Here is a 64,358-nt window from a genome sequence, read left to right on the forward strand (position 1 = left end):
CAGTGCCTGGAGCCCATGAGCAGGTGCAACAGCTGAGGACAACTGCTGAGGGATTACTGGAGGAACACAGAAACAGCAGCTCTGAAGCGGCTCAGACGAGGCTGCATTGAGAGGAGGGCCGGCAGGAGATGTGTTTGTGGTGCGCGAGCAGAGTTTACACATCAGAAACACCGACTGCTTCAACTGAGACCACGAAGAGTCAACGTGTCCAGATTACAGCGTGAATTCTCTCTGTGAGAATATTCTGTTCTCCTTGTGGTCACTTATCTGACACCTCCCGCTTTAGATGTCGGCTCTTCTTATCGTTGTGAAGCAGAATTCACCAAGCGTTGGATTGTTCACCAACCAATAGGGAACATGAGCCGGTTTGGTGAGACAGGTTAGTTTGACCCTGCTGACGATGTGTTGCAGTAGTAATCCTGTTCAGTGAATTAACAAAAAATAAAACAAAATGAGTGAACAACATCCTGGAAAGTGATCACCTGGAGCTCAATGAGCAGACATGCACCTCTGAGTCTGGTTCTACAGGAAGTGTTTTCACTGTTATCTTTAAAATTAAGGATTCTGCCTCCAATATTCATTGGAGGCAGAAAATCCAGAATAACTTGTTCTCTGTGATATATTCAGTAAAAGTCTTCTCTCAAAGCTTTGCAGATGATTACATTTGAGTTTGGGTTTACGTCTTGTCCTGTCTCTCACCATGTTGAGCCTCAGCGTTGCCTCCTCGCCCCACCCAGGCCTCTCCCCGAGGCTCCGGCATGCAAACAGCTGTCCAGTGATGACGGTGCACGTCCAGGCCTTCTTGGTCTATTTAAAATTTAAAGGTCCTGATAGACAGCTGGGGTGTTGATGCTGTGCGGGAGTGTGTGCAGACTGATCGTCCACTCACTGTTCGACTGGCTCACAAGTTCGACTGGAGTTTCAGACAGCAGGACGGAATCTTCTGGCGTCCCGGCAGCGCGTTTGTCCCTCCGTCATGGGTGCCTTCATAGCCAAGATGTTGCTTCCCACCGTGAGCAGCCTGGTGTTCCTGCCTGCAGCCAGCGTGGCAGCCAAGAGGGGCTTCCACCTGGAGGCCATGGTCTACTTCTTCACCATGTTCTTCACTGCGGTGAGCATCCGTCAGCGCTGTGCTGCTCTTCATCTCTGCATGCTGTCGCATGTTTGTAAATCCGCTGTGAGTTTGGCTGCAGAACATCCTGAAAGCGTTTATATTTAAGGAACCTTCTACATCACATGTGAGCCTCCATCATTTAAAGCAACCTGAATGTGCAGATTATAGTTTACCATCATCTCTGTGGCATAAACAAGATTGTGAATAAGTAAATTGTCACAGAACGGTTCCCTTTTTTAAGAATTTGCAAGAACAATGTTCTTATTAATTAATTTCTCAAAATTCCTCCTCTGTGAAACATTCTTAACAACAATTGTTTGATTTTAACCCTGCATGACAACATATTGCTATAGTTGTGGTTTGCTGTTATAGACACATGTGCATTAAATTTGGACCTGTTGGTGAACTGGTAGCCATGTGTGGTGGGCACAGGTTGAGCTGCTGTCTTCCTGCAGATCTATCATGCTTGTGACGGTCCAGGTCTGTCCATCCTGTGCTTCATGAGATACGACATTCTGGAGTACTTCAGCGTTTATGGGACGGCGCTCTCAATGTGGGTCACCCTCACTGGTCAGTCCTGAAACTAAACTGTACAGTGTGCTGTGGTTCTGTTTTTTGAAGTAGACTATATCCATCCATCCATCCATCCATCCATCCATTCCACTCTACCTAGTTCAGGGTAACGGCCCACTGGAGCCAATTCTAACTAATTATGAGGACAGCCAGACAGGTCAGGACTGGTCTCCACTTCATCACAGGAAAAATACAAACAAATTAAAAACAACAATCATATTCGCACTTTGGGGCATTTTAAGGTCACCAGTTAACTTCACTCTGGAAGGTCCTACTCACCCAAGTTCTTCTCACCTCAAGGCAAGAGTACTAACCACTGCTCCACTGTGCCGCTCTACCATACAATGTCCTGAAAATCATCCTGAGTCACCACTAGACTTTCTACAACATCCACTACATCATTCAAGAAGCATGGAGAATATTGAAGTAAATAGGTCAGTCTTCAACAGCAATGGAGGTCTTTAGATCTTTAGACATTTATCTTAGGCCTTTAGATTTAGATCCAACCGATTTAGTCACACTTAGCAGGGGCCACGGCAATGGAGCTTTAGCGCGGGTCAGCTGACCCACCTGAAGACGGTAGATGAACTGACTTTATGATAACACTGGCGATGGATGAAAAAATATAACTGAAATGAGCAAATTTGCAGAGATTGTGTCCCGCGCTAAAGCTCCCCTGCCATGGCCCCCGCTAAGTGCGGCTAAATCGGTTGGATCTAAATAACTTCTGAAGGACTCCAAGCTGCACGATGTTTGTCTGAGTGAGTATATGAGCATGCACACACCTATAAATAAGGTCCAGGTGTCAAAAAACCGGAGTTGCCCTTTAAGTCTTGTACATAATACAGTTAAATTATTTCATGCCCTGTTGTCGTTTGATATTTTTACATCTCATTAAAGTTGTTTTCCATGTGGACCAGTGTTGTCAGGTCTTTCCCTCTGGGAATAATAATGTATTCAGTCAAATATTGGACTCTTGGAATGGAGGTTCGTTTCTCCCAGTTAGCTCAGCAGACGGCGACTCGCTGGCCGAGCTCGGCCTCAGAAACAACCAGCTGTGTCTGCAGCAGTTGTTTCAACAAATGTTGTGCCTGTATTTAGTTCTGCTCTCACACACTTACATTCCCCTTATTCCATCACTTGATCACACCCATGCACAAACACACAAAACATGTTTACCACCCTCAGTTGACAAGTTTGGATAAAGTTTTCTTTTTTTTTCTTTTTTTTTTTTTACAAATATTAACAATGATTTTGTTGTTCCAGCTTCTTGAAAAGAAAGGTGTCGATCTGGGTTTCAAAATGCTCTCAATAGCCATAACAAACTTAAATAATATTACACAAAGGAAAATATTAAAACAATTCACATGTAGAGAAGTCATAAATCCACAGGTGTCAGAGTAAACCTGAGATCACTGCACTTATGCATAAAAAAAAACAAATTCCACAACTACTGATGGTTAATTTAAAAGATGTGACAGACAAACTCCTAAAATAGCTAGTGCTTGAATAAAAGATACCTAAAACGGCTTATGAAAGAGAAAACAGAAGAGCTAAAAGTATTTTTTTTTGGATGAAACAGTTTGCTGAACTAAATGACTACAAGTTAAATTCAGTAAATATAGTAATGAAACTTTGAACAGCTAAAACTTTATTAAAAACCGTTTGAATTACAACTCAGGATCAGTTGTAAAGCTGTGATGTTTGTTTTATTTGAACGGTTTGGAGGAACTTCTCTAAGGAAACCAGGTCACTTTGCTTGATTCTTAAAGTCCAGAAAGATTTGACAGAATGTCCAAAGTTTCTTGTTGGAAGAGTATATTTACTGATTCAGTTGTAACTGATGATTGATGATTGATGAATGAATGAATACGGAGCTGTGATTGTATCCAGTCTTTCCTGATTTTATAGTGAGTTCCGTTTGTTTTCGCCAGAATGAAAACCTGCTCTGACCCGTGTCATTCCTCTTTCAGCTCTGGGGGATTTCGATGAGCCACAGCGCTCCAGTGTAACGATGTTCGGAGTGTTGACCATCGCTGTGAGGATCTACCAGGACCGCTGGGGCTACGGAGTCTACTCTGGGCCGATCGGATCCGCCGTCTTCATCATCACCGTCAAATGGGTGAGCAGTCCGTGCCTGCGCCTGCCCTCTGCTCTTTGGTCCAATCTGGACCGCTGACTGAGTTCAGTTCACCGCTCTTCCAGTTGCAGAAGATGAAGGAGCTGAGGGCGGTCTACCCCGAGAAGTCCGTGTACACGCAGCAGGTCGGTCCAGGCTGCTGCTTCGGCGCCCTCGCCCTGATGCTGAGGTTCTACTTCGAGGTGAATGAGCTGCAGTGAATTTCAGGTTTCTAGTTCATCTCAAAGAGACTGGGGTCAGGACGGTGTGTGGCTGATCTCCTCTTCCTGCAGGAGTGGGACTACGCCTACGTCCACAGCTTCTACCATCTGTCTCTGGCTGTGTCCTTCGTCTTGCTGCTGCCGAAGAAAAGCCGCTACGCGGGGACGGGACGGAGCGCGGCCAAACTCAGCTGCTTTACCCTCTGCTGCTGCGTACGTCATTGACTGAGTCTTTATTTCAGTTGTCATCACAGAAACCATACAGCTCCAGCACTGAGCCACTTCGCTCATGTGATTAGCTAACAACACTGACACCAGTAGCAGTAGCTAACATGAGTGTTCATCAGGTAAGCTAGGTGGCTAGCTTAAAGGAGCTAAAGGAGCTGCAACTGATTGACTGGACTGCTAAGATTATGTGGGACATGTATAAAGGTGAACTGAATCTTTGTCCTCTTGATATTTTGGCAGAACGTAATTTACAATCTGTCTTAGTTTCGTTATTTTCATTAATATTAAAGAATCTCCGAAACCTGAAAACGGTGCAATATCAGGCTTAAGAGGAAAATGAAAAGTTAAAACAAAAGTGTGTCCTAACAGAGTTATATACATAGAATATGGCTTCACTGAAGTAATGGACTTAATTAGAGGCAAATGCATCTTTTGTGGTGACAAACTGATGAATGAAAGTTTGAAAAGTGAATGTCAACCAGCACCCGACCACCAAACCCCCGAAAACTTTCTCCTCAGAGAAAAATAACTCTTCGTTAGGAATATAGAAAGGAAACTGCATTTCACAAATAGTGTGTCATGAGGTTCCTTCATTTTTTTTTTTTTTTTTAATTTTAGTTGCACAGGGTGTGTTAGGGGGTTATCTAAGTTTACAATGGTAAAAATTTCGGTGCCTTAAGAAAAAGGCTGGAAATCTCTGACCTGAAGTGTCCTCTGTGGAGAAGTAATGCTTCTTAAAACCTTTATTCATCAGTACTTTTAAATCCAAGACTGCGTACTCACATTTAAAGGAGCACAGCTTCAGTGAGCTCGGACTCCTCTAATCCTGCTCGCTCGTTCCTTCCCTGCAGGGAATTTCTCCTGCCTCCTCTCGAGAGAAGACAGACAAGCCCAAGAAGAAGTCGTCTCGGACCGTGTGGACGATCCCCACCGAGAAGCCATGGTCGAGAAGCTGCAGCAGCCCCACCCTGCCGCTGTACACCCCCCCGCCCTCCACCCCGGTCAAAGGGACCAGCATCAGCAAGCTCAAAGAGATGAACGGCTGGAAGTGAAGCCAGACACTGAACTTTCGGCTTCCTCCTGAAGGACAGACGTAAACACAAGTCAGCTCGGAGCAGGGAAATGGGAGAGTTACCAAATGACTGTCAGCTCAACACCGATACTCTTATGTGGCTGTTAAGTTAATCTAGTTCAGCAGGAAAGAAACAACCGCGTGGAAGTTTCTCTCTACTCTTAAAAATCCTTTTTGGCTGGTAGAATATTTAAGGTCAACACGAGGATGGATGTGAGGATTAAAGTGCTGCAAGGCAGCGGGTAAAGAAACAAACAGACTGATGAGCGTGGAGACGTTTGGGGTGAGAGGCAGATCGTCGTGAGATAACCGCCAGGCCTGCGGTGCCCTCGAAGACCTGACGCACGCACAGCTGGTCCAAAGCTGAGGACAAGCTGCTCGCTACCAAAGAACACACACAGCATGATGAGGGAGACGGCGGCTGGGACCGGCCAGTAAAACTGACTGGGAAATTTATGGCAAGAACAAACATTCAGATGGTTCATCTCTTCCAAATGTATAAATTGTCTTTAGAAATGTTCCTCGGGGGAGAGCTTTGGTCTGCTCGCCCTGTCTGGTCACCTCCACCCCTCCTCTCTCCGTTTTCCGTCTCTCACAGAGAGAAATCATGCAGCCTATAAGACTTACAAGGCTGCGGAGCACCTTGATTGTTTAATGTGTCCCAGCGGCTGCTCGGCGGCGCTCTGTGGAACATCAGATGTTGGGTTGAAGGACGGCAGGGCCCAGACATGGCTGACTGAAGCATGCTGATCCTCAACAGACTGTAATATCATTGTTATTTATTGTGGTACAAAAGGTTGTATATTCATGCTTGTGTGTGTTGTTATTTCAATATTTGGAGATTAAAATGAAATATCGTCCCTGTTTAATTGATCTTCAGAGACAGTGTCTGATTCGTGCTTTGCAGAACTTCACCATTGACAAAAACCCCGACTGGCGCGTCAGTCCAGACACGCTCCAGCCGCATACCACTAATCCCATCCCAAACCCATTAACCCGTCCCGCACATGTCACCTGCCTCCAACTCGACCCAAAGACTACAAACGTAGACAAAACAGTCTCTGGCCAGGATGAGAAGAGCCTCCCTCCACCGCAGTGTTTTGAGTGGAGGCCAAGCCGCCGGCCGGTTCCCGCGCCCAGAGAAAGGTGTTATTGTTTGGGCTGAGGAGCTGGCTGGGTGCGCCCTGACAGGACCGTCACTTGAGCCTTTAATTGCAGGAGTGTGAAACACTTCTCGGCTCCTTTATGACCACTGTCTGAGCTTCGTGGCCCTGCCGAGGGGCTCCAGCCCACACACACGCAAGGCTGGGCCGCTGAACACGTGAAAGCTTCAGACCGTCGGTAATACCGCCGAGCTTCACTCAGACACACTCACAGAGGAGCTGCAAGGCTGAAAAAACAAAACAACACCGGAATGTAAAGGTGTGAGCATGATCTTAAACCTGGAGCACACGGAGATGTTATATGGTGTGTTCAATATGAGGCCCGAGACGAGGTGGTGATACGAATACAGCCAAACAGCTCGTTCCCCGTCAGACACCGCTGTCAGTGCCAGTGCATCCCCATCTAGAGAATACTGAAAATCACAACCCTTCTCAGGTCCGAGACCGGTTCAGACTGTTCAAAAGCCTGCAGTTTAACTTTTTCACACTATTTGGCCATCAAATTAAAAACCGGCGAATATTCTTTCAGGTAAATTGTCTCAGCTTGAATTTGTCTGTCACAAGGATCTAAATGTGAGTTTTTCATTGAGACGTGCAGATGAAGGCGGCGCTGTGTCTCTGACAGAGCTCATGGTGTGAACCCGGACAAGCTGAAATATAGACAAGAAACTCAAATAAACTCAATAAAACTGCCTTGAGCACTGCAGAGAAGTGATTTTGTGTGATATGAAAGTCCTTTTCAGAGCCAGTCAAGAGTAATGGTTGAGTTTTGATTGGAGTGGATGAAGCAGAGGAGTTCTGGTATGTGTGGTATGTTTGTGCTGAGAGTACCTGCAGCTCTCAGAGCAGACCTCCTCCTCCTCCTCCTCCCCCTGCTCCTCCTCCTCCCTGTCAGCTGTTACCACAGCTGTTGTTAATGCTGGAGGATCAGCTGCAGCCACAACACTGCTCAAACTGCACATCCACCACCTGTTAACAGCTGACAGCAGCCACGGTCCACAAAAGCAAGTCTGGGAGTTCATGAAGTTTGTTTTATGGCAATTGCTTTCCTGTAAAAAAGAAAGCATTGCTCCAGCCATGTGGTCGAAAAACTACAAACAGAACATCTTAAACAAGACAGAAAACTAAGCAGAGAGAGTGGAGACCTCAACACTCGATGAGGAAAAACACAAATACTGCAAGACAAAAACAGCTGCAAAGAATTGATCAAACTCAAAGGTCCACCACAAGAACTATCGGGGCTGGATAAACACAACAGCTGACCGGATCTGAAACCTGACGTCTACATCCCAGGACAGCGTCTACATGCGGCCATCCAGCTAAAACAAACAGATTGTCCCCCAGCAACCACCTCCGATTATCAGTCTGATCAATCTGAAAGAAATTATTTAATTTAATGAACAGGGACAGGAATATATTGATGAACAGCTGGACGGATGGATGGACGGATTCTGTTTAAGCACATCACTGCTTTCAATCTTTGTGTTCTGACCTAAGAGCCTGTAAGCAGGTGTAAACAGTAAATCTGTGGTCGCTGTCTTTGTAAAAGAGGTTGGACTTCGTCTCTGGTTTACTCAGCCTCGGACACCACAGGTCAGAAACTACCAGGAGACTCAGATCATCTGCTGAAGCTACAGAGTCAGCTCCTAGTGATGAAATTTTTTTGCTCTCTAAAACAAATCAAAGCAGTGAAACTGAACCGGAACAGTGTGTATCTGCTGCCACCTTGCTTCAGTGCTGAGGCCAGCAGATTGTCACCAACAGTTTCATGTTCCATGAGTTGAATGGTTTCATTGATTTTTTTTTTTTTTTTTTTTTTTTTTTTTTGTTGAATGAAAAATTAAAAGATAAATCTAATTAATTATGTGTGCATCTGTCCTCCTCCACACAGTTACACCACAACAACACACCTCTGAGCAACCACACACCTCCACATACAACTGACCTCTACAAAACTGTGTGTGTGTGTGTGTGTGTGTGTGTGTGTGTGTGTGTGTGTGTGTGTGTGTGTGTGTGTGTGTGTGTGTGTGTGTGTGTGTGTGTGTGTGTGTGTGATCATTTTAGATCAGATATTGGTACACATATTAACAGCAATTCAAACCAATCAATCAATTGATGTTGAGATTTTATTTTGTCATTTGAAAAAATGTTTGTAAGACATTCGACTCAAGTGAGGGATTTAAATATTTACCGAAAAAAAGGAGTTGATGGATTGCTTCCAGGGCATAAGGATTCGATTTGAGCAGAATAATTCTGGGACGGTTCACACACGTGTCAAAACGAACCAGTGGAAACTTCAGAATTCCCATTCCCGTGGTGTTCCGTGAAGGCAGCGCAGCAGTATGGGACCACGTGACCCTTACACAACAGGAAGTGGAGAGTACTGACAGAAAGGTAACGCACGCTTCTTTTGACCTCCTGTTACCTGAACCCCATATGTGTGTGTGAGTGTGTGTGTGGACTAAAGAGAGACCTGGTCCGGGTCTGCTGAGGGGTTTTCTGAGCTTTATTCCAGATCTGCAGTCTCAGCGTAACAAACAGAAGCAGGTTCCAGCTCCTCATCAGTAAACCAGTCAGCAGGCTCTCTGTGAGTTTGATATTTCCATCAAGCTCAACCAATAATCTGCTTTTATCTGCTACACTCTGTGTTTGAGTCAAACAAGCTGAGGAAAACAAAACAATCAACTTTTTCTTTAATTCAAGATACATTGAATCAAATGCAGTTGCTGGAAAATCAATAGTCACAATGTAAAGGAGGGCTGTATGAAGTGTTGAAGTGTGTACAAAGTGAAGTGTAGCTCTCTGTAGTGGACCATTGATCTGTTTCTGACAGTCTGAGCAGGTCAAGGTTCATATCAGACTCACTGCTATTCTAATGAAGGGAAATCTGTTCTACTGCAGTAGAAACTCTGTGAATCACTGGGCTGATTAACAGTGATTCAGTCTTATTTCTATTGCACAGAATACTACACAGTCATTTCATAACAGAGAGAAACCACACAAAACCACCACAAGAGCAGAGGAGACGGGAAGAAACCTGCACAGCCAGACTCAGAGGAGACTTTCTGCAGAACCAGACTGAATGTCTGTCCCGTCTGGTCGATAGGGGAGAAAGCGACAGAACAGACAGCTGTGATACACTCGGCCTGCATTAAGCTGTGTTCTTGAAGATCCTCTGTGCTGTTCAACACTCTGCAGGCGGCTCTCGAACCCGGGCTCCCAGGATGGCCGACCTGCAGCTGAGTGCAGACGAGGAGATGGTGGAGAGGCTCCTGGACGCTGCGGCCAGAGGAGACCTGGGTCAGGTGTCCTCCGTGCTGTCCCGCGCCCCCTCGCTCATCGACCGGACGGGGAGCCGCGGCTGGACGGCGCTGATGTTTGGAGCTCGTAACGGACACTACGACGTGGTGAAGGAGCTGCTGGACCGCGGGTACGAGCGCTCCGCTCAGCTTCCTGTCTTTCACTGGCTAAATTACATTTTCTGATCGCTTCCTGACTGCAGAAGCTCGGTTCTGACACTTGAGATGGAGCTAGTGACACTGAGTTTCCACTATTTCATCTCCAAGTTGTGACAGGTTCTCAGTCAACGCCTCTTCGCAGACCGCCTATGATATTTCCAAGTTCTGGGGCCACGGACACGTCTGCAGGCTGCTGGGCCGGACAGACGCTCCCGGAGAGAACTACTTCGGCAGGGAGACGCTGGACCGGCTCAGCGCGAGGAGGACCGACCAGGCGTGGCTGGAGGCCAGGCGGACGGCGGCCGACACCGTCTACCTGCTGTTCTCCAAGCTCAGCCCCATGGTCAGCACGTCCTGCAGGCGGCAGGGAGGGCAGGTGGGCGAACACACTCCGATCAACACGCTCAAAGAGTGTTCAGTGAAAGCAGGAAGTACACAGACCGCTTTCCATAGTATCTACCGATAGATACTGGCTTTTTTTTCCTCTCAAAGCTGATTTTTTCTTGCCTCCTGGTTTGGAATGAACTCTCACTGTGAGGCTTAGCTGGATGTTTTTGATTTGACTTTTCTAAAAAAACAATGAAAAATAAGAAAATTACTCCAAATGAAGTCGCTGTTTATTTTTAACATTTTGAATCAAACTGTGTAAAACCTCTGCAGCACAATAGGTGGACTGAATGAGTGTTTCAGGATAGCCTGCTCTGCTGTTTCACTGTTTAATGAGTGTATTCATGACTTCCTGCCTTCACACACACTTCTTCACTAAAACTCAGCCGCCTCCACTGAATGAATCCACTGGTTTGAGCCTGTCCTCGTGGCTTCTTTCATTCCATGTATTGAACGAAGACGTCTTGGTTTCTCCCTCACGTCACCGATTGGTGGCGTCCCTCTACCTGTGGTTAAAGTTACATGATCAGATGTTCTGAGCGGCCCCTCCCTCCCTGCCGCGACGAGGCCAGGCTTCATAACCATCGCCAGTGTTTGTGACTGTTTCAGCCGGAGCTGCGGCTGTGTCGACTGGGACACGACGCCGTGAAGCCTCTGCTCCAGAAACCGTCCACTGTGCTCGTCTTTCTGGGAGTGGAGAGGACCGACCCCCCCTCCCCCTCCTGCCAGGCGGACGAGGCTCCCCGGGACCCTCCGGCCTGGTTTGCCGTCGGCACGGAGGAAGACGCCGACGAGTTTCTGGCAGGTGGCGGAGAAGAGAAGCGCCTGTTTCCGCGGTCGTCCCACCGAGACCTGCTGACGCTGAGCGAGGACGAAGCTGGTGAGGCTCCTCCCCCTTCCCCTCCCCCTCCCCCTCCTCCCGGTCTGGACCGTGTTCCCTGTCCCCCCCTCCTCCAGGAGTGGTGGCCCAGGCCCGCTCCGTCCTGGCCTGGCACAACCGCTACAGCTTCTGCTCCACCTGCGGCGGCGGCACCCGCCTGGAGGACGGAGGATACAAGAGGAGCTGCCTGAACGCCGAGTGCCCGAGCCTCCGGGGGGTCCACAACACCTGCTACCCCCGAGTCGGTACGACGCCACACACACATCACATTTACCAGATCTGGAATCTCAGTCCAGTTCAAACCAAATCTTGGAGTTATTCCTTCTCACTCAGTGTAAAAAAAAAAAAAAAAAAAAACCTCGGACACACAAACGGACAGACGTGTTCCTGAGCGCCGGACTCTGCAGGCGTCTGGTTGAGTGATGAGGAGGAAAAGCCGCTGGCTGTGTGTGTTTCAGACCCGGTGGTCATCATGCTGGTGATCCATCCTGACGGACAGCAGTGCTTACTGGGGAGGAAGAAGATGTTTCCTGCTGGGATGTTCTCCTGCTTGGCTGGATTCGTTGAGCCGGGTACGTTTATATGAGGTGAAAGGTTTCTGACCCTGACCCTAAGTCTGACCCTGACCCCGACCCTGCAGGGGAGACCCTGGAGGAGGCTGTGCGGAGGGAGACTCAGGAGGAGAGCGGGGTGAAGGTGGGTCGGGTCCAGTACGTGTCCTGCCAGCCCTGGCCCATGCCCTCCAGCCTCATGATCGGCTGCCTCGCCGTCGCTGTAACGACAGACATCCGAGTGGATGAGAACGAGATCGAGGAGGCCCGCTGGTTCTCCAGGCAGCAGGTGTCTCAGACGCCCTCATTTCCAGCTGAGTAGAGTAGAGCAGAGTGCTGACGGCCGCTGCTTCCTGCTGTGTCCAGGTGATGGACTCTCTCCTGGACGGAGCCCAGCGCGTCCTCACCGTTCCTCCCAGACAGACCATCGCTCACCAGCTCATCAAACACTGGATTGGGATGAACGCCAACCTGTAGCACGAACCTGAAGCTGCAGGTCGAACCGCCACACTCAGCAGACCGGGACTGGGAACTCGGATCGGGGTTCCCCTCCGCCCGACTCAGAGAGCGGCAGCAGATCCCGGCTGGAGGCTCCAGAGATTCCGAGAGAACAGTGATTTTAATGGTGCTGAAAGTCTCTGTTTCAGCTTTATTCTGTTTTTATCCAACATGTCCATCAGTTTCGTGAAGCTCAGGTTGAATCTGATCTTCACAATGTTTAATGTGCAAGTCTCCGAGATGAAGTTCAACCAGTCATTAGATCATGTCACAGCTTACACTCTGGAGTGTTTTCTGTTTCCATTATGAAGATACAGTCCTGAATGATCAGGGAAGTGTTTTAAAGCTAAACTGGAGTTAAAGTTAAGAACCCCAAACACACACTCCTCTAGCTGAGAGTCCTGCTGAGTGTGTTTCATATTCTCATCTCTGTTGTTATTCATAATACCAGCTGTTTAGTTAAAAAAAACTATTCCATGCTAATTTCTTTATTTTCAGGACAATAAATCACAACTTGTTTGACATTCCATTTAATTTTTTAATCATAAAGCGACATGTATAAAGATATGGAGCCACTAGATGACCACAAAGCTGCTACAGGACCACAGAAAATCCTCCACTACCACTGAGTTTCCAAAGATAAATGTCTAAAAGAAGGAGAACAGATCCAAAAACAAAGATGCTTCTGAGCAGAAAAATATTTTTTTTTAAAGTCTCCAAAAAGGAAGTCTTTGTGAGTAACTGGAATTACTGGAGTCTGTTCTGACACTGGACAGAGTTTGAGCGCCGCGGCTCCGGACAGACAGTCTGGTCTTCAGTGGACGTCTGGTCTGTCGCTCTGCTCTGGGTTCCTGTAGTCGGCCTCACAGACCAGGTCCGAGCCGTCCGTCTGTCCTCTCAGGAGGACGGAGCTCATCAGATAGTCGGAGCTGCAGATCACCTGGTACCCAGCGGGCAGATGGGCCGGCTCTACCCGGCCCTCCCCGGGGGTCTGGGCCCAATGGGGGTCCGGTTTGTGTCCCGGGCGGCTGGCGGTCAGCGCCGGGTCCTCCAGCAGACGGGAGCTGGGACTCACCACGATGAGGCTCCCAGTCACCTGGAAGCCCCTGAGGTCCAGGATCTTCCTCTCGGTCAGCTTCTGCTGGAGGCGACAGGACGTGATGCGTTTTGTTGGAGATTCTTCTTTGAAGGTTTCTGAAAACTGGGACAAGCTGCCTGACCTGAGAGGCGGGGTCCTCCGGCCAGCGGCACGACGTGCTGTCCCGAGGGTCGGAGACGGGCGGGAAGCAGTACGACTTGTACCTGCAGGACCAATTCAGAGGGTGAAGAGACGGGAGCAGTACTCCGCTCACATCCTCTCAGGTTTAGATCTTAGGTCTTAGTTTTAGTCCAAACTATCAGCTCCACCGCACAATCAGCATTCCTGCAAGTGCACGTTTTGGGCTGGAGAATCAACAATCAGACTAAAACTCCAGCTTTCATTTCACATGAGCTGAGCTGGAACCACAGAAGGTTCCTCCTGCCCTCATCTCCCAGCAGGAACCAAGACTCACACAGTCCTGGACAGGACGGAGACGATGAGCAGAGACAGGAGCAGCAGGAGGACACACACTGGAGTCACCAGCAGCTTCTCATCTGCAGAGCACACACACACACACACACAGTCAGATTAAGCTGCTCTCAGTGTCAGCACCACCCGCCAGCCTCCAGAGTGGCTACATGTTCCCCGTGTGTGTGTGTGTGTGTGTGTGTGTGTAACACACCAAAGTGTGTTTTCTGCTGGACGATGTGTGTGGAGGAGTCGTCAGCCAGCAGGTGCAGGGAGTACTCGGTGCTGGGCGTGAGGTTGGAGAAGGTCAGCCGGTTCTGATCGGGCCAGATGGAGCGAGCTGCAGAGGAAGGCGGGTTTCAGAGCATCGCCAGACTCGGTGTGTGTCGTGGGAAAACCTCACCTGGGCCTCAGAACCTACTCTGGGTGTGGCGGTCTCCCTTCAGCATGGCTCTGTAGCTCTCCACTCTCATCGGTCCACGCTTCTGTTGCCACGCCCACATGACCGTCACGCTCGTCTTATTGAAGCTCACAACCTTCAAACCGGCAGCCTCCACCAGAGCTGGAAGACAGGAAGACGACCTTTCTTCCTCTCAGGAACATTTCTCCTTTTTTGCCTCCATTTTCAGAATTTTCTCTTTTTTTTTTTTTAACTTATTTTTTATTTTGAACATTCAACGTACATACATCAACAACTTGCCACAATCATTATATTCACTCTCAACAATCCCTTCACTGAAATATATTTTTCTTTTTTTTTCTTTTTAATAAAAGTAGGAAAGTAAATAACAAAAAAAAAGTCCGAATAAATAGATAGATAAGCATATCATCCTCACAGCAATCAAAATAAATAAATAAATAAATAAACAAATAAACACGTCAATAAATAAAAATAAAAGGGGATCCAACAATCAGATGTAGCTTCAATGACCCACACATTTGCGTATCAAGAAGTCAAGACTTAGGGATGCTCATCCTACATCATTGCAATATCAGAGGTATCACAGGCTTCCATCTCTTCAAAAAAAATTTAATTTTCTGTCTTTTCAGGTATTCTAGTGTTCCCCCCTCCTCCTCCTATCAAACCCTGACCTCCCTCATCCCCGTACCTCCTCGCTGCACACTGGCAGGCAGAGACTGAGCAGGTCCACACTGCTGCTTGTAGACGGGGAACACCGAGACCAGGTAGGGCTTTTTAGGATCAACATCTGAGGAGACATGATCGATGGAGCATTTCACCCTGGTGAGCGACTGAAGAGGGAAACACGCGTTAGACCAGGAACCGGAATTCATGCCGTCAGCACCTCGAATGACGGCGGACGTGTCGAAGCTGCTGACTGCAGACCAGCGGCTGACCGCTTCACTCTCAAGTCGCCACAGGACGGCGTAATGGCCGAGAGGAGGGGCAGACGGCAGGCCTTCAGGGCATCTCCACTGGACACGAAGGGCTTCGTCGCCCGGGCGAAGGCTGGAAATCCACAAGTGTCTGACGGCGGGGAGAACTGCGGGAAGCAAGGAAAGTGTCACAACACCTGTCCCCCTTTCACAGGTTCAGCTTCATTTGAAGGCGTCTCTGCCTGACGTCTGAACTGGGAGTTGCTGCTCCGTCTCTTCCTCTTCTGACACAAACCGGACAGTCATCGTGACGAGACGCGGCGCTGCTTTACGTAACCTTCGTCCTGCCGGTGTTTACCGTCCGCAGGCAGCGCACGGCCCAGCCAGCCAGTCTCAGGTTTCTGTTGTCTGACTGCAGAACTCCAACACGATGTGAACTGCTGGACGGCACCGTGGAGCAGTGGATAGCAGCTTCACACCTGAGGAAAGCTGTTCTCGCCTCTAACCTGCTGCTGACCAGACCTTTAAGTGTTATCAAGTGTGACGTTTGTATGTTTTCTTGCATGTTACTCCCACATAATAAATTACTGTTGATTATTCATTTTAAATTGGGCATCACAGAAAGTCTCTTTCTGTAACAAAAAAAAAAAAAAAATGGCATTAGCTGATTAGCTGTGGAACCACAGTGTTCATCAAGGATGGTCTCTTTCCTGCTCAGGCACTGCACAGGGCGAGAGACACGAGGCCCCAAGCCAGCAATTGTTTTTTAAGGATCCATAGACATGAACGCTAAATGAAGCGACCGCTGTATAACAGTGAGCTAAAGGTCCCTTCCACTGTTCAGCTTCGGACCTGCAGCCTTGTAGCCAGCAGCTCCTTCAGCTCCTAGCAGTGTTTCTGTCAGCTGGACTTCAAGCAGCACTCTGGAGATTCTTTAACATTAATGAGACAGACAGAAATGAGCAGTGGTACCCACCGCTGTGTCCCTGGGGGTCAATCTGGACACGTGTGGCAGGTCCAGAGCCGGCCGTGTTGAAGGCCGCTACAGTCGCACTCCCGTTGTGCTCTTTCACTGTCAAGACCGCCGTTTCCCCAGTGACGTTGTGAGTCAGTCCGCCTGGACTGTAGCGCACCGTGTAGCCGAGAACGCGGAACCCGGCTTCAAGTGAGTCCAGAGGCTAAAGAGAGCAGAAACACTTCCTGACGGTCAGTTTGTGAATAAATGTTAGACACATTTAGCTGGAGGGTCCATCGTGTGCGCAGCGCACCAAGAGGACCGAGTCGCTGACTGTGACGGGGGGAGTAAAGCGCCGAGGGACAAGAAAATACCAGTTTCAAGAGATTATCAGTTTCCCAGGCCTGCTGTGGTCTTGGAATGTTTTTGAGACAACTGAGAGCAGTTAAACCCTCATAGCGTCTTCATGCATGACAGTTGCTCTATTTTTAAACTCGCCTCACTCTTCTCACCTCTCTATCACATTTTGCTATCTGAGTCGACTCAACATCCGAACACAAAATGGTGAACACGTCGACATGTCGCAAGCTGCAAAACGTGTTTTCACTGCTGGTCACGTCACGGCCCCGTTGTATCCGACACACCTTCCACAGGAGACGGAGGAGGAGTGATCCATCAGGGTGTGTTCCCTCCACTCTGTAGCAGACCTCAGGAGCGCTGGACGGCGCTGCAGGACAGACTGTGGTCAGCAGGGTTTCTCTTCTGAAGTGGCCTCAGCTGTGTGTGGAGGAAAACCTTCACCTCTGTCTCGGGTTCTTTCGCTGGCGTCGGCGCTCCAGACAGTCCAGACGCCGCCGGATGTGGTCCTGCAGGACACGGCGGCGCTGTAGACGGTGAAGGGCAGGAGGCCTTTCATGACGTAGCTCGCATTCTGATCGGCACTCACAGGAACAGAACCTGGTGCCTGCAACACAAAAACCACAAGACTGAAACCGACCTGATGTTTGGGTGGTTCTGTGCAGTGTGGAGATCCCGCCAGGCCGCTCTGGACCTGGACCTGGACCTGGACCTGGACCTGGACCTGCAGACCACAGCTGCCTCCAGGCCTTTCTAACCTGAGTCCAGACGTGGGTGTGGTTGAGTCTGTGGCGAAGCCGGCAGCTGCCGTCAGCGCTGCTTCTCCACGACACCAGCAGCGAATCCTCAGACAGTGGGGTCAGTGAGGGTCGGGGGGGCTGGACTGGGGGGCCAGAGCAGAGCAACAGGTCAGAGTGACTGTGATACAGCGCCGTGTCGGACCTTCAGGCAGACAGACTCCTCTAACCTGCCTGATAGAGAGTCACAGTGCGAGGCTCAGACCACGTCTCGGCCCCCGTCTTCAGGCCTCGGATCCTGGCGCTCACGTTGAAGGTGGCTGCCAAGTTAAAGAAGCCGGGACAAGAGAAGACTTGGTCTTCACTGAGGAAGCAGAATGAGAAGACAGTGAAGATCATCTCAGGAGATGGGGTGGGGTGGGGGGTGGGGGGGTGAGCAGCGGACCTGGTGAAGATCAGGGACGCCGCAGACTCTGAATCCAGACTCCAGCCGCAGGTCATGGAGGAGTCTCCAGACTCAGACTGGTGGTAGGAGCACCACATGTTCAGATCCCCTGCAGGAAGACAGCTTCACGTCATTTCACACATCTCCACCGGACACATGAACTTATTTATCTATTTATAAGGTTTCTATATATCCAGAATTGACTGTTATTTCCTGTTGGGGGGAGTTGGGGGGGGGGGGGTGTTCTCACTCTGCACTGATGAAGGTGATGGAGGATCACAGTCTGTGGGCTCAGTCACACACACTCGCTGGTTTTCCCCACACAGCTTCAGCTCAGACTGGATCACTTTCACCTCTGTAGCTTCAAAACAAAGACCGGAGCTTCTGACAGGTTCCGACTCTTCATCACACTGTTTCAATCTGGAATCTAAACATTGCTGTATCCTCTTGATGATATACAAGTTGTAAAACGTAGAAAAATCTTAATCCAAATACTCCACAATTTATCCTGAAACCCGATCAGTCACGAATAGTACACGTAACACATGTTCTGATTGTTTGACAGGATGTAAGATCTAAATAAATGTAGCTGAACATGATGATAAATGAAGTTTTTAAAGAACTTACCAGAAGACAACACAAACCTGTGGAGGCTCAGCACTGCACAGGTGATACTGGACAGCTTGAGGAAGAAAACAGCCATTGTGAGGAATCAAGACAAGACTATCTGCTCCTTCCAAACAGCCTGAACATCCCCAACGGCATCTGTCCTTCCTTGGAAAGTGCAGAGAAACCCTTGAGAGTGAGGGCTGAACATGTAAGGAGGAAGTGAGGCAGTACAGGAAGCTGGTCATGTCAGATCGCTGCAACACCTCAGTCTGAGAAAAACATCAAAATTCATCTGAAAGGAAGCAAGAAAACGATAAGATCAAAAAGCAGAGCTGAACCCTGAACCCTCTGAGCCCCATCAGAGGGGGGTCTGGACCACCTGGACCGTCTGAGAGGGGTTACAATAAAACACAAACTGAAGCTGAATAGCATTTTTTTAATAGAAATTATAAATGGACTTGTTACTGTTGTGTGTGTGTGTGTGTGTGTGTGTGTGTGTGTGTGTGTGTGTGTTTTCCAGCTAAGCGAAGAGCAGCCATGTTCTCTTATTGATCACTGATCAGTCAGAAAATGACCCCGAAGCAAAAGTTCAACTCATCAGTTCTTTTTTTTTTAATAGAAAACAAACAGAAAACGCTTTTAGTAAACATCTAAAAATGACTAACAGCAAAAACAAAAAAAAAAAACAAAAAAAAAAGGAGAAAGGGAATTCTGTACAGGTGAACAAAACGTGCGCTTGTTGAAACGGAGCTTGAAGCAAACAAAAACAGACTCCGGGCGCCCAGCTGCTTTCATGCTGAGCCCGGGAAAAGTCTAGAAACGGAGGTGAAACGAAGCAGGTTTCAATCAAACACAATCAGCCACGTGATTTCTGAAACAACTCAGACGTCGAGAGGCGCCTTCAGACACGCGCTCGCTCGCTCGCTCTTCTAGTCATCTTCTTCTTCTAGTTGTCTTAGATTTTCCTGAAACGTTGCTGCTTCCGGGCCAACCTGCTCCGTCGACAGAGTAAAACAGAAAAGGTTTTATAGTTTCATGATCATAAACTCGGACAAGACGCCGTATCATGTCGCTTTAGTTCAAGTTACAAAGGTGAGACCCACCACAGCCTCTAGTGGTACAAACTGGTACTGCAAGACCGGGAAGGCTGCTGAGAGTTAGAGAATATTAGAAACTATGTTCGGTTCAACGCAGACGGCTTCCTGCTCTAAACGTCACAGCTGAGCTGCTCGGACCTGGATGAACTCCTTCATCGCAGCGGCCGGTCGGCGCCTTCACGTTCGAATGTGATTGTCTCAGAGCTTTGCTACCGAACGTCCACACTGAGAGTTTCAGCTTTGAAGAAGGGGGGAACCCGGTTTGAATCCCTGATATATAAAATCTAACCAAGTCTGCACTGCGAGAGCTAAAACTACCGTCAGAGTGATTCCCGCCCGTGTGAAGTGCTTTGTGCCGCCTGCCTTCAGTCCGGTACCGTGATCTATTGGCTAAAACGTCAGAACAACGTCCGTCACATCAGAGAAGCAGTGAGAAGCACACACACACACACACACAAGGACGCGGCAGCACTGACTCCTGCTCCTCACTGCCGCCGACGGTCCACACGGCGAGCAGACGCAGCCAATCCGTCATGTTCTCCCATCCAGCTGATCACAGTGAGCACGGAGTGTTTAGCGGGGCGACGGGATGAAGGCGCTCCCCAACAAGTCCTCAAAATATAGGTCAGGAAGTATTCTCAACAGATGATTAACGCCTGTCAGTGAAGACTGGAGCGGTTCAGGGCAGTGAGGAAGGTGTGACGGTATGGAGAACTGTGTCATGATTTCTGAGCGACGGGCTCGGCAGTCCAGAGTTTTCAGGCGCAGCGCCGGTGTGACGTGGTACTGATCCTTTTTCACTGTGCTTCCAGTCTGATCCCTGTTAAACTCCTCATATTCTCAGAACTGTTCATGATTATCAATTGGTGGACTGAAAATAAACTCATGATTTTATGAATTATCACTAATATATTAAAACTATTAGTTTTAAGTCTTTATTTTTCCCCTCTGGAGCTGAAATTCTCTGGTTCCAGTGACCAAAATGATGAAAACTCTTCTGCCGATGGACCATTTCCTGCTGCACTTCAGGCTCCCGTCCACACCGGGTTCACTGTTATCAGCGCAGATTGAGGGAAATATTTGTGAGTTGCTGGTTCAAATCCAGTCAGAATGAGAAAAACTGAAAGATCCCCGACGAGTTTGGAGGAAATCTATGGACGTGGCCCCCTGCTCGTCAGTCTGTTTGAAGGCAGAACTTTGGTACGAGTACATCGCTCCTTCACAGCCGTTCTCGTTCCTCCAGCTCTGCCCAACGCTCCACGAGTGACCGGACTGGAGGGGGGGTGGAGGTGCATAGCTCAGAAAAAAGTCCGCGTCGAGAGGGAAAAGAAAGCAGAAGAGAGCTCAAATTCATATTCAAAGGTAAAAGAGAAGGCTTGTCCGGTGTGAGTGGCGGCACTGAGTGTCCCAGAGGAGCTGCGAGGCGACGCCGGCCCTCAGGGTTCCTCCGCCGCGTCGCCTGAGCCCAGCAGGCTGTCGGCAGCCTGCCTGCCGCGCTGTCATTTGCCGCGGAGCAGCTCCAGCTGGTCCTGGTATTCTGTGAAGAGTCTCTGGAATCGGAGATTTTCCCCGATCACAGGCAGAACCTCCCTCAGCAGCTCCCGCTTCCGGAGACCCTGAGGACAGAGGACAGAGGACAGGCGGCGTTGGAAGAGCTCATCCTGCATGATGAAGACACTGGGCTGCTCGAATCAGTAAATCTTGCAGAAAACGACATCATCCAGGGAAGAATGAGTGTGAGGAAGACTTGAAACTTGCTTCTGGAACAAATCTCTCAGATAACTGTGATGGAGGGTAGAAGGAGAGTTGTTACCAAAGTGGCGGGCTCCCAGGATGTGACGGCTGACTTGTGGACCGGACCCAGCAGCTCCTTGCACAGCTCTCGGAGGCGGTACTCCGAGCCTGCGGGGAAACGGAGAGGCGGTGAGGAGCGTCCGGCCGGCGTGATTCACGGGGAGCCAGCGGGACCGCGCCCTGCGGACTCCGTACCTTCCTTGACGAGGAAGCGGGCGTAGATGAGCAGCCAGTAGCGGTACTCCGGAGCCGACTGCAGCGTGAGGGCGGAGGCCAGCTGGTTCTCCAGGAAGGCCAGCGTCATGCTCTGCTGCAGGTGGTGGGCGGTGGAGGACAGGCGGGACGCCAGCCGGCCGGCACTGAGGCACACACAGAGCGAGAGGTTAGTATCAGCAGGGGGGGGGGGGGCCGAGCCGGAGGGGGGAGGGGGGCGGACAGCAAAGAGTCTCACGTGAGGTTGCGTCCTTGCATGATGGCCAGAGGCCCCGAGCACACAGGTGCATCGTGGGTCGGCAAGCAGCTCCTGAAGTCAGCGCACTGCAGCAGAGAGTCTCCCTTGTCTGCGATCAGAGTCCTGGAAGGAGAAGCGTGTTGATTAGAGACGGACGGAGGAGACGGACGGGCGTCCAGAGGCGTCTCCTCAAGTCTCACCAGGTTCCCAGAGACGAGCTGAAGCAGTAGGACTTCCCGTTGGACAGGCCGATGACCGGGACGCCCTGCTGGGTCAGCAGGGACTGAGACACCGTGGTGTCTGTGCCTGCAGGGACAGAGAGAAGGGCGCCGGCCAATCAGCAGGCAGCAGAGCCAGAGCGCATCCTGATGGAACCCGAACCCACACCGGTGTGACGGTCCGACACACACACGCCGAAGTGCACTGACACACACACACACCCCGTACCGTACCGACACCACTGCACTGTGGAACTGAAGCTTCTCTGAAGGCTCACCTGATAAAATAGTCAGCAGGGACTCGTTCTTCACCAGAGCCTTCTGTTTGTGAACATCCCTACACACACACACACACGCACGCACGCACACACAGGTAAGGGGGTTAATGTTGATTCTGTGCAGACAGCTCAGAGTCTTCCTGAACCCGGCCGCCGGGGACACTGACCAGACGGACAGCGTGGCGCCGGCGGTGAGCACCATGACGAAGTGGGCGGAGCAGTGCAGGGCGGACATGGGCGTGGCCATCTGGATGGCTGGGAGGAGGCGCCGCCCGCAGGAGGAGAACACCGACAGCATCCGGTCCTCGCTGGCCACGGCGAGCACCTCGCTGTGGAGCACAAACAACACCGAGTCACTCATCTCCCTCCTCTGTGGTCGTCTCTTCACCAGCGCCCCCTACCTGCTGCCTGCCGCCAGCACCACCGAGCTGGGCAGCAGTGTGTTCCAGTCCCTTCCATCTCTGGAGCAGCGCAGCTGGCTGAGCTTGGACCCGGCCACCGCCGACACCTCGTTCTCCACCTCCACGAACACCGACGGCTCCATGCTGACCTGCACGGCGGCGGCGGAGCGCCTCGGTCAGCGGGACCCTGAACACCGCGCTGCTTCCATGTCTTACCGCTGGGAGCCGGGAGCGTTTGGGTCCTACCTGCAGGCTGAAGGCCTTCTGGGTGCTGGGCGTCTGCAGTCTGAGCGCCGCGGCCGGAAGAGGAGCAGCCGCCCTGCTGCTGTCCCGCTCCACCGGAGGAGAGATCTGGTGGAGCGGCGGGGAAAACGTCACGTCTCAACGAACAGGAGTTTCTACTGGAAAGCTCTCTGAGCTGCAATCGCCTCCTTTTAAAGGTTAAACGTTTATGGCTCCAGAACTACTTGACTTGACAGAAAGTCACCATTATGGTCAAAAAAGATACAGAACCCTGGTCTAGATGGAACCACAGGTTCTCCTTTCAAGATTATAAAAGCCAATTCTGTTCTTCAAGTTAGTCCCCTTTGCGAACTTTTTAAAACATTTTAATGAGGATTTTAGGAGAGTCGCTTGTGTGTCCGAGCAGTGTGTGTTCGAGGGCTCAGCCCTTCACTGCCAGCAGTGGGATTTGAACCTGCGACCCTGTTCTCTAACCTGTGTCTGCTCGGCAGCAGGATCAGCTGAGTCTACCTGAGTTAAGGTCTGCACCAGAGAGGCGGCCATCTTGTCCTTTCTGGGCCGGCCCTTCTTCCTCTTCTCCACCACCTCGCTGCTGTCCATCATCAGCTCGGGCTTCCTCTTGCTGAAGCTCAGGTTTTTGTTGATGGCGGCCATCTTGTCCTCGCTGTCGCTGCTGGTTTCGTCCTTGACCTTGCTCTCTTTCAGGGCGCCGCCGCCGTCTTTGGGCCTGCTGGAGGAAAGAGACGGCGAGACGTGATCAGCGTCGAGAGTCGCCCACGGCTTCGCCGCTTCACCTGAGCCGGGTCAGTCACCCTTCCAGAGGCGCGAGTCCAGCAGTGGAGGCGATGGCCGCTGTGACGCCTGGAGTGGCTTTTGACCTCTCCGTGAACCTGGAGTCCAGAGCCTTCATCGGCTCGATCTTGGAGGCAGAGGTGAGCAGCAGGCTGGACTTCACCCTGGAGGGAGAGAGAGAGGAGTGAGCTCTGAGCGGAGGAGGGTGGAGGAGGGTGGAGGAGGGCCCCGTACCCGCCGCTGGGCTCCTCCAGGCCTTTAGCAGTGCAGTTGGGCGGAGGCGAGGTGAGCATGGCGTCCTGGTTAGGCCGGAGCCCCACGGAGGGCGCCTGACCCGGGCTGGAGTCCGAGCTGAGCTGAGAGGCCAGCTGGTTGGACATGGAGGAGCCCGACGGCAGGATGGGGGCGCTGTTGAACAGCGCCGGGGAGAAGTCCCTGCAGAGGAAGAGGAAGAGGACAGAGGACCGGGGTGAGTGGACGCTCTCGGGTCATGGACCACGTGGACTGCGTGCTGCAGTTTTCACCCTGTGTCCAGCTGAGCGATGCAGAGCGGCGTGATCCTCCTCCGGCCGTCCGCCGTCCTCGTCTCCACCTGCTTCTTCAACAGGTTCTGCAGGAAAAGTCCAGCAGTTAGCCGCTGCCGGCACAGAGGTCCGAACACGGCGCGGGAACCTCCGGGGGCGCTCCACCGGACGCCGCGTACCTTCCGGATGTCCTCCAGAGACTCCCCGTTCATCACGCTGTTGAGTTTGGGCGCGGCGGCCTCGGGCCCGGCGCCGCCCGGACCCGAGCTGTTCTGGGCGGAGCTCTGTCGGTCCTGCTGGTACTTCAGCATCTCGGGGTTCTCGATGATGGTGGTGGAGAGCTGCGCCTCCGTGTTGGTGATGGCCAGACTCTTGCCGTAGATGTTCTGGTGGATGCTGTTCTGCAGGGCACAGAGGGGAGACCGTCAGGGTCCAACCCAGAGGTCAGGACCCCGCGGCCCTTCAGCCCTTCTACAGCGGCGCCGCCGAGCTTTTCAGAAGCGCGTGGCGGGCGTGGACACTTATCAGCAGGAGGTTCAGCCACTGCGGCAACAACAAGTCAACTGCGACGGGGTTTTCAGGACAGATAAGTAAATGAGGCTTCAACCGACAGACACACTGCGGACGACGACTGATCCTCGACAATATGGTGCTGATTCCAATACGAGCCCAGAGCAAGGACAGAAAATTGAGACATACTTGCTAAAAACTGATGGAAGTGACTCCACCTTTCAGGGATTATGTGCTCAAACAGATGAATCAGAGATTTGTCCCTTCATGATGTCTTGAGGGGAAAAGTAACATTCAAAATCCACCAACCTCAATAAGAACCAGTCATAACCAGTTGAATATGAAATATGTATTAAAGAACACATCAGACAAATGAAATCCAGCACTACCGCGGGATTTGGAGAACCTCTGACACTGATGAGAAATTGTTGAACGACCATATAATGTTTGACCTTTAAAGTTCAGAAAAAGCAGAAGAGAAAAAAAAAAAATTGAATCAGAAGGACCCAGCTTCTGATGTGTTCTTACCTTCTCCTCCTCGTTTAGAGGGTCTCCCAGTTCATCCAGAGAGAAGTCCAGGTAGGCCACGGTGCCGTCCATCGAGCACACCAACATCCCCAGACCCGTCAGAGTCCTGGCACACACACACAAACGCACACACACACAGTTCACAACAGCGTGACCACACGGTGAACATGCTGGAGGATCTTCACTCACCAGGAAATGTCCATGATGGATTTATCAAAGAGATCATGGATCACCACCAGAGGGCGCTTCAGAGAGGTGAGCTGAGGAGGAGCAGAAGAACATTTTAAAAAGAACATTCTGGAGCAGATAAATACTCTGTTTCCACCATTAAACACACCTATGTTAAGATATTACAGGATAAATTCACAGTAATGCTGTGATGGTCTTCTGGTTATTCTGTATGTTTTTCCAAACCCTCCTGACAGCTTTCATATCTCAGCTCAGATCTCTGTGCTGTGTCTGCTACTCTTAGGAAATTGTTTAACAAAAAAAAAAATCAAAAAAAAAAAAAATCAAAGCAAATCCAACTTTTCTTTGGCATTTTCTAAATTTGCTTGGTGGTTTGGCCGGATTTTATCCTCCTGGAAGCCGGTTTTGGCCCACGGGCCTTATGTGTGGCACCTCGTTTCTAAGTTGCGGCCGTCATATCCCCCAGAGCGACCGTGGCTCAGCTACATGAAACACGGAAGGGCTGCCGACTGTCCACATCACATGAGGCATGAAGTGAGGGATGATTTGTTTGCTGACCGAAGGCTGTTTGTTGAGCATAATGTTCACACTGGAGCTGGGAAGTTCTCCATTATCATGTTAACATGTGCTCAGCAGCACGTCTCAGGAAACATCAGCTCATCTCAGATGAACAGAAACAGAAAGCTGTCCTTCAGAGATCCAGCTGGCCACGTCAGATAGGAAGGGAACTGACCCAGACAGAGAGGGACCGGTCTTTACTTCCAACGGCGCAGCAGCAGTACGGACAGCTGGGTTTGGGAGAGCTGCCGTTCTTCTGCTTTTTCTTGAAGATCTTCGGGTTGAATTTCTGCGCAGACAGAAGACGAGGACATGAGAGGACGCCACGTGTGAGCCCCGAAGCAGGGAGACACCCGAAACACAGCTGCGGCTGTAGAGTCCTTACCACGACGGTGACGGCTTTCCGGTGGCCCACGAAGTCCATGTTGGTCTTCCAGCCGTCGCGTTCCACGATCTGAGCCGTGGGGCCGGAGTTGTTCATCGCGTGGGCCGACACCAGGTACTGGCCGTCCGGAGACCAGGAGAGCCGCAGGACGTGGGTGGTTCCCCCACACTGAGAGAGACGGTAAGAGCACAGCCAGTCCAGCCAGTCAGGCCCGCCCCGTTTGCATGACCACAGTTCAGGTGGAAACCCGGGCCGGGGCGACGCCATTCATTACACTGACTTTATAAACATGTGGATGTGGATCAAGGTTTAAAGGAATTTCCTCTGGGAATAATAAAGTATTTCTATTCTAAATGTCAAAGTTGTCTGAAAAATGCTGAAAAAGAAGGACGAAACTGAAATCAGATCCAAAAACAGCTGGAAAATATCCGAAGCTGGTCATAAAACTGTTTAAACAGTTCTGGCTCGTGTTTTAAAATCACTATTCGTGGTTTTGATGAACAAACAAAAACTACATCTTATGATGCATTCATGGAGTTTTAACTACAGTTCAGAATAGTCAACATTTTATTACATTGAACCTATTTTTGTACCTGATTTTAACAGTTTTGTTTCTCTTTTCAAGCTTTTTTTGTTGACAGTTTGGAAATTTTAGCTGTTTTAGCAATTTTGCCTCTTTTTAAACAGTTTTTATGCATTTTTTCCTGCCATATTTCATTTTCTTATGTTAGAAATTGTAGACGTTTCAGGTTTTTTAAGCTGATCTATCATTTTTTCCCCATTTCTTGTGGGTTTTGCTATTTTTCCCAATTTTACTTGAACCTTTTTTGAATCCCTTTTGAACAAAGAGTGACGAATCATATAATAATTTAAAAATGAGCTAAATGCTTATTCACGTATCATGTCTTGAAGGCTTTATGGAGCCAACACAGACGTCGCCGTGGAAACACGCAAAACCAAATGCAAACAATGCGTTCTCACTGGAAACGGCTGCTGTACCTCACTGAAGGGTTTGGTGATGTTGGCCTCCATCTGCCAGTCCACCGTCCTCCACACTTTCAGGCTGTGGTCATCGGCCTGGGAGGCCAGGTACTTCCCCACGGGGTCCCAGGTCAGGCCTTTAACCAGCCCCGTGTGTCCCCGCAGACAGGTCACCATCTCTGATGACACACACACACACACCGCAGGTCCGTCACCCAAAACAAACACAACAACCCACCCGCACGGTCGACAGATCTGTGTATCGTCCTGGTTTCTACTGAGGATGTATGAATGCTTACAAACTGGGAAAAAATGAAAGAGGAGCGTGCTGCTCGCTCCTGCTGGTACCTGGGAATTTGCGAGCGTTCCAGATGACGATGGTGTTGTCCACACTGCAGGAGGCCAGCCACACGTCGTGAGGAGACCACGCCACGTCCATCACGTCTGCGGAGGCAAAGGAACACCTCAGATGACACAACGCCCACAGGAGGGTGAGGGTGTGTGTGTGTGTGTGTGTGTGTGTGCTCGTCACACCTCCAGTGTGGTTCCTCAGGATGGTGACACACCTCCACTGCTCCACGTTGGCCAGCTTGCTGCTTGAGCCGAACACCGTGCTCGGCCCAATGAACCTACGGTGACAAACACTCGTGACACACTGAACTGATAATCACCAACAAATATCAACCAATTGATCCTGCTTCATTTTCCATCCCATCGTCTTCCAGGTCAGTGTGTGCTGTCCATGTTAGATCCCCCACAGTCACCATGTTTGACATGAACTCTCTGGTAAGATGAAAGGCTCGGCACCAAGTTGCCACAAACTAATTCTAAATGCAGAGTTACAACTAAAGTCTAAACAGCAGCAAGCTGTGTGTGTTTGTGTCACTCTGTCCTTGTGTGTATATGTGTACGTACGCCGCTCTCTTCCACACCATGACCAGCTTGTCATCTCCTCCCGATGCCAGGTACAAGCCGTTGTTGGACCAGCGCACACAGTTCACACAGGCTACAAACACACACACACACACACACACACACACACACACACACACACACACACACACACACACACACACAGGTCAGGAGGCTCTTTGACTCTTACTAAGAAGCATGAACACCAAGTGTGTGTGCTCAGAGGAAGTGTTACCCAGGTGATTGTCCATCTGGCAGAGCATCTTGGGAATATTCTCATTCTTCTCATCCTCCTCTCTGAGGACAGGGGCCATGTTCCAGATCATCACTTTCCCAGAATCCTCCCCTGAAACACAAAGCCAAAACCATATGTTTGATTATATTTCCACAAACAGACTATCTATTGTCTCAAAGAACAACCTCTCCATGTTAACTTCACTGTTCTTAAGTGTGTTAGGCAGCAGTTAGTCCTCTGTTAGACACCCCAAGAGTCTCCTGACACAGGCTGATGATCTTACCTTGTCCACCGGTGGCAAACTTTGTCCCATCGGGGTGGATGTCCACAGAAAATATGGGTTTGCCTGCCAAATACAACCAGACCTCACGTCAACAGAACAGAAGCAGTCCGACACCATCTTCATGAGATGACAATGAGACTGTGCTGCAAACAGTTTCATCTGGAATGTCTCTACAATCAGGAACACGTTGACCTCTTGCATGTCACAAACAACCCCCACCCACCCCTGCAAGCTCTCTGACAGTGGAAGTGAAGGTCCTGGTCTGAACCTCCACCACATCTGGAGCACTTGGATGTATGACTTTGTCATGACAACCTGTCTGCGACTCTCGGTTCCTGCAGTCTATTTTCTCCTTCTATCATCCAACCTCCAACCAGGACAGCCTGTGAGTCTGGTTCTGGAGAAACTCATCACTTCAGAGTCTGGTTCTGGCTCTGGTAGAAGTTTCTTCGCAGGTTTGGGAAAAACAACGTCACATGATTGGCAGAAGTTACTTTCCAGGTTTGGCAGAAGTAACTTCACATGTTTGGGCAGAAGACGTCACTTGTTTAAGGGAGACCCCGGAGTTAACACTGGGGAAAGCCAAAGCCGGTGGCTAGCTAGCCCGCTAGCTAAGGTAACCCACAATAAGTGTGCGTTGATGCAGAAATGGAGCAGAACAGACTGGGTTCGTGCGTGGCTGCGAAGTAACGCACGTCTCTGACAAGTGTTGATCACTAAACTACCACGCCATCTTTATCGAGGCTCCCTCTCGACAACAAAAGCCCAACTTGCTCGGCAGATTCCGGCACAGCTTACCGTTGTGGCTCACCCAGCTCGGCTTCAGCAGCTTCATCCTGGCACACTACTGTCCACACAAACATACACCTCTCCAGAAAAGTCGCCCCTTTGTCTCAAACTCTGCCCGACACTTTGCTGCTTTTGTAATCCATCCCTGCAGCGGGCAGCATCTCCGAAGGTCTCCGAGCCGATCTGCAGGCAGAACGGCGGCAAGACCCGGACGACTAACGAGGGGGCACCGAGAAGCAAACTGCACGGCGGCAAGACCCGGACGACTAACGAGGGGACACCTAACTGCAAACTGCACGGCGGCAAGACCCGGACGACTAACGAGGGGACACCGAGCTGCAGGCTGCGCAGCACAGATATAAATATAATTTATTTGAAACAATCAACTAAAGCATACAAGCATGATGTGTTGGTATTCTTCTATCCGTTGTTACACTGAAACGGGCCTCTCGGGGATCACAAACAACTTACAGAGTCATACTGACACCTACTGGAACCAAGGAGAACTGCGGATTTTTATGGACACCTGACCTGGAAATAATGATTGGAATTTCTGATTGGTTGGACATTTTCTAGAAACATCTCAAGAATAATTTGGGGAGTAATAACTAGCCAGTAGCGCCATAAAATCGTTAAATAGTGAAGTTTCGAACTTTGACATTGGTTGGCTGGTGATTCCAAAATGATTCATGGGAGCATTCTTTGAAATCTTCAAATCATCAGAAAATCCAGGCATTGTCTCTCATTTAAAACATTTTATGACATGTTTATGTCTCAGTTATGATCATCAAATTGATACTTAGTTCTACAGGACAGTCTATTCACGAAAGAGCGACTACTATTTCAGGTGTCTATAATAACCTGCAGTTCCCCCTTGGGTCCAGTAGGTGGCAGTATGACTCTGAATGTTGTTCATGATCCACAGGAGTGTTTTTTTTTTTCCTTCCTTTTTTTTTCCAGAAGTCAAGTACCGCTGGCTGCAGACGTCCACCAGTGCTGTTGATTTAGGAATCTAAATCTGGGAGGCATTGCATTTTCACTCACTTGTGACTTTGAAATTCAATTGCTGCCAAATTCTTCACTGCCATGATAAAATCTCTAATCTGTGTTTTCCTACAGAGAAACAGTCGGACAGTTTTCAAAAACTTCCACCTTTGGGAGGTGTTCTCAAAATAATTTCAGTGGCTCTGAGCAGCATTACTGTGTAAACAGACACACAAAACTACTAAAGTTTTCCATTTTCACTTAAAAACGTGGTGTAAATTGGACCTTAATCTGTTATCTGTTCAGACATATTCATATTCATTTCTGTATTCATTGAGCTGGTTTCCCAGCTGAGCTGAGCATTGTGTTTCTCATGGACTTTTACAAAGCCTGCTAAGGGTGCTAAGGGTGGAACCTGAAAACTGTCAACACTTCGTCCTGACACACTACACACTTTGATGTCCATTGCCTCAGACTGCAGCCTTGTGTGTGTGTGTGTGTGTGTGTGTGTGTGTGTGTGTGTGTGTGTGTGTGTGTGTGTGTGTGTGTGTGTGTGTGTGTGTGAAGGTGCGTGAGAGGCCGAAAGCTTCAACAGGGGCGAGTCAGTAACCTGATCTGAGAGTGAATCAGTGGTTCTCTCTGCAGACGTTCTGCACATGAACCCAGCTGTTCCCATCTAACACCTGTCCAACCCTAAAGGCTCTTTCTCTCCAGATCCATTCAACAGTGAAAAAACACAAAATTTCACATTGATTCCAACAATGAAAGTTGTAAATCATCTCCTGAAACTACAGGCGAAGTGTCTATCATATGGAACATGAACAAGAAACTCTTTCAACTAATCAGTGTTCAAACCAAAGCTAATCATTGAAGATACATCCTGGAGCTGAACAGACCAAACCACTGTCTCAGAATTGGTGACATTCTGGGTGAGGTTACTTCTCAATTTCCTTAACCTATGAAGGAAATGTCTGTTTGAATTTTCATAAGAGCTGAATTTTATTGATGAAAGAAAAGAAATGTTTCACCTGAATCATTGTTTCAGCTGCTGTCAGATATATGACACTGATAACTTCTGGCCTGTTTTCCAGCCCATAAAGCCTTCTTTATCTCAGGTACACACAGAACCAGTTCAGTCAACCAGGGAATAGAAAGCAGCTGGATTCAGGCAGACAAGTGAAGAAAACGATACATAGAGCTGTTGACCGGGACAAAAAGAAAAACTCTGATGAGAAATTATATTTTTCTGCTTTCACAATGCAAACAATTACTTTTAATCTTATGGATGTTCTGATGCTGAGACTGATAAGCTTCTCTGATACAACCCAGAGAGAGTTAGGTGACTTTATCTGCAGCAGGTAGATGAGAGAGCACGACTGATGTCTACGGTTTGGAGATTCTTTAATATTAATGAGAATTAGTAGTTACTGGATGTAACTCCAGTTCTACGAGTAAGTGCGTGCCCTCCTACGGGCTTCGCTAGTGGCATAACTCCATCTCTGTCCAATCCACTAAGACCAACAAAGCTCAACGCACCAATCCCCGACGTGCGATGGCGCAGCGCCACGCCCCTCACCAAGAGTACATAACCTCGCGCTACAGCAAACCCTTCTTCTGACATCAGTAAAGCAAGGGAAGCAGACAGCTTGGCCAGCATGCAGGCGGGCACACACTTACTCGTAGAACTGGAATCACATTAAGTAACTACTAATTCTACTTCGTAAGTGCTAAGCCCACCTAGGAGCTTTGCTATTGGTACTCACCAAGGCGAAGGCCGTAAGTCGATGAATGTACTCTCAGCTGGCCTGTTGACGGGATTGATGCACAAGAGAGAAGTAAACAAACCGTACGTCCAGAACGGCTGCAGAACTCCCGAAGGATGAGGCGGCCATCCAAGCGCCGAAGCACCACCTGCGACGTACAGAAGCATCGCATCAGCGACACACACACGCCGGCCGGGAGAAAACCACAGCGGCAGGTGGGGGGGAACCTCTGGCCCGCAACCCACACACGGGGAGTGGCAGTGAAACCCAAAAACGGCAAGCGGCATAACTCCTGTCTCTGCAACACCATCAACAACATCCGCAGGCCGTGGCAGAGCAGAGCAGCAGGCGGGAAACCCTGGTCCGCAACTCCACCCGGGACGCGGCAGTCGGGCACAAACAGCTGGTCTGTGGTGCGAAAGCCAGCTGTGCGCTGGACATAAAGACGCAGGACCCTACCAGGGCACAGCAACCGCAGCTGTGGGTCGTCCCCAGACGAGCCAGGCAGGGAGTTAAGCGTTCTGATCCAGATCACTCGCGACCGGAAGTCTGAAGTGATCATCTTAAGATGAAAGGCCAGGTTAGGCCAGAGGTGCACGAGTTCCCCATACTCGCTGAACACCATGTAGGATGGGCAGACCGACAAAGCGCAGAGATCCCCGACTCTTTTGACAAATGCTAGCGCTAACAAGATGGTGGCCTTGAAGGAGAGAAAGCGGTCCTCCGCCTGCTCCAAAGGCTCGAAGGGGGGTCCCTTAAGACCCTCCAACACCACGTGGAGGTCCCACGGAGAGACCACATGCCTGGGGGGTGGCCGCAGCTGACACGCCCCACACAGACACCACTTCACAAGCGGGTGACTGCGTGCAGAGAAGCAGCCGAAGCCGACGTGGCCCACTGCAATGGCTGATGCAAACACCGCCAGGGTGGACACAGCGCGGCTGCTGTCCAGCAGGGTCTGGAGGAACTCCAAAACTCCTCCAATGGCGCAGGAGACCAGGTCCAAGCCCCTCTCTGAGCACCACGATGTGAAGAGCTGCCACCGAGACCTCTAGGCCTTGACAGTTGAGGGGGCCCTGGCATTCTGGATGGTGGACATCACCGCTGGGGGGAGGTCTGGTTCCACTAGTCTCACCCGCTCAGCCTCCAAGCCAGGAGCCTCCCGCCAAGGAAGGGGCAGGATCGAAGGGCGCCCCCTGCCTGCTGCAGCGCGTCGGGCCCATCAGGAACCGGCCACGGGTCCCCGACCGCCAGCTGAACTAGGTCCGGGAACCACCGCGCACTCGGGGTGTCCGGAGCCACCACGATCACGTGGAGACTGTGCACCCTCACCCTGCGCAGTAGCAGGGTCAAGAGGTGGACTGGAAGGAACACGTACAGGAGGCCCGATGGTCAGCTCCTGTATGTGAAGGCTAGAGGGGGTGCGTCTGACGACCTGAGCGAGAACCAGAGTGGCCACTGTGCGCTCTCTGCACTGGCGAAAAGGTCTGCTATTGGGGGTCCAAACCTGCGCCACAGTCGGGCCGCGACCCACGGGGACAGGCCGCACTCGTCGCAGAGTGGGCCTCCCCGGGACATCCTGTCTGCACTAACGTTGAGGACTCCGGGCACGTAACGCGCTCTGAGAGATGCGAGGTGCCGGTCCGCCCACAGGAGGATCTCCGCCACTTTGCGATAAAGAGGGGGAGATCAGGTCCCCCCCTGCCTGTTCAGGTATGCGACCACCGTAGTGTTGTCCATCCTGACGAGCACGTGGCTGTCTTTCAGCCTGGCTTAGAAATGGAGCAGGACTTTCTGCACCGCTGTCATTTCCAGCACATTGATGTGAGTGCGAGTCGAATCCCAAGCACTTCTCACCACGTGGTGATCTAGGGTGCCTCCCCATCCTGAGAGAGATGCATCCGTGAACATTTCGACGCGATGCGACACTCAGCCCAGGGGAACTCCTTGCAGTAGAAGAGCAGGATCCATCCAATAAAGGAGATACTCGTGTGCTTGGGGCGGGATCTGGAACGTTCTGCATCCATCCCGCTTCCCCAAGCAGCGGAGGCGTGTAAACCACCATTGCAGCGTGCGCATGTGTAGAAGGCCTAGCCGGACCACTGGGTAGGCCACGGCAATCAAACCCAGGACGGTCCTGATCAATCGGACCCCGACCAGGGTTGCCGTCATTGCAGACCTCAGGGTCGAGAGAAGGGAGGTTCGTCTCTCCTCGGAGAGGCGGGCCGTCATGGAGAGCGTATCCAGCTCCAACCCCAGACAAGCCATGCTCCGAGCTGGGGTGAGCGCGCTCTTGTGTCAGTTCACCATGGAGCTCGATGTGGTGCAGGACCTGTGTTGTTTGCAGCACAGCCTCCTGATGAGAGGATGCCAGTTTGAGCCAGTCGTCGATGTAAGTGAGGATCCTCAGACCACAACGATGGAGGGGCTCCAACGCTGCTTCAACACACTTGGTAAAGGTGCGAGGAGCAAGAGAATAGCCGAAGGGGAGCTGGTTGTATTGAAAATATTTGGTCCCCATGGCGAAGCGGCGGAAGGCTCTGTGCCTTCTGAGAACAGGGATGTGGAAGTAGGCATCCGTCAAGTTGACCGAAGTCATACAGTCCCCGGGTCGAATGCTCTCCAGGAGGTGTTTAACCGTCAGCATGCGGAACCTGATGGTGGCTATGTGAGTGTTGAAAACCCTCAGGTCCAGAATGGGTCTCACACCCCCGCTTTTCTTGGGGACCAAGAAGTAGGGGGAATAAAAACCCGAGTGCGCCTCTGTTGCGCTCAGTTCCGTGACCACACCCCGGTGAGGAATGAGGCTACTTCCGTTTCGAGAGCGACCGCCCCCGCAGGGCATGCGAGCCGCGTACGAAGGATGCCGTTGAAGAGAGGCGGACAACAGGCAAACTGCAGGGCATAGCCGCTTCTCAGCATCCTGGACAGCCAGGGAGAAAGAGGTCCCAACATAGCACGCCACGTGTGAAACCGGAGCGTGACTGGCTGCACCACGGCCTGAGGGGACGGCCCACCCCCCTCCCGGCCTCGGGAGACAGGGGGCCCCTGGCAAAAGGGCCGTGGAGGGGGTGTCCCTTGAATGAGCGCAGGCGGCCGCCACGGGGCCGCGGACCGGCGCTTTGCTGGGGACAACCCGAGCAGAGGCAGCGCAATCCCGGAGTTTTCCGGGTCGCTGTCCTTGGAGCTGAAGCCGGAGCCGGGACGCTCAATAGCGGAAGCCTGGGACGGCAGGGCTCCGCTGCTCCGACACTCCGCCGTGTTAACACAAGGGGAAGCCGCTGGGAGCAAAACGAATAAGGCCGGGATCGGGGCGCCCTACGGCGGAAACCTGTGCCGGCGTCAACTTCGCTGAAAGCGGTATGAGTGGCGCCGGGGCTGGGGCGCTGCATGTCGGCAGCCCAGGGCGCTACGGCACCGCCGCTCTGACGCCTCATTATGCTAACACGAGCAGAGGCCGGCGGACAAACGCTACTGGGAGCTCTATGGATGTAACCGGGCCGGGACCGGGACCGGGACGGCGTCGCCGCTCTGACGCTTCGTCACGCTCACCCTAGCCGAAGCCGGCGGACAGTGCAGCCTGGAGCGTTTAGCTTGCGTGCCGTGCACAGCGGGAAAGCTCGCGGCCCCAGCGCGCTGCTATGCCCCGCAGCCGCAGCACGGCCAGAGCGCGAAGGAAACGCCGGTGAAGAGGCGGTTCCGTGCGCATTCAGCTCACCATCCTCAGCCGCCTTATCACGGAGCGGGAGAAGGGAGGGAGAAGGCCCAGCCGGGTTCTGCACTTTTCAATCATGCCAACACGAGGGAGAGGACGGATTCCTGCTCTTTGGGAGATGTAACGGGCCTGTCGGCCTTTATTTGCATTTTTGTTGGCAGGCGCGAGTCGCGCGGACGGGGAGCTTCGTGTCTCGGGAGCGCGGGACCGTCTGGCAGGGGCGGATCTAGGATTCTAGGAGATCAGGGGCTTAGCCCTGAGGGTGCAGATGCCGATTTATTTTTTCCGGCTTTTTTGTGCCGCGCACACTAAACTATCTTTATTTTTATTTTTTTTTTTTACATCAACTTAACATCAATTCAAAGCTGAGAAAGGCACGGAGAACACTTAAAAATCAGACCCTTTAATGATTCAGATGTCTTACCACCAGCAGCCTTGAAGTCATTGTTTTATGCCTCATGTCCACTGAAAGAAAAATATATAAAATACATAAGTTATTCAGACTGATCATAAACTAAAGAAATAAAATACCTTATTTCCTTGCAGGCTACCTGTGATCCTGGCTGGCACCTCTGCTGTCCTTCACTGCTCTGTTCTGTTCTTCAAGCATGTCCCCAAATCCTGTCTTCAATCCTCCTGTCTCTTCTCTCTTGCTTTCTCTGCACACTTTTTATGATTTCCTGTTCATTTCCCCCCTCACTATATCTTTCACTCCTTTCTCTCTTCTGTCTCTGTTACTCTTTAAATACAATATTTCAGAGCTGTTCTCATGTCTTGTCAAGCCTTTTTTTGAATGTTAAATGTGTGTCATCTCCTGTCTTTTCCTCTTCACTTACACATGAACTAAAATAAATACAAATATATAGAAATAAAACCTATGAAACATACTGATATATCGAGTTTAAATGTTTGAAATCTTTCTTGATGAGATTAGAAAATTCTCCCTCTTCTTCAAATAAATGAAGACTGAGCTGTTTTAAACTCCCTTGGATTAGCTGAAAAATACATCATTAACTGTTGATTGAACCACCCAAAAGTGTGCTTTAGCGAAAGTTAGCACAAGTTTAAATATCTCCAGTAGTAATATACAGTATAATAATCCAAAAATATCCCATATAATGGCAAAGCACTGACAGGGAGCACTTTTCTGCACAATGAATACTTTAATCATTTTGTTAGTAATACTTTTCATTCATATTTCATAAAGGGTTTTTAGTCTTATCCTGGAATGTAACATTGATCTTGCTGTCCTTCAGTTTCAGTGCGGTTGTGTTGTTGTTGGTATTAGCTGATAATACTGACAGCCAGCGAGCAAAATCAGTCAGAGTTTCACAAACCGGGAACATCAATCTGCTACACGCTTCTGCTGGTGGTGGTGGTGGTGGTGGTGGTGGTGGCGATGTCCGCTTTTTGAAAAAGCTTCTGATATCCATTACTTCAGTCGACTCTGGTTAGCAGTAGAATCAAGGAGCCGCGACTAGCGCTTAGAAGTGAACGCTTCTTGTTCTGGACAGGCTGCAGGCTGCTGGCTGCTCTCCAGCGCATGCTGCCTCTCACTGGTAAATTCCAGTACTGCACATTATACTCAGACCAGCTTGGATCCGCGATCCGGGGCTCTTGAAAAAACATCCGGGGCTTGAGCCCAAGTAGCCACCCCCTAGATCCGCGTATGCCGTCTGGGTCGATCGGCGCCCCGATAGGATCGACGAGAAGACGGTCCGGTCTGTCCAGGCGCCGGGGAGCTCCAGGGGCCTGGAGGCCGCTGGTCCGCAGGACGTTGGCGCTGCGGCGGCGGCTCACGGCGGTGCTGGAGGTGCGGGGCGAGCTGCTGCGAGCCTCATGCTGCTGCCTCCAGATGCTCGATGATGAATTGTATGTCGGGCCCAAAGAGAGAAGAGGTGGACAGGGGGAGTCCCAGGACGCCCCGCTGGTCCCGCTCAGACAAGGAAGACAGACCAAGCCACAGGTGCCTCATGGCCAGCTGTGCGTTGGTCATGACGCGGCCTCCACTGACGGCGATGGCTCTGCACATGCGCATCAGGACTTCGGCCGTATTCTAGATCTCCACGATGTCTTCAGGAGAAACCTGGGACTTCTCGTGGCAGATCTTGTCCACAGAGCCCAGGAGGAAAGTCATGTTATTGGCTAGGGCGAACGTAAGGTTGCCGCAGGTGTAGCCACGATCCTGGAAGCTCGCCATGCGCCTGTCTCTCTCCGACAGCAGCATGGGCTTACCGCCCAGCCAGGCGGAGGATCAGGGGAGGAGACACAGTCTAACGGAGTCCTCAATGGCAGGCACTCCGGAGACCGGCGGCCAGCCGTCCACACAGGAATACTCTCGGTAGCCCTTCACCGTACCCTTGGCGGCAAGTGGCGTACCCCAGTCCCGCTGCACGTGAGCTTGAAACGACGGCACGGCGGGACATAGCACCGCAGTCCGGGACCGAGTTCATGACTGGGTTGCCAGCCCGAGTGCAAAATCACGCTGAACCGGCTTCGGAGGCTGCGGCAGCAGCGCGAGGCCGGTGCGCTCGGCGGCTGAAGTGAAGAGCACGGCGAGGTGCTCCACAGGCTCGCCGGGAGACGGCAGAGGCGGAGACGGAGTCGAATCAAGTCGAACTCCGTGACAGGTCCGCTGGTGGTGATGCTGCCAGCCAAGGCAGAGGAAGCAGCGCTCGTGAAAGTCCTGCACAATGAGCGGAATGCCGCAGGAGTGGCAGGAGAACGGCCCGACGTCGTGGTCCCGGGTCGGCAAAGCCATGTCTTTCGCAGTCTTGATCCTTAAAGGAGAAGTGGCTTCTAAGTCTCATGGAGTCCTGAGGAAGAAGAAGGGTTTGCTGTAGCGCCGTCCGAGGTTATGTACTCTCTGTTAGGGGCGTGGCACTGCGCCATCGCGCGTCTGGGATTGGTGCGTCGAGCTTTGTTGGTCTCAGTGGATTGGACAGAGATGGAGGTGTGGCACTAGCGAAGCCCATAGGCGGGCTTAGCACTTACGAAGAGTAACAACAAAAGTAAAGCAGACCGATGGAAATTAGGTTCTGACAAAATATCAAGAGGAGGAGAAAGATAGCAGAAACTTCATCAGCAGAAACATTTGGAACAGCAGAGTAAGAACCATGTCAGTCAGTAGTTTAACTGCTTAGTACATCCTGCTACATGCTAGAGTTTCAGGCTCACACTCCAGTCATGCTACATGCTGAAAGTCTGATTGATACACTCATCAACAGTGAGCTCAGTCTCCAGTCTACAGTTCACACCCTGCAGTGTGTAGATAGACGCTACCCACTGCGCTGTGTGTACTGTACACTGTCAGGCTGTTGGAGGTGACGTAGCCTTGATGCAGAGGCTGGAGGTTCATGACAGGATTTTTGAATGAGTTGGTAAGATATTTAAGACCACTTTTAAAGGAAGAGAAAAGCAGCACATTTGCAGTACTACAGGATTATGATTTCAGACAATTATTTTCCACAGATCAGGAGATAAATTGCTTCTGGTCATTCTCTTGGATTCCTTTCTGCATCCAGAATTATTCCTTGTTGTTTTTTCCAGCACGTCATACTTGGAGATTAAATTTCCTCAGTGCTTTCAGGTGCAACCATGTTAGAGTGCTGCAGCCTCTGTGGGCGTGTCTGTTCTGGTAGCATCTGTTTCCTCTCTGTAATATTGATCTGGCTGCTGGAGGCTGAGTGCTGAATGCTGCAGTGCTCCGACAGATGCTGAGTCATGGGAAACGGCTCCGGCTCAGACTGGAGAGCACACTGTGGGACAGGCGTCGTCATGCAGCACCGTACTCATGAAACCCAGCAGTAAGTGGGAAAATGGTTTAATAAAACAAGACTCCTCCCATGCATTAAGCTTTAGCTGACCTGTGTCAAGCTGTGTCACCACAAGTCACTGAGTGCACACACATCATCTTCCCAGGAGGAGCGATCAATGAATAATTGATTAAGCAGAGCACAAAGGGAACAGACTGCAGAGGCACAAAAAGTGTGGGATGAAAGAGAATATCTACAGTCCATCAAGTCGCAGGGTGCAGCCAAGTTATGCCATTGATGGAACCTCAGATAAACAAATAGTGCAGCCTTCAAAGCCATTTCTGAAAAGATTTTTCCCTCAATGTGGGTTTTCAGAGCTTGCACACCCGTTTTGGTGAACGATTAGTTCATTAGGAGGGTGTGTGTTGACTATATGAGTTTCTAATGTTTCTGAACGCCACTGACGACAAGGCACAGAGGAGTGGTGGTTAGCACTGTTGCTTCACAATGTGAACGTCCCCGGTTCTAAGTCGAGTTAGGATTTTTGGGTGTGGAGATGTTCTCATGGCACCCTGATTTTCTTCCACAGTCCAAAACCATGGCTTTGAGGTTGATTGGCAGATGTAAAATTGTGTGTAGGTGTAAATGGAACAACTAACCTGTCTTAGTCTGCCTTTCCGCTACAAACCAGAGCTGAATAATGCCTCGTTTACGTGATAATATATTAAAAATATTTGACTTGAAAGCGCAGAACTACATTTAATATGTGTTTATTTGAGTATTCGATATCAGCACGTATTTAAGATGAGTACTAGCTCTACTTGTCCTTTAAAAAAGTGGTATCAGCACAAATATCCTTTAGTGGCAGCTTTTGAACACACTTTTTCACAGCTTTTTCACACTTCACAGCTTCTCACTTATTAGACACTGAAAGAGTAAAGCCATTAGACCAGATTACAGTGTGGGGGCGCCAGAGCTGGACACTGTGGGCTCATCTGGCCTGTCTCCTTCTTAATACATTCCAGTAAAGAGAAACACCACAGCACAGCAGAGAGGGAAGACGGGCTGCATTTCTCCTCATCCTGACTCATCCTCTGTCACATAACTCTGTCATGAAGCAAACAGAGAAGGCCTTTGTGTGTCACATTACAATGCAGCACAGCAGAAACTATGAGACCGACCTACATACAGTCGCAGTATAAGATGATGTTTAGAAGACCTCAGGCAGAGAGAATATCAAATAGAAATGCTTGAGTTGAACGGACTTCACAAGTTCACAACGAGGACTAATCTCCATTAAAATGTATGGAATGCATTTTTACTGCAGTGGAAGCTTACATAAAGGCCACTGTTAATGCTCAGAGGTCTGCAAAGGCTGCTGGGAAAGCCTAATCGTCATGGCGACATCCACCCAGGAATGATGTTTCACCCCCTCTGAAGGCCGGGCCGGGGCAACTGTATCCCACATTAGAGCCAGCGGTCACCTGGCGTTCAGATTAACTATTAATGAACCCATCTGGCTTCACTCCTCTAAAACAGCACTTTAATCACAAGGGGCAGTTCTCGGCTAAAATCTAGCTCTCAGGTTGAGTTTGAATCTTTCACTTCACCCGATTCATTACGTGAATCAACAGCATGTACTGGTCTGGATCAATATATTAGGTGTGTAATGGGTTAAAAACCTCCAGGCACACTTAAAGTACTCTGCAGCAATGAACAGCCAGCTTGTTTTAGAGGTAAAGCAGACAACTCTCCTCTCCATCACACATAATCAATACTGCGATGTGATGAGAGGAAGAAACTGCAGGACTCTTTACGATCATCGTGGGTTTGAATCCCTCCTCACCATCCATCCATTTTTCTCTGATTAACCCCTAATCCCAAAAAGAAAAGCAGGAAGTCTCCTCTGAGTCTGGTTCTGCAGGTTTCTTCCTGTTCATGTGGAATTTTTCCCTTTCCACCGTCTCCTCCACTTGCTCAGGTGGAAATGCTGGTGTTTTGTTTTTCTCTCTCTTTAAATGTTTTTTGAAATGACTGTGTTGTATTTGGTGGTACAGAGCTCAAGTTGAATTGAATCAGTGCTCCTCATTGTTAAAACATTTAATCAGAATCACTCATTCATAAGAAAGAGCTTGTAAAGAAGGTTTTTAAACGATTTAATCAGCTTTTCAAACCACCAACTAAAAGACGGCCTAATGAGTGTGAAATTAGCTGCTGGAATTAAAGTTCCAGTGAGACTTATGACTGTAAATCACTGCTGTGGCCTTTTCTTTTTCCCCAGCAGGGAACCCTCTCCTCCACTGCACCACTGAGTCCCGTTAGTCCGCCACGTGGACCGGGATTAAGGAGGAACTCGCTGCTCCTGACGCTTTACTGCGAGCAGAAATCGAAGGTCGCTCTCAAAATGAGGAGAAATGTTCATCTGGTCGTGAGAACAGTGAGGAGAACCAGTTCAGGAGCGGTGCTGCAAAATGAAGGCTCCTGTCATGACCGCTGCGTTTCAGCTCCGCCATCATGTCTGCAGATGACTCGTTGGTCATGAGATCGAGGCATTGATTGACACTTTGATTCAGCCAATCGCGGACGAGTGTTTGTGCAAATGATTGGTCAAGATCTACGTCAGTCACCGCCCCTTGCACACCATAGCCAATCAGAATATGAGAAGGGAGGGGGCGGGACTTTAAGTCTGGCCTATAAATACTGAAGTTGCGCGTTTTGAGTCACCATTTCAGAAAGCAGACTGTTATTTCATTCATTCTTTACGGCAACATCTTCCAAAAGTTATGAGGGAAATCGTTCATCTGCAAGCCGGCCAGTGTGGCAATCAGATCGGCGCGAAGGTTAGTAAATGCTCGCTCTTCGCCGAGGAGGCTTTTTGGAGTTTTTTCATTGAGAATATCGAGTCGGCTGCTGCTGAAGCCGGCGCTTTGTGCTCCCTGCATGGGAGACGCCACACCTTGAGACGATCACCGTGTCCTACTTTACTATAGTTCCGCTATCCGTTAATCTGAGCGGTCCATCAACACTTGAGCGCGTTTACGAGAGAAACGTGTCAAAGGTTATTTGAATTAACATCAGTTAAAACTATTATTTCAATGTTCAATAATCTATTTCTTTACCCAATCAGGTCAGTGTTTGATGGTTCGCTTTATTAACTAGATGTAATCTGGAGGGAAGTGTTCTCACGGTTTCTAACAGTTCTGACAAAATCGTTTCTCTTCTAGCAAATGATTTGAATCTTAATATACATATATATTCATGAAGCCAAGATGCGAGTGTCAGATTTAATTTAGTCCTAATACGTGGCTGCCGTGTATTTTATTTTTTGTTGTTTTATGTCATTCAAACGTGAATCGCCATTGGTTTTGAATGGTTTCAGCCTCCGTCTTCCTTTTTTCTTTCATTGCGGCCTAGTCTGCCGGCAGGCCGGCTTCTGACCGGGGAGGGCGGTTAGTCACGGAGCGGAATTTTCCAGTTCAAACACCGAGCAGCCAATAAGATGCCGGGGGGCGCGCGCCCAGAACCCCCAACGGCGGGAAATTAACGTCAGTGTTAATCAAAGAAGTCCGATCAATACCAATCAGTCGAATATAAAGGGTTAATATCCACTGGTGTGGATGGAGGTGTGTGTGGGGTTATATGTGGACTGCAGCCTCAAAGTCAGTCGACTGATTGTGTTTTGTTGTGCTTTGCAGTTCTGGGAGGTCATCAGTGACGAGCACGGCATTGACCCCACTGGGACCTACCATGGAGACAGTGACCTGCAGCTGGACAGGATCAATGTCTACTACAACGAAGCCTCCGGTAATTGAATCTCAACACTTAATGAGTCTCTCGTTTATCATGAGCTTGGTCTTTCCTTGCCTTACATTTGTCTTTTCTCCATCAGGTGGTAAATATGTTCCCCGTGCGGTGCTTGTGGATCTGGAGCCAGGTACCATGGACTCTGTGAGGTCTGGTCCCTTCGGCCAAGTCTTCAGGCCTGACAACTTTGTCTTTGGTGGGTAATGAAATGTTCTCATCCCTGTTCTTTATTTATTTCTAATAATTGTTAGAACCGATAAGCTCCAGTGTTGTAACGCTTGTTTCTGTTCTCCAGGCCAGAGTGGTGCTGGCAATAACTGGGCCAAAGGTCACTACACTGAGGGAGCCGAGCTGGTGGACTCGGTCCTGGATGTGGTGAGGAAGGAGGCGGAGAGCTGCGACTGCCTGCAGGGTTTCCAGCTCACACACTCCCTGGGTGGTGGCACGGGGTCCGGAATGGGTACTCTCCTCATCAGCAAGATCCGTGAAGAATACCCCGACCGCATCATGAACACCTTCAGCGTGGTTCCTTCCCCCAAAGTGTCGGACACGGTGGTGGAGCCCTACAACGCCACGCTGTCGGTCCACCAGCTGGTGGAGAACACGGACGAGACCTACTGCATCGACAACGAGGCGCTCTACGACATCTGCTTCCGCACCCTCAAGCTCACCACCCCCTCATACGGAGACCTCAACCACCTGGTCTCGGCCACCATGAGCGGCGTCACCACCTGCCTGCGCTTCCCCGGCCAGCTCAACGCCGACCTGCGCAAGCTGGCGGTGAACATGGTGCCCTTCCCCCGTCTGCACTTCTTCATGCCCGGCTTCGCTCCCCTCACCAGCAGAGGCAGCCAGCAGTACCGCTCCCTCACCGTGCCCGAACTCACACAGCAGATGTTCGACGCCAAGAACATGATGGCCGCCTGCGACCCCCGTCACGGCCGCTACCTCACCGTGGCCGCCATCTTCCGAGGAAGGATGTCCATGAAGGAGGTGGACGAGCAGATGCTCAATGTCCAGAACAAGAATAGCAGCTACTTTGTGGAGTGGATCCCCAACAACGTGAAGACGGCCGTGTGCGACATCCCGCCCAGAGGCCTCAAGATGGCCGCCACCTTCATCGGCAACAGCACCGCCATCCAGGAGCTCTTCAAGCGCATCTCCGAGCAGTTCACCGCCATGTTCAGGCGCAAGGCTTTCCTGCACTGGTACACCGGCGAGGGAATGGATGAGATGGAGTTCACCGAGGCCGAGAGCAACATGAACGACCTGGTGTCCGAGTACCAGCAGTACCAGGACGCCACCGCAGAGGAGGAGGGCGAGTTCGACGAGGGCGAGGAGGAGGATCTGGCTTAGGGGCTCCCCTCAACTGACTGAAGGCCTGTGTGTTCGCCTGTCTCCAGTGTTCTGGTTTAAGTGTTTGGACGGCCTGTTCTGTTCAAGTGTCTTGTTCAGTTTGTTGAATAAAAGTTAATGAAGCTTATTTCTTCCTCGGACTCTTTATCTTAGCTCTGTTCAATGAATCTCTTGTTCCAAACATATCTCTTACTGAGCTCTTTTCTTTTTTTTTTTTTTTTTTTTTTTTTTTTTTTTCCCCCCCCACAATAGTAACAAAATATTTCAGTTTTCTCTTTTTACAGCTGTACATAATGTTAATGCTTCAAACCAGAAAAGCAGTTTTTCGTTGAACAGACAAACTTTCAGAGTGCCTAAAGAAAAGCTTGAAGGTTCTGTGGAGAGAAAAACCAGCCGTTCAGCAGGAGGCACCATGAGTGATGGTGAAGTGGAAAAAACCTGCAGAACCAGGCTTCACAGGACTGAAACATCCACAGCACAGTAATAATGAAAAAAACAAGGCTGAGCCTGGTCAGTGTACTCTGTAACCCTCCGAATACACACACCCTCGGTACAGCTCATTAACCTGGGAGCAGCTTCATCTCTAATATCAGATCAAAGTTCTCCTCACAGCTGAAATCGCATCAGTTCTCAGCAGCACGTGACTGCTGGAAAGCCTTCAATGGCTCCACGTTCCTCCATCTGACCCGTGGACTGACTGCAGGGTGCAGTGCTGTGGAGCTCCAGCAGGAGGCAGTGTTTCCTAACACATCCTCTTCCACAGGGAGTAGGTGAGGATGCTGATGGTGAGCACCAGCAGGGTCCAGCAGCACACCTTCTTCACCTGGACCTCCAGGTCCGGCTTTGGCCCGAAACGTGACACGAACCCGCTCTGTGGAGAACAACCAGGCAAACGTTCCCCGTTAGAAAGCTCCGGCCTGCAGCTCCAGGCCGTGGTTTGACTCTACAGAACTTCAGGGAGAACTGAGCGGCATCCAGGCCCCGTTTACAGGACTTTGTATTCAATTCAAATGTCCTTAATTGGATAATTTCTGCTTAGAACCAGAACAGAGTAGCAGACATCAAACAGCAGTTCTGTTGCAGAACATTATTTTAGAACGCTCCACCCTCCCTTATGCCAATAACTGAATTTATTTGGTAAGAGGGTCTTTATGTATATGACTTTATAAATAAATTAAAAAAAAAAAATTTATTTGCATTTTTCGTTCAGGAAAGTTTCACGTTTACACAGCAGTGATAGAAATACTGAAAACATACTGGTCAGTTCAAATGGGACAAAAAGATTATTTACGAAAGGTCAAAGGTCAGACCTTTTAACTCATAAATATTAATGGTTTGGAAGAGAAAGGATGTCACCAAATGTGGTCATCCAACTTTTAAAGAATCATTTTTCTGCATGTTGCTGTACATGTGCATTTGTACATGTGCAAACTGGAATCACGTGAAGTGACTTTAAAAGTGGTGATGCACAGATTGTAACTCATCTATCGTTAGCCTTCAGTACAGTCACTCAGACAGTAGGAAGGACATTTTATATGAGATTCGACAATGATTGTTCAGGATTCAAATGATAGGGCTGAGTGTCGTGTTTATATGGGTACCAGCACATGTGGAGCTGCAGGGAAATGGGGAGGCGGATCGCATTGCTAAGAGAGCAGTCAATAATTTGGATGTAGATATTCGAGTATGTGTGAGCAAATCAGAAGCAAAGAGGATAATAAAACAGAACATGAAGCTAAAGTGGCAGAAAGACTGGGATCAGGGCACAACGGGATGGTAGTTTTATACAATAAAGGAACGAATTGGAGGGATGCTCGAGGAAACAGGCAATAAAAAGCAAGACGTAGTTATGACAAGATTAAGGATTGGGCACACTGGACTGAATGAATCGCTATTCAGAATTGGAGAACACTTGATGGGTAACTGAGTTTTGTAAACAGAGGGAGTCAATAGAACAAGTGATTTACGTATGTCAATATACAGCGGAATAATTTAGTACAAAGACAGAGTGGACTGAAACAAAAACTGGACCTGGTTAGTCTTTTCCAAGAGTGGTGCAGGTCGGAAAGCTTTATAGACATTTTTGTTGGAGACTGAACTGTGCAATCGCATTTCGTTATTATTATGACTAAATACTAATAGTAATAATAGTTTATTATTATTATTATTATTATTATTATTATTATTATTATTATTATTATTATTATTATTATTATTATTATTATTATTATTATTTTGTTTGCATTATTTTATTTCATTTTATTTTTGTACTAGAATTTTAGTTCAAGCGACATTCTTGTCTAATCGCACCAGTTGGTGGCGGTAATGCACCAATCCGCCATTAAGCCTACAGAAGAAGAAGAATCAAGGCAATTTACCCAGAATGCAATTCGCAAGCAATGGCGGAGGAAGAAAAACACAACTGTGAGTAGTAAATCTGAAATATTAGCGTCCCTGTTTAACTAAATGCAGGTTAGAAGGTGTTTTCGGTGAGGACATTTCAAGATCGAGCTGAACGGAACATTTAATCCGATGTTTTTCGGGGACTGGGAGCCGAGAAGCGCCGCTGTGTGGAACCGGTTTCTCTGTGTTGAATTTTATGCAGTTTCTGAGTAAACGGTGCTGGGCGGAGGGAGGAGCTGGTGTTTTAGCCTGACTCCGGTGATCAGGATGGGAGGTGGGGGAGCTCTCAGACTGACACCGTGCTCTGTGTGGATGAAGGGACTCCCGAGGAAACGGAGGCAGTGATCCGGTGGAGATCCGGAGAAGACGCCCTCTTCTCGGGGAGGAGAAACTCCTCCACATGTGGATGGGAGTGAGTATTGATCCTCCATCACTGCATGCACCAGCGAGCTCTCGTCCAACCCGGACTCATCTCCTGAACTGAGACTCATCTCTTCAGCCCTGATCTGTAGTGGATCCAGAGTGGGGGCAAGGGGGCGGTGGCCCCAGGGCCCACAAGGCCATAGGGCCACGTTTCATGTGATGTGTTCACATTTACTCATAAATGAATTCTTATAATAAAATGTGCAGTGTGTGCGAGAAGGTATACGCATATGAGTGTGGGCTCCAATTTGCCAATTCTTAATTTACGACTGTCCATGAATGCATCAGAGCTGTAAGCCAGCGCTGATTGGCTGTGCGGCATGAACGAGGTTTTTCTTTGCACTTGATCTGAACTCTCTGGAGGGAAGTTCAACAGTATGCTAAACACTAAGCTAGCCGGTAGCGGTAAAACCCAAAACCTAACATCTGAGCCATTGGTGAGTCAGTGAAACCTTCAAAAATATTATCTTTATCAGAATGCTGTGGTCTTAAACACCTGCCTATTTGAATGTGCCTTGTGTTGATCTCAGCAATAAGAGACCCTCGAGTCTTTTTTTTTCTAATATACGTGAATTCCAAAAGATATAGATAGCTGTGTCTATATCTATCTGAATAGATTGTGTAATTTTAGACCAGCTGTGTTCATTTTATATTTAAGCTGCATCAAAGATGGTACAGATTTAGCCCATGACTTTTTGTCTGAGCTTTCAGCACCATGGACAGCGGACGCTCGGAGACTGACGCCTGTCAGGCTGCATTTAAGTGTGCGCGCGTGCGTGCGCGCGCGCGCATATGTGTATTTGTTCTTCAGAACAAGTTTGTGAACTGGTTTGTGACTTTATTCTGCTTTCTGAGGCATATAGGTTTGCTTGGCTCAATAAAAGTGAGCATTAGTGTGTTGTTTGATGGTAGCATGAGGGATTGTTTGAATGGTAAAATTACTATCATAAGGGCCCGAGAATGCTCCGCCCCCTCTGTACTGAGACCCACACTCCGCCTCAGGTCCTGATCCTCCCACTGATGCTGGGTCTTTTATTGTCTTTGCTGTTTTTAAAATGCTTCTTTTTGCTTTTCTGTCCTCCCCAGAGACTTTGTGGTCGCCTCAGGGTTGGACATCTCGGCACAACAGGCTAAAAAGAAATGGGATAATCTGAAGGCCATATACGAAGTTCGTGACCTGTTTCTTAGAATTCCACCACAGATGCTTCTTCTGATTGGTTTTAAATAAACTTTTTTAAATTGTGTTTCCAGAAACTCAGGGACACCTGGCCATGGTACAGCATGATGGATGCTGCTGTCCGGGGGCGGCCCTCCACCAGCCCGCCCCCGCCGCCGGCTGCTGCGGGCGGTGCAGCCAGCTCTGCAGCCTCCGCCCCTGATGGAGCCTCAGCCAGCCAGCCGCAGAGGAGGAGGAGGAGAGGGGGAATGGATCTAGCAGTGGCTGCCATCCTGGTCGGCTTTCGGTACCTTGAAGCCGAGGAGGAGGCGGCCCGGCTGCGGAGGCAGATCCGGGAGAGAAGAGCCCGGATGCGGAGGAGGAAATGGAGGAGCCGCGTCCTGTTAGCTTTCCTCTCTGGTCCGGTAGGTGGGATTTCTAGGATGATCGAGTTTGTACCATTTCTGTCACATCCGTGTTGTGTATAATCCTCCCAGCCTAACTTGTCCTCCGATACAGACTAATAAAAGATGGTGATCAAATATTCCCTAATAATATAATTATTTTACTGTTTGATTGGATCCCTGGTGTATGTCAAATGAATTTAGCAGCGTTCCACATACAGCCTGACTTCTGTCATCCACACAAGACAGCAGGAAGAGGTGCCAACAAAGAAAATTCAAGGAAACTTTATTAAATAAAGTTAAACAGTAAAAGCAGAAATAAGTTAGAAACATATGAACTTAAAAAAACTTGTTTAAAAAACTTAATAATTCTAAAGTCTTTTCTTTTATTTAAAAGGAAAAGAGGCCCCTGCAGCGGTATGCTTAGGCCAATAACGAGCTGCCTGTCCTGGCTGCCAGTACGCATGTCCATACTGCAGAGAGACCCGGACGACGAACGGGGGACGCCGAGCTGCAGACGACACCGCACACTTCTGTTTTGTTTTTTTTATTTTTGGGATCCTACACAGCAAGTGCCACATTACAGTCCCTCCATATGTAAAGTGAAATTTGTGAAACCTTGCAAAGTTTTATATTCAGAGTTTTATTTTTTGCTAAAATAAATCTTTTTTTTTTATAGCATTTTTGTGAAAGATTGTATTTTTAAATGAGTTTCAGCTGCTGTGAAAGAGAATGCTTTCAAATCAATGAGACTGCTCCTATTTCAGTGTCTTTGATTTAATCTGCACTCATTTTTAAATTAATTTGTTCTTTTTAAATTTGATGTTGTGATGTTTATACCTTTAAATAAAGTATGTGAAATATGTTTTTGACATTTTGTCCTATATTTATTGATAACTGCCCAAAGTTCACATTTCTGTTTCATTTATGTCATGTCCTTTTTAAAAATGAGATTGGGAAAAGTGTGTGTGTGTGTGAGAGTGAGGCAGGGAGACAGGGCATGAATAGACAGGTGAGATCAGACCTCGTGGGAATAAATCCACGCACACACTGGGAGAACGTGCAAACTGCTGACGGGAAAGGCCCTGTTGCTATCTGAGCCATAATGTCCTGGCTGTGAGGCCAGAGCGTGAACCTGCACGGACAGACTAGCACTGGATTTTCGTGTTTTAAATCAACTCTTGTTGGGCAGAACTCAAATACTCTGGCGAAACACGCTTGATACATGAGAGGCGCCATCAGCAGGACAGCCCGCCTGTCAGGTCTCTGAACCCTGCAGGAACCACATAGTGCACCACGGTGCTGCAGCAGCATGGAGGAGGCATCATCAGAGCGTGCCTGCTGCAGCCCAGTGCCTCCTCCAGACCTGGATCCACAGAAAGCCTCTGGGATGAGCGGGGAGGCCCGGAGAGGCTCCGCCGTGGCTTGGTTTGGACGCTGACGGCTGTCATGGCTTTCCCCAGTTAGCTCCAGTCACTGAGGGAGGGCGGAGGTCAGAGATCAACTGTGATGAGTTTAATTTAAAAAAAAAAGAAAAAAAAGACACTTGAAGTATAAATCAAGTACCCTAAGTAGTAGTTTTATTCATTTTTTTCCCTTATTCATAGGTTAACTGGCGTTCATGGAAAAATCAGTGAACCTGTAAACATCTGGACCAGCTGTCTCTGTCAAAGAGAGCAAGTCTGGGATTTATATACAACTGTCACTGCTTTATCCACAATGCAACATACGTACAAACACATTATATAAAAACAGTGCAAATATTCTCAATTTCAGAATTATTTTTTACTGTATTTATCAGAATGATCTTTATGAGGAAGATAAAGTTTATTAAGGTTTAATATTTTAATCTTAATAAATCCTTTTGAAAATTACAACGAAGACACAAATAAAACATGACTTAGAGCTGCTGAGGAAGAAATAAAAGTATTTTAAAAACATGTCCTTCTCACCCACAATGCTTAAAAATCATCAAGAAATAAAGATAAGTTAAAAAAAAGAAACTATTCTTATTTCATTGAGGAATTCGGGAGCTGTTCAGATGACATGAAAACCACCTGGAAGTCAGATTCTCCTCCAGCCTTCTTCACAGTGTGGAAATCCTCCAACGATCCGGTTCTCAAAGCTCACACCCAGGATTTGTTTGGCAGCAGCGGTTATGACCGAACACACAGAGCAGCTGGCGTCCAGCGAGTGTCTGAGAGGTTTCCAGGGCGTCTCGGCCTTTAAACCCCCGATATCTGAGAAATTAGTGCCATTACTGGCGCGTGATCTCCTCAGGCAGCAGCTTCATTTCTACCCTTCCTGAGGGTTTGAGGTCTACTGGAAGCTGAGGACCCTGATTGATTATAACAACTGTTGTCAGGAATCTAGAAAAATGTTTGAAAACTTTGTACACAAATAGCTTCTTTTTTTTTTTTTTACCCATTTGAATTCAATTCTCTGCAAGCACCAGGGTGGCTCTTGAAACCAAAAGCCATTTGGAGAGCTGAGCGAATACTTTTAGCAAAATGATGAACAAAAGGTTCACTGATATGAGTGACAGAGGTCAGGAAGTGTTCCTGGTTTTGGTTCACTCCATTCACTGTTTCAAGAAACCAAACAGATTCACTCTAACCGTGTCAATGTGCAACCGAACAAGGATAAAAAAAAAAAAAAAAACAGACCTAAAGACCAGGAAAATCAGGTCTTAAATGAAAGGCACAGTGTTTTTTTTGACACTGTTAACAGTTTCCCGTGTGTCAAACCTGCTGAATGAACACACTTCATGAACTTAAAGCAATACTTCAACATTCTGGCAAATTGGCCCATTTAGTGCAATTCCTTAGTCATTAGAACAGCATACTTACTTTTTTTGTGAGGGCGAGCTGTTGTTTATTCAGAGTTGAGTCGGGGAAGGTTTTCGGGACGGACACAATGGAGGTGAACGGTGTTTTTGTTCCCCCTCGTCAAACTCATCAAATACACAATCCAACAACCCCCAAACACTTTGGTGGACACGTTATAATCCGCACATTCACTACGCTGTGAAATATTAATGCAAAATTGCCAGACTGAGTTGTTTATGTGAAGATTGCTAAGACAGAACTACTTACTAAATATGGCGTCTGGGCGTAGTGATTTCAAAAGAAAAAGTAGTTCCCAGTATTTGCTTCAGTGTCATAACGCTACAATATTATTTGTTGGTGTTCCACAGCGTAGTGAATGTGCAGATTATAACGTGTCCACCAAAGTGTTTGGGGGTTGTTGGATTGTGTATTTGATGAGTTTGACGAGGGGGAACAAAAACACCGTTCACCTCCATTGTGTCCGTCCCGAAAACCTTCCCCAACTCGCCTCTGAATAAACAACAGCTCGCCCTCACAAAAAAAGTAAGTATGCTGTTTGAAATGACTAATGAATTGCGCTAAATGGGCCAATTTGCCAAAATGTTGAAGTATCGCTTTAAGCACTTCAGAAGTAACAGTTTAGAACTGTCACAAAGCTGCAGTTTGCTGTGAATGCCCTGTAATGTAGACTCGATGTAGTGTGAGAGGTGCCAGTTTCCTCTGGAGTCCTTCCTTCAGACGACTCTGCGGAATTTGACCTAAAATAAATACCCCTGAATTAAATGAAAGAAAGAGTTACGGAGCTGTGTCAATAATAAAGAGTGGTGCGCGGTGTCTTCATGGGCCGGCCGTCCCTCTGAACGAGGATTCGATCTGCTCCAGGGTCTTTCCCTTGGTTTCTGGGACGAAGGCCATGGTGAAGACCACGTTTGCGATGCAGCAGCAGGCAAACAGCCAGAAGGTTCCGGCGCTGGTCAAAACATTCTGTAAAGACATCGGGCCAGCATGTCTGAGTCGTGGTGTGACAGTCTCAGAGAAGACAGACGAGCAATCAGAAGGAATAAGCGTGACTCAACTACAAAACTACTGATATGATGTGAACAGAGTCACAATAAAAACCATCGAACCTCTAACAAAGTCCATTTATTGACCACAATAGTTTTAAATGACCTTTCTAAGAGAGCTCAGAGTGTTAAAAATGAAACTATTGTCTCTGCTGTATTAAGAGTCACATCAGGAGTTCCCCAAGGTGCTATACTGGCTCCACTTCTGTTTACCACTGATGTGAACCTTTAACTTTCAGACCTCATGTTGAGACCCGGGTGAAGCAGCTCAAGCTGGAGACAGGTGCTACAGGGAACCCCAGGAGAGGCCTTTAGTGTATGACGCTGAGGCCTTCCTTTGAGAAATGACTGCTGTTCATTTCATGATGAATGGTCTTCTAGTGTTTGTTAAATGGAAGTCGGTCGATGCTCCTTTAATAAAAGAGATCCAGTAATCTCAATAGGACTCGTGGTGCTGAAGTCTTACCATCAGATCTTGGAAGGTTTTGGTGACGACGAAGGCCATGCTCCAGTTAGTGAGGACACACACGGCGCTGGCGAAGCCCCGCACCTTCACCGGGAAGATCTCCGACATGACGAGCCACGGGATCGGACCCCATCCGAGGGCAAAACCTGAACGGGACACGACAGCGGCTGTCAGCATGCAGGCGACGGATGGACACGCACGCACGCACGCACGCACGCACGCACGCACGCACGCACGCACGCACGCACGCACGCACGCACGCACGCACGCACGCACGCACGCACACACACACACACACACACACACACACACACACACACACACACACACACTGGCTGAGCCGTGGGTGTTGGCTGATCTCCTCTGATGGGCGGAGCCTGGAACCCGCTCTCGCTGCTCTGCCGCTCTGCCTCTCTCTCTCTCTCTCTCTCTCTCTCTCTCTCGTCACGATGACGAGCAGCCATGAGCCCCGGGAGCTCACCCGTGATGAAGACAGCCATGCTGAGCAGGGCGAGCCAGGCCAGGTCGGCATGGGAGCCTTCGCCCGCTGCACTCTGCGCCTCCACCAGGTAGAAATAAACTCCGAACGCCGCGGTGCTGACTGCCATGGCGACGCCTTGAGGAGCAGGTTCAGACAGAAGAACATCACCTTGGATCACAAACACTTTCTGAAGCTGAATCAATTCACCACCGAGAAGCTGCTCGATACCAGATATGATGAGGAGGACCTTCCTGCCAGCCTTGTCCATGATCAGCGCCGCCACGGCAGTGAAAACCACCTGAATCAGACCCACGATGACCGAAGCCAGGTCGCTCTCCTGAAAAAACAACCACAAGTGTCCTGACAGCTCACAAGACGGTTTTCACCCCAGATAAAGCCGAGGCCAAATACTGGTTATTGGTTTCAACAATGACATTCACTTCAGAACCATTTGTGGCTCAAAGCTTGCATCAATGTGAAATAATTATTAATTATTAATGAATTAATCTGTATCTCTGAGTCCCAGCATCTGAATATGGACTGAGCTTGAGAAGTATTGATATTCTTCTTTTAACTGAAGAACAAATCTAGACGTTCACCTCAGAGGACTTCAAACTGAAAAAATAAATAAGATTTAAAACAGGGGTGTTCAACACATTTCAGTTCAGGGGCCACAAATGTGTGGACTGAATGGGTGAAATAAAGGCCATAATGGTCTTTAAGTTCAGGTTTTCCTTTGTTGTGGGGCAACAGTTATGAATGGAAATGACTACAATGTCAGAATAAAGTCTATTTTAATGAAACTGTCTGGTGCAAAGTAGACTGAAAAGTCCATAAACCCCTAAAGCGGTTGCATTATGGGTGTTTTTACTGACTCCCCCTGACAGCATGGCTCTGAGGCTAATGCTAGTTTAATTATCAGTTATTTTCTTGTTGGTCTGGCGGGATGCGTTGGAGCTTCATACAGGCCGATTTCGGCCCACAGGCCTTATGTTTGAGCCGCCCTGTTTTAAAGTGCCCATCCTGTAGCTCCTGTGAATAAAGAGGAGGTGGTACCTTAAAATGTGCCTGTTCAAAGATGTTTTCGGCGTAGAACATGATGGCATTGATCCCGGTCATCTGCTGGAAAACCATCAGCATGACGCCGATCAGCAGGGGCTTGAAGACGCCAGGATCCCTCAGGTCCCGCACGTGGAAACTGGAGCTCTGGGCAAACAGGACACCTCTGAGCTGGGAGGGGTCCTCAGGTATGTGTGTGTGTGTGTGTGTGTGTGTGTGTGTGAGTGTGTGTGTGTGTGAAGCCTCAGGTTCACCTGCTCACTACAGGCCTCCTCGATGCGGTTCCGCTCCCACTGGATGGGGGCGTCGCTCCCTCGCAGGAAGCGCAGCGCCTCCTCGGCCTCGCGCTTCTTGCCCTGCGACAGCAGGAAGCGTGGCGTTTCGGGCATGAAGCACATGCAGACCAGGAGCAGCGTCGGAGGGGACGGAGCCGCAGATGGCCAGCCAGCGCCAGTCCACGAACAGACCTGAGGAACGAGGCCGCCGGTCGCCAGAGGAGAGCAGAGAGAGAGGTTTAGGGATACAGCCGGTTTCACTGAAAAGCCTGTTTCAACGCTCAGTATGTATTCTTCCCTCTTTCTTTTCCAGAAAACGCTGTACGAGCAACTTGAACCATTTTAGTTGAACCATTTTTGAGTAGCTCTACACATCTTTCCTCTTTTCGCTGTTTTTGGACTAAATTAAACCAGTTTGAAAGTCAGTGTGTTTCGCAAATAAAACCAAAACGAACACGTTTAGAAGTTGTGATTGTGCAGTGAGGACTTCCAGCTTCCAGTAACAACCGGCTGGAGAAACAACGTAAACATGTTGCACACCGACTGTTGACTGCGTGGATACGAGGCGCTGCTGAGGTAAAGTTCGGGTCCCGTTTACACCACAGCGTTTTCGTCTACACGTCAACGGCATGAACGCTGAAAGTGTGTCTCATAAACACACGGAGAGGAAAGCTGACTGGAAGCCGCTGGCGTGTGGCCAGGCCCTTCTTCAAACCTGCTGATTGGACAAGAGTGACGCTGAAGTGACTGACCACAGGAAGCGAATGGCAGTTCGGCGCCACACACCAGAAGAGCCACAACACACTGAGACAGCCGGCGTTCACAAGAAAACAGGAACTGCAGGAGGCTAGCGAGGGCAGCAACAACATGGGTCTGACAGGCAGGGAGTCACCTGACGGTTGCAACACCCAGATTGAATTTCATGAATGAGCAGCGGTGTCTCTGCTGCTGGGGCTGCTGGGTATGAATGAATGAATGAATGAATTTATTTATTTTTCGAACATGTATAAAGTGAAAGAAAAAAAAATAAAAGGAAAGTTAATGCAAATCAAAGAAAAAAGAAACAAACAAAAAAAAAAACAAAACAAAAAAACAAAAAAAAACAAACAAAAAAAACAAACAAAAAAACAATATAACAGCATAGTTCGAAAAAAGGAGTAGGAAGAAGTAAAAACTTTTTAGAGATTCCTACCCCTTTTTAACTATGAACAAGTTTTAAAATCATACATCATAGGACATCACATAATATATGTATACATATACCGTGCAGATATCCCTATAAATACATAATTTATACCCACACATACCATATAGTTATCCCCATAAATATATACTATATAACAGAATAATTATAATATAACTACAGTATAACAGCAATATATCAATTTCCACTATATGTATAATACTCAACACCATTTGTTATCATCATCCAGAGTTCCAGACTTCCTCCTCCATATACTTATTAAGAAATATTTTTTGTACTTTTTTTAAACAGATTTATGTTGCTACTTTGTTTTATTTCTGTCTCCAGACTGTTCCACAGAGCCACTCCACAGCTTGACATGCACATACTTTTCAGTGTAGTTCGAACTTTTGGTTTTTTATAATTCAGGTCTCCTCTTAGATTATAACCACCGTCCCTTTCCGCAAACGTCCCCTGTATATTTTTTGGCAGTAAATTATTTCTTGCTTTGAACATTATTTGTGCTGTTTTGAATTTGACTAGATCCATGAATTTCAACAAGTGTGATTTTATGAATAGTGGGTTTGTGTGGTCTCTGTATCCTGCATTGTTTATTATCCTAATTGCTCTTTTCTGTATCGTGCATATCGGCTGTAGAGTGGTTCTGTAGCTGTTTCCCCAGACCTCAACACAATAAGACAGATATGGCAAAAAAAGTGCGCAATATAAGGTGTGCAGTGACTTAATGGGTAACGGCCGCTCGGACTAAAACGGAACCAGAAGCAACGGCTGCTTCACTAAAAGGTTAATGATTGTCAGGCAGGAGGCTGTAAACACCAGATAGAGGTCACGTACCTGCAAGGTAAGCTCCCATGATGCCGATCACCACCATGAGCTGCACACAGGAGCCTAACGTCCCACGAACCTTCTCATGAGCCATCTCAGAGATGTAGACCTGAGAGAGACACAGAGACGGGGGATGGGTCTCCTGCCGCCGGCAGCTCCATAATGTCCAACACCAGAAGCTTTGGGGTCAGAACAGGAAGTGTAACAGGAGGGACTTACGGGGACCACCAGCGACGTGACCCCGCTGGCCAGGCCCGTCAGCACTCGGCCCGCCAGGAGCATCGTGACGTTCTGAGCCGCGACGATGACGGTGAAGCCGAAGACGAAGGGCAGCGAGCAGAGCATGAGCGTCAGCTTCCTCCCGAGTCTGTCCACCATCCAGCCGCCCAGCAGGCCACCCACCGCCGCTCCCACCGTCACGATGGACTGCCGGCACAGGAAGGACACGGCGCCACGTCAACAGCGGTGGGGGCGGACATTGACTAATATTACAATTCATCCAAACATCCAACAACATGCTTTTGGTCAGCAAACATAAAAAGCCGTCAACCAACCCCAAACCAGGAGGCCTGCACGGCGTCGAGCCTCAGCCGGGTCTCGCTGGTCCTGCTGAGGTCGGGGATGACAGGAGAGCTGTAGCCCAGCACGAAGCCGAAGCTCAGCGGACCCAGCACCGACGCAAACGTGGCCAGGTACAGCTTGCTGTTCTTCACTTTGCTGTGGAAACAGTCGGGAACAGAGACGGAGGTCAGGGTGGCGGTACGTCTGGGGGCGCCAGACAGAGTTCCTCCCTGGACTAACTCCCCCTCAGCTGGTCTCTGTCACAACCCCCCCGAATCCAGTGTGTCCAGGCTCCTGTGTGACTGCTGTTACAAAAGAGTCCGACAGCCACTGAACAGGTTCAGAAACCTGTTTGGTTTTATCATTCCACTGATGGAACCAACTTGTTGCTCGTCTTAAGCGTCGACTCTGCAGGGCAAAGTTGTCAAACACGTCTTTCAATTCAACTTGATCCCAATGGGGCACATCATAGCATCATATCCTAAAAATACAGACGGAAATAGTTACAGGGGAAAACGCGTGACGACTTCTGGAGTCTTCAGAACAAGACCTGAAAGGTCTGCAGGGAAAACATGCAAACTCCACTCTGAAAGGTCAACAGCCAGAAGCATTGAGATAGGAGTGTGAAAATCTGTTTTTCTTTCAGGAGCATGACTGCACTGATCAATGCAAGTGACATTCAATAGGGAAACAACATCCACGTGATAACGAATGACGGAACCTCAATTCTACTGAGGAGACACTTTTTATTCCGATAGAAAAAAAGAAAAGAAAAAACAGGACTGAGTGTTTTAATAGATGACATGCTCGGAAGTCATTTAGTTTTCACTTGAGGAGTCCTTCACATGACAGCCTGCTGCTTTCAGCGCATTTTAATGGTTTGATTCTGTTGTGGACTCAATAAACTCAGAAGAATTTCATTACGAACAACTGAGAAAACAGTGATGCAAAACAAAGAGAGCGGACACACGGAGTGTGTTACAGAGAGTAGACCGGCTCGGATCGGGGTCTGTGTTACTGCAGCTCCCCCAGTCCGGACCGGGGTCTCTGTTACTGCAGCTCCCCCAGTCCGGACCGGGGTCTCTGCTCAGACTGACCTCAGATAAGCGTCCTGCTCGGACTGCGGTCCTGAAGGTTCCGCTCCCTCCGCGTCCAGCAGCCTGCTCGTCTCACTCTGGATGTCCATCTTGAGAGCGGCGGTCTCCCTCCGAGTTGATTTACTTTAAACACGGGTCACAAACAGGAACCAACAAAGGCACAGGTTGCAAACGGGAAACGAGAATCAGCTGAGAGAGCGGATCCGGTTCCGGGACACAACCTGCGCACTCTCGCGTTCGCTCCAGCCCGCACGGCTCTCGTTTCCTCTACGTGTAGGTGTTTCGGATCGACTGGTTTCCCAGCTAACTGGTGACCAACTTCCGGTGGCGTCTGTCGCTGATTCTTGCTACATAAATGTAACATTTATCATAAATGTATTCACGCGAATGTTTGACTGTACTATCGGCATATTATTTTTGGTTCCTTTGTAAATAGTTATAGAAATGACAATGAACAAATCCCAGAATAAAAAAAAAGTCATAATGGAAAAATGAAGCAGGTGATGATCAAGCTAAAGAAATTAACAAAAACAAAGGAAGTACATTTTAAACAAATAAAGATCCATCTGCTGAATTTGTGAGATGTGGACTTAATATTACAACAGTAGTTCTTTCTGTGACAAAAACAACTGAACTGTCACTGTAAATTCAGTAACGCTTTCAAATGTGTGTGTGTGTGTGTGTGTGTGTGTGTGTGTGTGTGTGTGTGTGTGTGTGTGTGTGTGTGTGTGTGGCCACCTGCCTGCCATTCCACTCTGATGAAAACTGCACCAACACCTTTTTCAGATGTCACATTCGTGGGAAAATAACAGTGTTGAAGTGGGAGAGAAGAAAAGTACCAAGCACCACTTCTAACCTCCACCCTGCTCCCAGTCCTGGTCCAAATTTGGCACTGGCCTCTACGAAAAGACTTTTCCCATCGGGACGTCAGGGCTGAGAACGTCAGGATTTTCCCACAGGAAAATAAAAACATCAAGTGTGACATAACTTCAGTTTGAGTCAAGCCATCAAAGGTAGGAGAGAGAGAACTTCATGGAGTTTAAAGTCTGATGTCCAGCAAAGCATCGGCATCATTGATGAAAAGAAAAGAGAATAGATGTGTTACTGATATTTGCTACGGCTGTGGTGAACTTGAGCAGCAGCAGCGCCTCCTGCATTAAAAGGTGTTTTCATAAAGTTCCACCTCGGGACCCATTTTCAGAAAGCTGTGTTTTCAGCTCCTCTGACTGCGCTGTGCACGCAGAAACCCAAAACTCAGCCAAAGTTTTGGTGTTTCACGTGAAATCGTTGCCGTGGAACAGGCCCTCAGTGTGACTTGTCTGCTGATTTGACTTTTGATCAACGTGCAGAAGACAAACGCAGCTGAGAGGCTGAACGTTCCTCTGTGGCCAGAAGAGCCTTCTGCATCGTCAGCGTTTATTTAAATACTTTTGTTTTTCTTTATTCGAGTGGATTATGTCTCTCTTGCCTGTTGCTCTCTGTCTCTGTGCTCCTACCCACCACCCCAACCAGAAACACCAGGGGGTCTCCTCGGAATCTGGTTCTAAGTCTGGTTCCAGAGTAAACCCTGTCTCTCTCATCAGCAGGTCACCTCAGCTGAGCATCTGCCTCAATCTCTGTCAATCCTCCAACTGTCTTCCAAATTCCCCCCCCCCCCAGATGTTTGGACATGTGGTCAAAAGCGGCTCCGTCCAGGATCGACTCCGTCCTCCGTCCCTCCGGAGAAAGTCCTTCTGTAATCAGCTCACATGATGTTCTGAGTCTGCATAAGCAAACATTCCCGCCGTGCTCACATGACGCGCCGGCGCAATTGATTAGGCTCACATGAAAGTTATTGATCGGACAGAGTGAACATCCTGCATGTGAACTTGTCTTTATGAGGGAGGCGGTTTTATATGTTCTGCTGTACTCCAAACTCCATACGCTCACTGGCATGAAACACACACGGTCCGAGGTGTCTGGTACCTTCCGAATGGGTCTCAGTTTTTCACATTACTCAGATAATCTAGAAGCAAAAAGATCACCGGGCTGTGTGTGAATGATTGAAGAGATAGCCTGTATGTGAAACGCTACTGAGATTTCCATTGGCTCTCTGTTCTCACACACCAGGCAGCAGACAGTCCTGTCAACAGCCTGTCAGACAGCTTCAGAGTCTCAGATTGATCACCTTCATTGATCCGTAAGAGCTGACAATCCACTCCAGTCAATGTTAACAGTCTGTTTAAATTCATTCAGTTCAGTGTTATTTATATTCAGCTCGATTACAGTTATATTGTGCTAAATAACAGACACTTTCTGCAGAACCAGACTCAGAGGAGATTTTCTGCTGTTGTTGTTGAAGGTTAGATGATAGAAAGAGAGAACGGCTGTGGACTGTGGAGGATCCAGATCCTGGTTCAGCTGACCAGAGAAAACAAGCTGAAGCCGATGTGAAGGGGGCAGGAACTCCAGTCGTCCCGGGTTTCAGCTCGATGTCATCTTCATTTGGGGAACTGATTCTCGTTCACGCTCTTTGATATGGTTCAGTGGGGTTTCATGGTGATTATCATGGTTTGAATTAAAAAAAAAAAACTAATTTCAGTCTTCATGCTGAAAACAGAAGAAATCCTTTGCTCCCTGACCCGGGATGTTTATGCAGCCCCTCAGGGCTAAAATAGCACGTCTAAAACCAGCGGTTTGAGCGTGGACCCTCTCTGTGAGTCTTTATTGCTGCTGGCCTTCTTCCAGGAAGCCTCGCTGCCATCGGGAGAGTCTGATACCCAGCAGCCCCAGCTTCCTCCCCGACTGCATTTAACCTGCACATTAAGACCTGTCTGCGATAAAAAAGAAAAGCTAAAAAGATCCTATTAGGCTGATAACCATTCAGAGTTCACTGTGCTTTTAGTTTCAAACCTGAAGGATTCGCCTGCTCCTTCACAGTCCTCTGCAGAGTGATTCCAGACTTCTCGTATCATGCTGGATTTAAAAAGGTGAATTGGTTGATTCAGCGTTTTCTCTGAGTGATTTGTGATAAAGCTGGAATGCACCGTGGACGCTGCAGCTCATTAAACCTTTGAAGGTTATTTCAAGCTCCATCGTGAAAATATCTCCTTCTGCGTAATTTTAGCGGAGATTCCAGTGAAAGGGGATGACAGGTAGTTTTGTGAGGGTCACATGTGTTTTTCTCACATGGACTGGAGCAAACAAGAAGCTTTCTGTGTTTAAAGGAAAGAAAGAAAGACGAGAAAAAAAAAACACATCTGCGTTACACAACAGCAGCGTTATGAGACGAGGAGCACAGTGATCTGAATGTTCTCCCAAACATCCTCAAACAATAGCAGAGATCCAGACTTCAGCTGCAGCGACGCAGCAACGCTTCACAGGGAACGACGAGCACAGCGCGCCGGGTGGTCAGGGCCAAGGGGAGGTGCCGGTCCTCCCTCACAGCCAAGGTCAAACGACATGTTCTGTGTCTGCACGAGGAAACTACCATCATTCATTTACCGTCTCAGTCCATCGAAACTCCGCTTCTCACTGCTGCTTGTCACGTTTGAAGGTTGCACTCATCTCAACATAAAGGCCCAAATGGCAGAGCAGAGACAAGCCGTCGATGTCATTTAGCCCGATTAAAAGGCCAACGTGCGTCTGAGGTTCGGTTCACTCAGAGAATTATCACATCAAAACTCCGAGAGCTGAGATCTGCTGGTGGTTCAGTCCGGGATGACTCTCACCTGTGATCTTCACGACAATCTCTCTCGTGATCTTTGTAATTCTCCTCTAAACAAAACTAAACATCCAAAATGAAGACGATTATGTAGCAGGCTGTCAACTGAAGACAACAACAGTGTTAGGGTTAAATGTCTGCCGTGTATTTCCAGACAAAAACACACTGAACAAGCAAACACATAAATACCGGTAGTAGCCTTAAGAAAAATCAGTGCATCGGGCTGCAGCAGCAGGGTTTGGTCTGGATGGTGAGGATTGATCGATTCATAAAAGAATAAGTGTCTGCCAGAGTGAGCTGCAGTTTAATATGGTTTAAGATCTCTAATCCAGCATATATTTAAAGAAATCATGAACGCAGAGGGGTGTGACTGAATGTAACGTCCCTCTAACTCACAGCGTCACACAGCAAAATATGCCGGAACAAAACAACAGTGATATAGGAATGATTTAAAAAAAACAGCAACTGATGATGTTTCAATCACTGAAATAAAGAATTACTAAATATATCCTGACTAAATTGAAACATCACGTCCTGGGAAGCAATGTCCCATAATCCTCGTGTCCTGTGCTGCAAAGCTGCTCCGATCTGTCAGCTGCAAAATAACAGCAGTAAAGATCAGCTCTTCATTTCATTAAGGTGCGCATGAACAGAGAAGGAAGCCGAGGAGGACTGAGGGAAGAACAGCGAAGAATGTGCTCCCTGGCAGAAGCTTTCCCTTTCATTATAAGACGTTGATCATATTTTACATGAGCTCAAATAAAACAGAAGATCTTTTGTTGACGATAAAATAAGGACATATTTAGGTTCTGAGGCATTATTTTTGTTTTTGCAGGGAGAAATATATTTTTGAGGAATGATCTTCATTGGCTTTTCTTTTCCCTGATGTTCTGAGGTATTATTTATGTTTACATTAAAGAAAATGTTTACTTCAACCACAATAAATCTCATAAATCTCTGTTTTATAAATCTACTTCATCATCTCTGAGCATCTTGGGGCATTGTTGCAGAGAGAGGCTGTCCTCTTTGTGGATTTTCAAAATGAGGTGGTCCTGCTTCGGGCCTTCGCCACGGCGGAGGTGAAACCACTTCTGCTCGGAGCGCCATTGTCGTGCACACAGACAGGAGAGGTTCTCATGTTGTGTTGCGCTGCCGCTGTATCTCTGGGTGTTTGGCCTGTTCTCCAGGTTCCTGCCTGACTTCTGTTTTCCCTGCTGGTTAATAAAGAAGTGTTTGTTTTCAAAGTGCTGCCTGGCCCTCCAGCCTCTAGCGCTCCTCTCACATAAAAAAACGTGGTATTTCCTTTATATGACCACTGGAACTTTTAATGCTGCATTTCACTTTTAAAGACACTGCTGTTTTTTTAACAGTGATTTTTACTTCACAAAATGTCTCTTCTTCTTCCTTTAAAGCGTGACTGGGTTTTGTTCTGTGTGCACAGAATTCATTTCCCTTTTTTGTCTTGTTGATTTAATGACCAAGCGCTTATGGGGTTTTTTTGGTGCCTTGAAAGTCTCATTTAAATGTCGGACTAAAGTTGAAGCTGGATCAACGGAGGGAAGATTACGCACGTTAACTCACCCACTACCTCCGCGGACACATCATTTTAAACA

The 64,358-nt window shown here is 48.8% G+C and overlaps 6 protein-coding genes across 8 annotated transcripts; 3 read left to right on the top strand and 3 right to left on the bottom strand.

Moving 5' to 3' along the window:
- Positions 1–976: 976 nt before the first annotated feature.
- LOC115385729 (protein myomaker) lies at positions 977–5,307 on the top strand. The gene is made up of 6 exons (XM_030087797.1): positions 977–1,111; positions 1,570–1,684; positions 3,661–3,809; positions 3,893–4,009; positions 4,100–4,240; positions 5,107–5,307. The coding sequence occupies exons 1-6, from the start codon at positions 977–979 to the stop codon at positions 5,305–5,307; spliced, it is 858 nt and encodes a 285-aa protein (XP_029943657.1).
- Positions 5,308–8,841: 3,534 nt separating this feature from the next.
- On the top strand, positions 8,842–12,798 carry LOC115385724 (peroxisomal NADH pyrophosphatase NUDT12-like). Its single transcript, XM_030087792.1, has 8 exons — positions 8,842–8,884; positions 9,689–9,920; positions 10,057–10,324; positions 10,945–11,215; positions 11,293–11,460; positions 11,674–11,787; positions 11,856–12,055; positions 12,133–12,798. Exons 2-8 carry the CDS (start codon positions 9,715–9,717, stop codon positions 12,241–12,243), a joined length of 1,338 nt encoding a protein of 445 aa, XP_029943652.1. The 5' UTR covers positions 8,842–8,884; positions 9,689–9,714; the 3' UTR covers positions 12,244–12,798.
- On the bottom strand, positions 12,790–18,463 carry LOC115385719 (interleukin-6 receptor subunit beta-like). 3 transcript variants are annotated; one of them, XM_030087780.1, is made up of 15 exons: positions 18,270–18,463; positions 17,893–17,997; positions 17,643–17,751; positions 17,428–17,561; positions 17,219–17,343; positions 16,905–17,067; positions 16,748–16,830; positions 16,125–16,326; positions 15,118–15,315; positions 14,923–15,021; positions 14,235–14,375; positions 14,028–14,153; positions 13,818–13,899; positions 13,485–13,566; positions 12,790–13,405 (listed from the first exon to the last, which is right to left on the bottom strand). In XM_030087780.1, the coding sequence occupies exons 1-15, from the start codon at positions 18,343–18,345 to the stop codon at positions 13,079–13,081; spliced, it is 2,052 nt and encodes a 683-aa protein (XP_029943640.1). In that variant the 5' UTR covers positions 18,346–18,463; the 3' UTR covers positions 12,790–13,078. The 3 variants fall into 3 exon arrangements, with proteins under 3 accessions (XP_029943640.1, XP_029943639.1, XP_029943638.1); XM_030087779.1 differs by having other exon boundaries at positions 12,790–13,402; positions 17,893–18,003; XM_030087778.1 differs by having other exon boundaries at positions 17,893–18,003.
- A 425-nt stretch (positions 18,464–18,888) lies between these two features.
- Positions 18,889–29,621, bottom strand: LOC115385716 (protein HIRA). Its single transcript, XM_030087777.1, has 25 exons — positions 29,429–29,621; positions 28,631–28,693; positions 28,348–28,458; positions 28,116–28,206; positions 27,735–27,829; positions 27,549–27,644; positions 27,219–27,379; positions 26,220–26,387; positions 26,010–26,123; positions 25,277–25,347; positions 25,088–25,193; positions 24,229–24,450; positions 24,050–24,135; positions 23,760–23,960; positions 23,546–23,689; positions 23,244–23,463; positions 22,737–22,841; positions 22,491–22,639; positions 22,257–22,418; positions 22,090–22,148; positions 21,794–21,899; positions 21,594–21,716; positions 21,338–21,501; positions 21,162–21,250; positions 18,889–20,964 (listed from the first exon to the last, which is right to left on the bottom strand). The coding sequence occupies exons 1-25, from the start codon at positions 29,463–29,465 to the stop codon at positions 20,848–20,850; spliced, it is 3,060 nt and encodes a 1,019-aa protein (XP_029943637.1). The 5' UTR covers positions 29,466–29,621; the 3' UTR covers positions 18,889–20,847.
- Positions 29,622–42,374: 12,753 nt separating this feature from the next.
- LOC115385712 (tubulin beta-1 chain-like) lies at positions 42,375–44,923 on the top strand. Its single transcript, XM_030087771.1, has 4 exons — positions 42,375–42,476; positions 43,332–43,440; positions 43,526–43,636; positions 43,736–44,923. The coding sequence occupies exons 1-4, from the start codon at positions 42,420–42,422 to the stop codon at positions 44,794–44,796; spliced, it is 1,338 nt and encodes a 445-aa protein (XP_029943631.1). The 5' UTR covers positions 42,375–42,419; the 3' UTR covers positions 44,797–44,923.
- A 7,598-nt stretch (positions 44,924–52,521) lies between these two features.
- On the bottom strand, positions 52,522–59,208 carry LOC115385737 (solute carrier family 2, facilitated glucose transporter member 8-like). Its single transcript, XM_030087804.1, is given in 11 exon segments — positions 52,522–52,994; positions 53,541–53,686; positions 54,022–54,156; positions 54,250–54,358; positions 55,078–55,227; positions 55,335–55,502; positions 55,504–55,547; positions 57,394–57,493; positions 57,604–57,810; positions 57,939–58,101; positions 59,043–59,208. Coding segments are annotated over 11 exon segments (1,458 nt in total). The 5' UTR covers positions 59,132–59,208; the 3' UTR covers positions 52,522–52,847.
- Between the last annotated feature and the right edge of the window lie 5,150 nt (positions 59,209–64,358).

The sequence above is a fragment of the Salarias fasciatus genome, unplaced genomic scaffold, assembly GCF_902148845.1.
Source record: "Salarias fasciatus unplaced genomic scaffold, fSalaFa1.1, whole genome shotgun sequence".
Lineage (NCBI taxonomy): Eukaryota > Metazoa > Chordata > Actinopteri > Blenniiformes > Blenniidae > Salarias > Salarias fasciatus.

Excerpts from the sequence above, each read along its gene's own strand:
- LOC115385712 (XM_030087771.1), top strand. The coding sequence starts at position 42,420 with ATGAGGGAAATCGTTCATCTGCAAGCCGGCCAGTGTGGCAATCAGATC. Across the intron at positions 43,441-43,525 it reads CTACTACAACGAAGCCTCCG|GTGGTAAATATGTTCCCCGT; the intron begins GTAATTGAATCT and ends TTTCTCCATCAG. Across the intron at positions 43,637-43,735 it reads GCCTGACAACTTTGTCTTTG|GCCAGAGTGGTGCTGGCAAT; the intron begins GTGGGTAATGAA and ends TCTGTTCTCCAG.
- LOC115385724 (XM_030087792.1), top strand. The coding sequence starts at position 9,715 with ATGGCCGACCTGCAGCTGAGTGCAGACGAGGAGATGGTGGAGAGGCTC. Across the intron at positions 11,788-11,855 it reads GGCTGGATTCGTTGAGCCGG|GGGAGACCCTGGAGGAGGCT; the intron begins GTACGTTTATAT and ends CCGACCCTGCAG. Across the intron at positions 12,056-12,132 it reads GCTGGTTCTCCAGGCAGCAG|GTGATGGACTCTCTCCTGGA; the intron begins GTGTCTCAGACG and ends TGCTGTGTCCAG.
- LOC115385719 (XM_030087778.1), bottom strand. The coding sequence starts at position 18,345 with ATGGCTGTTTTCTTCCTCAAGCTGTCCAGTATCACCTGTGCAGTGCTG. Across the intron at positions 16,327-16,747 it reads TCCTCCGTCTCCTGTGGAAG|CCTCTGGACTCACTTGAAGC; the intron begins GTGTGTCGGATA and ends TGCTCTCTTTAG. Across the intron at positions 15,316-16,124 it reads TGACCCCCAGGGACACAGCG|TTCTCCCCGCCGTCAGACAC; the intron begins GTGGGTACCACT and ends TGCTTCCCGCAG.
- LOC115385716 (XM_030087777.1), bottom strand. The coding sequence starts at position 29,465 with ATGAAGCTGCTGAAGCCGAGCTGGGTGAGCCACAACG. Across the intron at positions 28,459-28,630 it reads GTTTGCCACCGGTGGACAAG|GGGAGGATTCTGGGAAAGTG; the intron begins GTAAGATCATCA and ends TTTGTGTTTCAG. Across the intron at positions 24,451-25,087 it reads CTCTAAACGAGGAGGAGAAG|AACAGCATCCACCAGAACAT; the intron begins GTAAGAACACAT and ends TGTGCCCTGCAG.
- LOC115385729 (XM_030087797.1), top strand. The coding sequence starts at position 977 with ATGGGTGCCTTCATAGCCAAGATGTTGCTTCCCACCGTGAGCAGCCTG. Across the intron at positions 3,810-3,892 it reads TCATCATCACCGTCAAATGG|TTGCAGAAGATGAAGGAGCT; the intron begins GTGAGCAGTCCG and ends CCGCTCTTCCAG. Across the intron at positions 4,241-5,106 it reads GCTTTACCCTCTGCTGCTGC|GGAATTTCTCCTGCCTCCTC; the intron begins GTACGTCATTGA and ends CCTTCCCTGCAG.